The sequence below is a fragment of the Macaca fascicularis genome, chromosome 11 (genome assembly GCF_037993035.2).
Source record: "Macaca fascicularis isolate 582-1 chromosome 11, T2T-MFA8v1.1".
In the NCBI taxonomy this organism is placed as follows: Eukaryota; Metazoa; Chordata; class Mammalia; order Primates; family Cercopithecidae; genus Macaca; species Macaca fascicularis.
Genome location: NC_088385.1, coordinates 75,910,911 through 75,971,858, shown reverse-complemented (window position 1 = coordinate 75,971,858; position 60,948 = coordinate 75,910,911). Strand labels below are relative to the sequence as shown.

General features: G+C 43.1%; 1 protein-coding gene across 5 annotated transcripts; it reads left to right on the top strand.

Moving 5' to 3' along the window:
* Positions 1 to 14,113: 14,113 nt before the first annotated feature.
* Positions 14,114 to 21,223, top strand: LOC135966268 (uncharacterized). 5 transcript variants are annotated; one of them, XM_074007383.1, is made up of 3 exons: positions 14,114 to 15,680; positions 17,289 to 17,398; positions 18,242 to 18,572. In XM_074007383.1, exons 1-3 carry the CDS (start codon positions 14,732 to 14,734, stop codon positions 18,299 to 18,301), a joined length of 1,119 nt encoding a protein of 372 aa, XP_073863484.1. In that variant the 5' UTR covers positions 14,114 to 14,731; the 3' UTR covers positions 18,302 to 18,572. The 5 variants fall into 5 exon arrangements, with proteins under 5 accessions (XP_073863484.1, XP_073863483.1, XP_073863482.1 ...); XM_074007382.1 differs by having other exon boundaries at positions 18,159 to 18,572; XM_074007381.1 differs by having other exon boundaries at positions 18,066 to 18,572.
* The last annotated feature ends 39,725 nt before the right edge of the window (positions 21,224 to 60,948 follow it).

The window sequence follows — 60,948 nt, the reverse complement described above, 5'->3', positions numbered from 1 at the left end:
GAGTTTCCGTGTTGCAAGATGAAAACATTCCAGAGATCTGTGGCGTAACAATGTGAATATAGTTAACACTACTGAACTGTACACTTAAAAATGGTTAAGATAGTAAATTTAATGTTATGTGTTTTTACCATTAAAAAAAAAATCAGCGGCCGGGCGCGGTGGCTCAAGCCTGTAATCCCAGCACTTTGGGAGGCCGAGACGGGCGGATCATGAGGTCAGAAGATCGAGACCATCCTGGCTAACCCGGTGAAACCCCGTCTCTACTAAAAAATACAAAAAACTAGCCGGGCGAGGTAGCGGGCGCCTGTAGTCCCAGCTACTTGGGAGGCTGAGGCAGGAGAATGGCGTGAACCCAGGAGGCGGAGCTTGCAGTGAGCCGAGATCTGGCCACTGCACTCCAGCCTGGGTGATAGAGCGAGACTCCGTCTCAAAAAAAAAAAAAAAAAAAAAAATCAGAAAAAATGTGGGAGTCAGACTCACAGTTCTGCTTCAGGGCCTTCAATCTAGCTACCTGGTTTACTAGAAGGCAGATTATTAAGAATGCAGATATTGACTCTTGCTAAAATGTTAAAATGCAGATTTTGTACAAGAACCAGGTCAGGCGCGGTGGCTCATGCCTGTAATCTCAGCACTTTGGGAGGCACTTTGGGAGGCGGAGGCAAGCAAAAATCACTTAAGGTCAGGAGTTCAAGACCAGTCTGGCCAACAAGGTGAAACCCCGCCTCTACTAAAAATACAAAAATTTGCTGGGCACAGTGGTAGACACCTGTAATCCCAGTGACTCTGGAGGCTGAGGCAGGAAAATTGCTCAGAACTGGTTAAACTCAGGAGGTTGCAGGGGGTTTGCAGTGAGCCAAGATTGCACCACAGCACTCCAGCTTGGGTGACAGAGCAAGACTCTGTCTCAAAATAAAAAATGAAGAACCAACTGGAAGTTAATACTGCGCTCAGGCAGCTTACCCTAGAGTCATTCTTGTCCAGAGTTAAAGGCAGAAGAGAGGTAAGTTAAAAACAAACAGGAAAAACCAACTCTAATTCTCTTAGTTAAGTTTTTTAAAGTTATGCCCATTTAATTTCAAGAAAAAAGTGAAGCAACTAACAATCTATTATCCCTGATACATTTTTCCATTAGGGAATAATGAAGTATCAGGACTTGCCACTCTATTGAGTCTTGTGTAAAATACTGACCCAGAAATCCTCAATCTGACATTTTTAGGGAGAAATAGGCATTAAGTTTAAATGAAGTGTTTAACAAACAGATGGGTCTGTATTTTGGAGGAAGTCATTTAGAAGAGGCTTTGAATACGTTTCATAGGAGAAAGTCTTCACCTGCTGCTTTAAATTAAGCCTGCTAACCAAATAAAATGCATGAGAAGATATTTCTCGGTTCCAACCAGTGAAGACCTTAGGAACCACATACTTCAATGTAGACTTAGGATGACGATAGCAGGAAGGAAAGGAGGCCTCCCAGTTGTCAACCAAAATTCTGATTGTTTGTGCTTACCATAGATAATTACATTTCCAGATCTATCTTCACTATTGGCTCCAGCAGTTAAAAACTCAGGTCTCCCACGGTGCTCATGAAATTGAATTTTAAGTCATAGGCTTAAATTTGAAGAGATCTGTCTGGTCCTTCTGCATTCCTTTTACATGTGGCCATTCCAATTATTCCAATTCAAGTAGCAATCACAAGAGTCCCACCAGCCTCATGGGTAGATGTCCTGAGAACATGCTCTGTAGATCCTTCTCCTTCAGAGGGTCAGTGGGACAGGCACCAAAGGTAGATAGTATAGGAAGACTAAGATCCTGAGTTCTCAGGCCCCCCTGAAGTGGGTGTCACAAATACTGTTCCTTGCTTACCTAATAAGTTTCATGTGTAATTTTTTTTTGTTTCTAGATGGATAATACACATACACCCAAAGCACCAATCCTAATAACTTCATGAATTATTGCATGTGTATACACTTATGTCATCACCACACAAATCAAGTTATTGAAAATTCCCATCACCTAAAAAGGTTTCCTCTTGCTGCTTCTTGGTCTGTATCCCAACCCCATGGGGAAGTAATCATTATTCCAACTTCTATCATCAAGTAGTTTAACCTATTTTTGAACTATGTATGAGTGAAGTCATACAGTACGTATTCTTTTAAATTTGGCTTCTTTCACTCACTTAATATCTCTGAGAGTCATTCACATTGTTGCTTATGTCAGTAGTTTGTTCTATTGATTGCCATGTAGTATTTCATTTTATGAATATACCATGATGAATGTATCTATTCTGCTGATGGGCATTGAGTTGTTTCCACTTTGGCTAATATGAATAAAACTGTGATGAACCTGTGTGGCCAACTCCCACGGTTACTACTGTTACTGCTTGAGACCATCATTACAGGACTGAACGAAGGGACGAAAGTAGAAATGATAAAAAACAAAACTAACTATTTTAAGGAAAGGCTAGCATGGAGAAGAAGAGAGCTCCCTGCTTCTAGTGAGCAAAGGCAGCCCCTGAGCGTCTATAGCCCTTTGTATTTATTGGGTAACAAGAGCAAGGAGGAGGCAACGATTGGTCAGCTGCATAATTGATCACAGGTTCATATTGTTACAGACAGGCTTCAATTATGCCTAATCATAAGAAACATTTGTGCAGCCTCCAACATCTCCTTTTTGTTTTTGAATTAATTGAGCAAGGCAATTGCAGGCTGTGTAGCCCTTAATTGCCAGTTGGTGATCCAGCTTCATTTTTCTTAGGCCTTATTCAAAATGGAGTTGCTCTGGTTTGAATGCGTCTTACATATTTCCCCCTTCCCTTTCACAAGAGGACCTTTAATCCTAAGGGTTGCAGAAGGATGAAGGTCCGTCTTCTGCAACTTCTTCATGCTGAATAGGAGCGATGATATTCCTGCCTAACTATTAGGGTCTCCTGTATTCAGGGTAGAGAGGAGCTCAGTCACAAAGCATTGGTCCGTTAAGCATCGACTGTACCTCTGAGTTCCAGCAAAAGGTGAAACCCTGGTGCTCCAGCAGTTTTTCAGCTTCCTGTGTGGTTTTCTTGATCTGTCCCCATGTTATGGGGGTTCATGTCAGCATGACTCTGGTTGGTCCTCATTACGTCTTCGCATTCAGATTCAACTGGCTCGTGGCTCATACTAGGGGAACCAGGTCCATGGTTGGGATCCATGGGTCCCTCCAGCCTCCTGTTCCATAGTCATACACATCTTGAGGGCACCCACACAGTTTGTTCATCTCCTGCAAAATCACAAGCATACCTTGGAACCCACATTAGTAAATCTAGTGAAACAGAAGCAAAAGTCTTTTGTGGCTGTAGCCGGCAGCATTCTATTGCTGAAGGATTTGTTCTACAAGCTGCAACTCAGCCTCTGCCTCTCTGGTTAATTGCCACGGGGTAAAACTTTCCATTGATAACAAGAAACAGGCTGTTTCTGATTAACAGAAGACACAGAAAAAGCAAATCAAGGCTTATCCTTCTTGTAAACAATCCTCAAGATCTATTACCATGAGACACCAGTCTCTTACTCCCGTATCCATAAACCCACAAAACTTTTCTTCAATCTACACTGCACAAGTGGGTCTATGAGATGCTATGGGTTGTGATAGATAAATCTCCCGTGTAGTTGTACTTCCAAATCCCTGACCTCCTTGCTTCTTCTTGCATAGAGAAGGGTATAATTTATAGGGAATAAGCAACAACTGAGCAATACACTCTCCCGGTTCAAAAACCCAAAGATCTTATGACATTGCTACTACCTGAATTCTCCTTCACAATCAAAATCAACAACTTCTGGGCCTGTAAGTTAAGACAGCTTTTACCGAAATCGGTACCATGTATCTTGTTGGCAAAGATTCCCAAATACCAGTGTGAATCTTAGTGAGTTTCTTTCAATTAACGTAATTTGTTCTCTAGGAGAGCTAATCCTGCGTTTCCAGGGGTTGCGGAGAGGGAATCAATGTGCCTTTGGAAACCTACCCCTGAGACGGAGTTGTGGCCTGGACATGTCCAGGGAATGTCCTCTTAGTTTGAGGTTCCTGGGTCCAGGCCCCCTTCTCACTTCCCAAGGCGGGGGGGGGGGGTGCCATTTTGATGAAATTTTGAGTGGCATCGATTAGCCAATGGTTTCCTTTATTGCAATGAGGGCAAAGTCCTGACACCACTTCTGTAAGAGGGGAACTGTTGTTACAAGATCTCTTTTTGCCAGAGGTCTGATGGCATTCTCTTTTGAAACATCCAATTTTTCTACACTTATAACACTTTCCCACTTTAGGGCTTGACCCTTGGCTTCTTTTAGATCTGTCAGTTACCAAGTTAGCCATTGCCTGAGTCAATACTGCAGAGCAATGAAGCTCAGTTCCCATATCCTGACAAGCTCCAAGAAAATCTCTCAAGTCCACTGCACATCTCACAGGTGCCAGTGCATGTTTACAGTCCACGAAAGCCAAAGCTAAAGTTAGCCTTTCTGTAGCCACAAAAGATGGTACAAGCCAATTTTCATCCTCCCTCTCCTGTTCACCCCTTTTGATAGGTGCTATAGGTGGGGCAAAATTTTTTCTTAAACCCTGAAATAAAAAGATGGTACATGCCAAACTCCAAACAAAAGAGAAGAAATAACCAAGTTCTTCCTCATGTTACCCTGATTCAAAAACTTCATGTTCTTCATACCCCTAGGGCATTGACCAGTACCTTTTTAGAGCACTGACCTTATGTTGCTGCTGGCAGACTTTTAATAGGGTTTCTAGTTCATCTGGTTGGTTTTAGTTTTTTTCTGGGCTTTAATTTTTTCTGTTCCAGCAGTCCTTCCTCGTTCAAGTCCCTATGGGACCCTGTCTGTCCCTGCAAATCTCTGCTAGTCTCTACTTTTGTACCTCTTGAGGGCACTGACCTTATATTGCTAATCTTTGCTAGTCTTTATCCCTGTCTGTCCCTATGGCACCTGTTAGTTTCCTGCAAGTCCCTACCTATCTCTTCCGTATCCCCTACCTATCTCTTCCCTATCCCCTATCTCTTTCTTACTTATCTCTACTTGTCCTTGCAGGCCTCTTCAGGTCCCTTCAGGTCTACTGTCCCTGATAGTTCCCGTTAGTCCCTCTTTGGGCGCCACTTGTGGCTGACTGCCACTACTACTACTTGAGACCATCATTACAGCAGTTACTGCTGTTACTGCTTGAGATCATCATTACAGGACTGAACGAAGGGACGAACATAAAAACGATAACAAAAGTCAAAAGTAACTATTTTAAGGAAAGGCTTGCATGGGGAAGAAGAAGAGAGCTCCCTGCTTCTAGTGAGCAAAGGCAGCCCCTAAGCGTTTACAGCCCTTTGTATTTATTGGGTAACAAGAGCAAGGAGGAGGAGTAACGATTGGTCAGCTGCTTAATTGATCACAGGTTCATATTGTTACTGACAGGCTTCAATTATGCCTAATCATAAGAAACATTTGTGTGGCTTCCAACAAACTGGCTCTTACCTGCCTCATGCAGTACATCTTTGGTTGAGGTTTGTCCCTATGGTGTTAATTCTCCCTGTACTTTTGGGCTGTCCAGCATATGGGCTGAAGGAGCTCCTGTGGCTTTAGGAAAAAAAACACAGAGCAGAATAACTGAGAGTTACAAGGCCACTAAGTGTGGGTCACTGGACACTGAGCTTGGGAACTGTTCAATTTAAGCTGAAATTAGAGGTGGACTGAGGGGCTGTGCCAAAAAGAGTCTTTTACATCCTGTCTTTAGAGTGGGAGTTTTGTCCTAGCATTATGAGGCTTGACTATGGGTCCTCCAAAGTAGGGATCATAAAAGGATATATTGTAATCCTGTGTAACAGAACTGCTAGCTGCTAACCAAAATTCATGTTCTTTTCTTCCTGGGTATTCAGCTAGCTCATATTTCTCAGCCTCTCTTGTAAAATTAGGTGTGGCCAATGGACTGAGTTCCAATCAATGCAGTACGAGCAGAAGCAATGTGCAGCACTACCAGGCCTGATCCACAACAATTCTCCTAGGCATACTTCTTCATTTTCCTCCCCCTTGTGCTGGCTGGATGTTAATTCTCAGGTGACCTTAACCACATGCTGAAGATGGCAGAGCCTCTTCCAGCCTGGGACCCCGAATGATTGTGTGGAACAGACAATCCTCCCTCTTCTTCCTCCCACTTCTCCAGCCCCATCTCACTCATTTGGAGCTGCCTTGTTCTGAGACCAAGAAATAGACTTCTGTGGTGTTTGAGACAAAATATATTTTGAGGTTAATTTCTTATAGCAATAGCCTACCTTAACAAATATACCTGCATAACACCTTACCATTCCTCAGGAACAGACATTAAGCCTTAAGTATCTCTGCACTGTACTATTTAGGAAAGATTGGAAAGTTTAAAAAGATAATTATAAAAAATATATACAATGGCCGGGCGCGGTGGCTCAAGCCTGTAATCCCAACACTTTGAGAGGCTGAGACGGGCGGATCACGAGGTCAGGAGATCGAGACCATCCTGGCGAACACGGTGAAACCCCATCTCCACTAAAAAATACAAAAAAAAAAAAAAACTAGCCGGGCGAGGTGGCGGGTGCCTGTAGTCCCAGCTACTCGGGAGGCTGAGGCAGGAGAATGGCGTAAACCCGGGAGGCGGAGCTTGCAGTGAGCTGAGATCCGGCCACTGCACTCCAGCCTGGGTGACAGAGCCAGACTCCATCTCAAAAAAAAAAAAAAAAAAAAAAAATATATATATACACACACACACACACACACACACACACACACACACATAAAAAAAATTAATACCAAAAAGTCTAAAATCAAAGTAAAAGTCCCCCGTCTTCCTCTTTACCCATTTCAAGTACCACTCCCATTGGGTAACCATTTTTGACTATTTCTGTCTTCATATTTTATTTCCCTAATTGTTACCGCTACATGATCTCCATTTCTTTATTTTTCTTTTTATTTATTTTTTTAGACTGAGTCTCACTTTGTTGCCCAGGCTGGAGTTCAGTGGCGCACTCTCAGCTCACTGCAACCTCTGCCTCCCGGGTTCAAGCAATTCTTCTGCCTCAGCCTCCTGAGTAGCTGGAACTACAGCTGCCTGCCACCACACCTGGCTAATTTTTGTATTTTTACTAGATATGGGGTTTCACCATATTGGCCAGGCTGGTCTCGAACTCCTGACCTCATGATCCACCCACCTTGGCCTCCCAAAGTGCTGGGATTACAGGCGTGAGTCACCGCGCCCAGCCAATCTCCTCTATTTCTAATTTTATCCATGTTAAACAATATTTAATGGCATCCAACTATGAAAAATGAGCAGTTAACAAAGATTTTTTTTTTTTTAATTCTACTGTCTTAGTCCATTTGGCCCACCACAATAGAATACTGCGAACTGGGTGGTTTGAACAACCCAGTTTCTCACTGCTTTGGAAACTGAGAAGTTCAAGATCAAGGTGCCAGAAGACTTTCTTTGTGTTTGGTGAGGGCCTGCTTCCTGGTTCCTAGATGGTCACCTTCTCTTTGTGTCTTCACATGGCAGAAAGAAGATGAGAGAGCTCTCTTGGGTCCATTTTAGAAGATTACTAATCCCATTCATGAGGGCTTCATTCTAAATGCTTCCCAAGGGCCCCATCATCTCATACCATCCCATCAAAAGTGAGAATTTCAACATACGATTTCGGGTTAATTCAACGGACTGCAACACATTCAGTTCTTTGCACCTAGGAAAATGAAAAAGAGTGTTAGGTGGAAGAAATAATGGTGGTGGTAGAAGGAGATCACCGTTTATAGTTCTATGAAGGAGAACTAGTGTGATGTGAGCAAACAAAATTTTGAATCAATGTTGTGTGGAGTGTGCCTTCTACTACTCATTTGCCAGAATGGGAGATTGTCATGAGATGAAATAATGCATCTGCAGGTGTTTTGCTATGGACTCCTCCCTAGTGGCATAGTTTGGATATTTGTCCCCTTCAAGTCTCATGTTGAAATGTGATCCCCAGTGTTGGAGGTGAGGCCTACTGGGAGGTGTTTGGGTCATAGGGGTGGATCCCTCATGAATGGCTTGGTACCCTTTCCCTGGCAATGAGCAAGTTCTTACTCTATTAGTTCATGCGAGATCTGGTTGTTGAGAAGAATCTGGTACCATTTCTCTTGCTCTTGCTCCTTCTCTTTCCATGTGACACACTGGTTCCCCCTGCCTTCTGCTGCGAGTGAAAGCTTCATGAAGCTTCATCAGAAGCCTGCCAGATGCTGGTGGCATGCTTGTACAGCCTGCAGAACCATGAGCCAAATAAACCACTTTTCCTTATGAATTACCCAGCCTCAAAGTATTCCTTTATAGCAATGCAAAATGGGTTAATACACCTAGAAATATTTGTGTGGGTGCATGAGGGAGCATGAGTGAGGGTAGAAAGAAAGATTAAAATTATTAAGCACTACATCTCTCCTAGAAACTATGTGAGGTACTTTGCAAACACTGTTTCATTCCTTTCTGCAATGACCTAGGTAAGCTGAGTAAGGGAAGAGTTAGGGATGCTTTATCACTTGCCCAAGATCGTACAGTAACAGAATGTCTGTCTGCAAAGTCCATAGTCTTCACACACCACCATACCATTATATATAATGGATGCCAATTATTCTTATATCTGCTAAAATGTAGATTAAATTTAAGATACTTAAGGTCAAACTATTCTGGAGGGTAACCTCTGATGAGCGAAGTGTCTTGCACATTTACCACTAGAAACAGATCTTAAGTTACCGATAAAGCAATTCCACCCGAGCCAGCACCTTTTGTTCCAGCCAACAGAGGGCAGTGAGAGACGTAGAGTGCATTTAGAGTTAGAGTGAGGAAAGTCTTGCTTAGAAACTAATGCCAAAGTCAAGTTGGAATTGTTGTCAGCTTGTCAAAATGTTGGCCAGAAGCCCAGAAGTGTTTAAAATTGTCCTTCTCAAATGATAGATCAATCAAAAACAACTTGAAAAAAAATCCATCACAGTCCTTGAAACATAAAATAATATAAATTACATATTAATTTAGAAATAATCAGGCTATGCCTTTAGACACTTTGCTCAACCATCGGGTATCAGCCATGAAAAGATTGTGGTCCTGTTGGCATGATGTTCCTATATGGGGAAAACAGCTCATTTTCTTATTCTCTGTACAATGTCCAGACTGATTCTTGTGCTGATTCATGTTACTAAACAAATGACATCATCTAAAATCTAAATCTAAATCATCTAAAACTGAGTGTTATTCTTTAGTGAAAATCTCTTCCTGATAAATACTCCACCATGGAATTTTTTAGATAGAAAAAAATAACAGAAACTCCTAACTTCTCAGTAATGGCAATTCCCAGGAATCCTTAAATTATATGGATAAATCACGGAGGGAGCTTGCCTTAGATTGGATGTGCTACCACAGGCCAGAAGGTCGGTATCAGATTTTCAGACCTGGAAACTGCACTTTTTTCCATTGCCACTAGGACTGAGCTCTGATTTTTCAAATCTTGCCCAAATTCCTCTCTAAGGGGTCTGGGGGCATCATGCCCTACAAACCATCAATTCTCATGAGATGGGCTTTATTTAACCATGTATATTGTGACTTACTTTCCACTCTGACTTGGGCATAACAAGGAAGAAAATCAAAATATTTTACGCCAAAACATGTTTCTCTGCCATATCTTGAAATGGCCCTGCAAAGCCATCCTTTGTGGGGGAAAATCTGCATCTGTAAAGAATCTCTATTAACATAGCTAGATCTTTTTCTTCCAAACCCTACCAATCCTCAAGAGATTAACTAAAAGTCTTGCACCTTTTAAAGATCTGAATACTAAACATTTGTCATCTATTGTCTCTAAGGGCAACCACTACAAGACTTCAAAAGAACGTTGGTCTCTACAATCTTTTATCTTAACCTGAACATTTCCCTTCTATCATCCCAGGTCTTTGACAAACTTAACCAATCGTCAACAAGAAAATGTTTAAATTTACCTATAGACTGGAAGCACTGCCCTCCCAGCTTTGAGTTGTCCTGCCTTTATGAACCAAATCAATGTATTTCATAAATGTATTTGATTAATGTCTCATGCCTCCCTAAAATATATAAAACCAAACTGTACCCCAACCACCTTGGGCACATGTTCTCAGGAGCTCTTGAGGGCTGTGTTACAGGCCATGGTCACTCATATTTGGCTCAGAATAAATCCCAAAAAACATTTTGCAGAGTTTGACTCTTTTCGTCAATAGCTACTTCATCATAGAATTTAGATAAATTTTGATTAATTTTGAAATTACTCTCAAATGAGGGGGTAATGCGAGGGAATGAATGAACAGAAAAATAGAAAATAGGAATATACCAGAACTTCATTCTGACCTTCTTCCTCAAAAGTAAGCCTACCAGGATAGCAATTAGAAACCTCAGTTTAAACAGATGTTAATTGCCAGAAAAATAAAATATCTATAAATCAAAAATAAATTTCTAAGCCCGCTAACCAACTGAATGGACCCCTTCTCTTGGCCAAGGGCATAAAGCAAACCTGAGGCCAGGCGCAGTGGGGCACGCGTGTCATCCCAGCACTTGGAGAAACCGAGGTGGATGGATCTCTTGAGCTCAAACCATCTCACTAAGATGTATAAAAACCACACTGCAACCTGACCACTTTAGGCACATGTTGTCAGGATCTCCTGGGGCCATGTCACGGGCCGTTGGTCACTCACATTTTACTCAGAATAAATATCTTCAAATATTTTATAGAGTTTGACACTTTTTGTTGACATATCTGACATACAAATAAATTTAATATTTAAAATAAATAATTGATTATTAATATGAATTTATTACTAAATAATAGTAAAAGAAATAGTGCTTATCAGAAATTTTCTTAGTTAAATACATACTTCTGTTTCACTTTTTCTGTATACGTTACCGGAAAGGGGTCCCGATCCAGACCCCAAGAGAGGGTTCTTGGATCTCACACAAGAAAGAATTCGAGGCAAATCCATATGATAAAGTGAAAGCAAGTTTATTAAGAAAATAAAGGATTAAAGAATGGCTGCTCCACAAACAGAGCAGCCCCGAGGGCTACTGGTTGCCCATTTTTATGGGTATTTCTTGATTATATGCTAAACAAGGGGTGGATTATTCATGCCTCCCCTTTTAGACCATATAGGGCAACTTCCTGATGTTGCCATGACATTTGTAAACTGTCATGGCACTGGTGGGAGTGTAGCAGTGAGGACAATCAGAGGTCACTTTTGTCACCATCTTGGTTTTGGTGGGTTTTGGTCAGCTTCTTTACCATGATCTATTTCATCAGCAAGGTCTTTATGATCTGTATCTTGTGATGATCTCCTATTTCATTCTGTGACTTAGAATGCCTAACCGTCTGGGAATGCAGTCCAGTAGGTCTCAGCCTTATTAAACCCAGCCTGTATTCAAGATTAAGTTGCTCTGGTTCAAATGCCTCTGACATATGTATTGCTGTGTATATTTTTATATGTATTGACTTTTTCCTGATTGAGAATCCTTACTGACCCTAGGGGTTTGCATACTTATGAAGCAAAAGATAATGTCGGTTTTCAAATATTCAGAATTTATTTGGCATAAGTGTTCAAAAAAAAAAAGTTGTTTTTTTAGGCAAAACCCAACAGGGGGCAGTGAGGCAATTACTGAATTGCAGGGTGGTTAACAGACAAGGCCTTGTGTCAGGCAGACCTAGTCCTACTTCCGCTCTACTACCAATTCGCTAGCTGTGTGACCATGAGCAAGATACTTAGACTCTCTGTGCCTTAGTTACCTCATCTGAAAAATGAATATTACAATTAAATGCCCAGTTTATAGTGTGGTTTTGCTTGGAATATGGTAAGCACTTAGTAAATACTAAGATTTGGTTTAAGTGTTAAAAATTATTTTTGAGTAAATGCCTAATAAATGTTAGCTGCCATCATCATTATCTTTGGCCATAACTTCAGCAGATATTATTTATTTATTTATTTATTTATTGAGATGGATTTTTGTTCTTGTTGCCCAGGCTGGAGTGCAATGGTGCAATCTTGGCTCACCACAACCTCCGCCTCCCAGGTTCTAGCAATTCTCCTGTCTTAGCCTCCCGAGTAACTGGATTACAGGCATGCGCCACCACGCCCAGATGATTTTGTACTTTTAGTAGAGATGGGGTTTCTCCATGTTGATCAGGCTGGTCTTAAACTCCTGACTTCAGGTGATCTGCCCACCTCAGCCTCCCAAAGTGCTGGGATTACAGGCGTGGGCCAATGTACCTGGCCTATATTGTTTTTTAACCAGCTGTAGCTCCTCTAGTACCTGCATGTGCAAATCTGGGACTATCCACATTCTGATTTTTTATTTTTAATTAATTAATTACGATGGATACATGCTCTGTCGCCCAGGCTGGAGTGCAGTGGCATGATCTTGGCTCACTGAAATCTCCACCTCCTGGGTTCAAGGGATTCTCTGCCTCAGCCTCCCGAGTAGCTGGGATTATAGGCACCTGCCACCACACCTGGCTAATTTTTGTGTTTTTAGTAGAGATGGGGTTTCACCATCTTGGCCAGGCTGGCTTGAACTCCTGACCTCATGATCCGCCTGCCTTGGCCTCCCAAAGTGCTGCAGTTACAGGTGTGGGCCACTGTGCCTGGCCCATATCCTGATGTTTTCTCCTGCTCTAGTAAGTTTTATAGCATCTATCATTAATTAGTGGTTTTTGATGGGGACAATCATTGAAAACTGGAGAAGATTATAAAAACATAAGCAGATTCACAGTTAAGACTACAAGTCAGAACATGGAAACAAGGAAGGAGGATAGGTACTTAAGACTGAATTTGGGACATGGGTGTACATGGGAGAAAGAAGGTGAGTAAGTGGGAAGGGAAAAAAGAGTATGGAAATATCCCCAGCCAAATATTTTACTGAATCCAGGATCCTTGATTACTAGAACTCCAGACAGGCAACCAGTAGGACTTAAATCACTTAAATGGAAGGGTCCTTGTATGCAGCTGCCATTCAAAATATTTATCATTCCTAGACAAGATGGCATGGGGGCGGGGGAAAAGAAAAAAAAAGATATTCATCAACTGAGATTAGCATCTCAATCATTAGGATAATGGGATTTAGAAGCCAGAAAGTCAGACTCTACAGAGAGTGATGAAGGTGTGAACACTGAATATCTGAGACAGGTCTCAGTTATTCTAGAAAGTTTATTTTGCCAAGGTTGAGGACACAAGCCTGTGACACAGCCTCAGGAAGTCCTGACAACATGTGCCCAAAGTGGTTGGGGCACAGCTTGGTTTTACACATTTTAGGGAGACATCAGACCTCAACCAATATATACATAAGATATACATTGGTTCTGTCCAGTAAGGTGGGACAATTCAAGCAGGAAGGGAGCTTCCAGGTCATAGGTAGGTGAGAGACAAATGGTTTCATTCTTTTGAGTTTCTGATTATCCTTTCCAAAGGAGGCAATTAGATATGCATTTATCTCAATGAGCAGAGGGATGACTTTGAATAGAATGGGAGGCACGTTTTCCCTAAGCAGTTCCCAGCTTGACTTTTCCTTTTTAGCTTAGTGATTTGGGGATCTCAAGATTTATTTTCATTTTACACTTCCCCCTTTTTCTTTCTTTCTTTCTTTCTTTCTTTCTTTCTTTCTTTCTTTCTTTCTTTCTTTCTTTCTTTCTTTCTTTCTTTCTTTCTTTCTTTCTTTCTTTCTTTCTTTCTTTTGAAAGGACACAAAGATAGATGTGTACCCGCCCCCCACCCGCTACACCCTTGTTCTGCTCTCTAATCTTTGCACGTACCAGAGGTTTTGTAAGTTCTGTAAGTACATGTTTCTCTTTCTGAGGCCAGGTCACAAGGAATGTTTAAGTAAGATAGCCAGGTCACAAGGTGTGTTTAAGCAAGATAGCCATAAACTGGTCGTGCAACCTGATGCAATATAATTAACTGCCTTTGTGTAAAACTGCTCTTCTGCCTCAAGGGTTGTACTGAAATATCAGAAATGGCGGGAACCAATCATAGTTTGCCAAATCGCTTTGTTCAAACTCCAGCCAATCATACCTCTAATTTGTATAATGATTCTATGCCTACTTTCCTTAGACTATATAACATTGTTCGGAGCTCAGTAGGGGAGCTCTCCTGCCCGTCTCGTTTCACGAGCAAGTGAGAGCTCCAGGTTCGAACCTGTAATAAAGATCCTTGCTGCTTAGCTTTGACTCTGGACTCTGGTGGTCTTCTTCGGGGAATAAATGGTCTGGGCATAACAAATGGGGGCTCGTCCGGGATTTCCCCCAAGCCCACCAGACCCCCAAGTCAACGGATCTTAATCTGTAGGTAAGCCGGCTTTGTCACTGTCTCTGTCTTTGTCTCTGTCTGTCTCCCTGAAATTTCGCGAAATCCGTAATCTGTAATCTGTATTGGTCTGTTCTGTAAGTGGCACGGTCTTGGCGGACGCGCTAGAAGACAGCCACTCGGGACTGGTGGGAGACGTTCCCCAGTGCCCATCTGGGGGCCTCCATCCTTGGTTGCCCCGTCTGACTCAGGTCGGAAGTCCGACACGCGCTCGCGAATGCTCATCGTTATTACTGTCTGTCCGTTATTGTTAAGTGTTAAGTGTAAGCCCAAAACGAAACATAAAACCTTTTCTTCCCCCTCCAGGACCGGACCTGTCGGATACTCCCCTCTGCTTCACACTCATTTTCGTCCCCCCTTCTCTTTGTAGGAGCAGTCCAAAGATGGGCAACAACCAGAGCACGCCGCTCTCACTCCTTGTTACCAATTTTAAGGATGTGAAGGCTCGGGGGCGTAACTTAAGCGTAGAACTAAAGAAGGGAAAGCTAGTTACTTTCTGCCGTTCGGAGTGGCCCTCTTTCGGCGTAGGGTGGCCCTCTGAAGGAACTTTCTGTCTCTCTATTATTACTAAGGTAAAAACTAAGATTTTCCTGCCAGGGCAGTCAGGACATCCTGATCAAATTCCTTATATTCTAGTGTGGCAGGATCTTGTGGAAAACCCACCACCCTGGATAACTCCATTCATCCTTGAGCCCTGCAAAGTCCTAGTAACGCGACCTACAAGACAAAAGACTCCCTCTGCTCCCTCGGCCCCTGTGCTGCCGGACAGCCAGGACCCCCTAACGTTAGAACCCACATTTCCCCCACCATATCAGCACCTTATCCCGCAGGACCCAGTCCCCCAGGGTGGTGCTTCCGTAGAGGGAAACCGAGAAGCGGAAGCAGCCGAGAGTGAAAGTAACCTGGGGGGGCCGGCCGGCCGAACACGAGGCCGCGTACAGCGGGACCAAGCTTCCCGACTCCCTGACTCCACTGTAGCCCTGCCTCTCAGAGAAATAGGATCGCTCGATGATACCGGGCTCTCCCGTCTCATGTATTGGCCTTTTTCCACCAGTGATTTATACAATTGGAAGTCCCAAAATGCTCGGTTCTCAGATAATCCCAAAGATCTAACCTCGTTGTTAGACAGTGTCATGTTTACTCACCAGCCGACCTGGGATGACTGTCAACAGCTCCTCCGAATCCTGTTCACAACGGAGGAGCGGGAAAGAATCCAAGTTGAGGCCAGAAAACTGGTTCCAGGAGATGACGGCCAGCCAACTGCAAATCCTGACCTCATTAATGCGGCTTTCCCTTTGACCCGGCCCAGATGGGACTACAACACGGCAGAAGGTAGGGGACGACTGCTCATTTATCGCCAGACTCTAATGGCGGGTCTCCGGGCTGCAGCTCGCAAGCCCACCAATTTGGCTAAAGTATATTCTGTGTTACAAGGTAAGACAGAAAGCCCCGCTGTGTATTTAGAGAGATTAATGGAAGCCTTCAGGCAGTTTACCCCTATGGACCCGGAAGCACCGGAAAATCAGGCAGTGGTAGTAATGTCCTTTGTAAACCAGGCAACACCAGATATTAAAAGAAAACTCCAGAAATTAGAAGGTTTAGAGGGAAAGCAGATTCAGGACCTCCTTCAGATGGCCCAGCGAGTTTATAATAATAGGGATACTCCAGAAGAAAAACAGTTCAAGGCAACCAAAGAAATGACCAAAGTCTTAGTAGCAGCTTTCCCCCAGGCAGGAAATGGCCAAAACAGAAAGCAGAAAAAGCAAGGCCCTAGGCAAGGATTAGAAAAAGATCAGTGTGCTTATTGCAAGGAACGTGGCCACTGGATTAAAGACTGCCCAAAGAAACGGAGACCAGCTAACCCTACCTCCGTACTCGTTACCCAGGACTCTGACTAGGGAGGACGGGGTTCGGACCCCCTCCCCGAACCCAGGGTAACTTTGCAAGTGGAGGGGTCCCCAGTTCGCTTCTTGGTCGATACTGGGGCGGAACGCTCAGTCCTAACCAAACCAATTGGAAAAATGTCTAAGAAAACATCCTGGGTGCACGGGGCCACAGGCATCAAAAAATACCCCTGGACAACCCAGAGGACTGTAGACTTAGGAAGGGGAAAAGTCTCCCATTCCTTCCTAGTCATCCCAGAGAGCCCCTGCCCTCTACTAGGGAGGGACTTGCTGACAAAGATGGGGGCCCAAATCCACTTTGAGCCAGAAGGGCCCAAGATAACTGATTCCCAAAACAGGCCAATATCTATCCTGACTGTCACCTTAGAAGATGAGTACCGACTCCATCAAGAGCAAAAGCCCCCCGATCAGGGAATTGACTCTTGGCTCCAGCGTTTCCCTGAAGCGTGGGCAGAAACTGGGGGCTTGGGGCTAGCTAAACACCGACCTGCCATATTTGTGGAAGTTAAGCCAGGGACGGACCCCGTTCGGGTTCGGCAATATCCTATGCCCCTGGAGGCAAGAGAAGGAATTACGCCCCATATCCGCCGACTCCTAGACCAGGGAGTCCTACGGGCTTGCCACTCATCCTGGAATACTCCACTGTTACCTGTTCGTAAACCCAACAGTACGGACTACAGGCCAGTACAGGATTTAAGAGAAGTTAATAAAAGGGTCATGGACATACATCCCACTGTGCCCAATCCATACACCCTTCTGAGTGCCTTACATCCCAAAAAACAGTGGTATACCGTTCTTGATCTAAAAGACGCTTTCTTCAGCCTTCCTCTGGCTCCCAAAAGTCAAGAACTCTTTGCATTTCAATGGACGGATCCTGAGAGGGGCATCAACGGTCAGCTAACATGGACCAGACTGCCACAAGGGTTCAAGAACTCGCCAACTCTGTTCGATGAAGCCCTTCATGAAGATCTGGGTGAGTACCGGCGGCAACACCCTGAAATAACTCTTTTGCAATATGTTGATGATCTCTTAATAGCGGCCAGGTCCCCGGAAACTTGTGTTCGAGGGACTGAGGACCTCCTGAAGACTCTGGGGGAGCTAGGCTACCGAGCCTCAGCAACAAAGGCTCAGATCTGCAAGTCGGAGGTAACTTATCTGGGGTACCTATTAAAAGGGGGGCAACGCTGGCTAACCAAAGCCCGAAAGGAAACAGTCCTACGCATCCCTAGACCCCAGTCAACACGGCAAGTGAGAGAATTCCTGGGGTTGGCAGGGTTCTGTAGGTTATGGATACCCGGATTTGCTGAGTTAGCCAAGCCCCTATACCAGGCAACAAAGGAACGGCAGCCCTTCAATTGGACGGAAGAGGCTGAGCTGGCCTTTCAGCAAATCAAAACTGCCTTGTTATCAGCCCCCGCGCTGGGGCTCCCTGATGTCTCCAAACCCTTCCACTTATACGTGGATGAAAGTAAGGGTGTTGCAAAAGCCGTGTTAACACAGTACCTAGGCCCCTGGCAGAGGCCAGTTGCCTATTTGTCAAAAAAATTAGATTCAGTGGCTGCTGGCTGGCCACCCTGCCTCCGGATAATCGCGGCGACCGCCCTAATGGTCCGAGACGCTGATAAACTTATCATGGGGCAAGAGTTGCGCGTTATAACCCCGCATGCCATTGAAGGCGTCCTCCGGCAGCCGCCGGACCGATGGATGAGTAACGCCCGGCTCACCCACTATCAAGGACTGCTGTTAAACCCCCTCAGAATAACTTTTCTGCCCCCAACCTCTTTAAACCCTGCTTCACTGCTGCCAAATCCAGACTTGGACGCCCCGTCCCATGAGTGCACTGAGATACTGGCTCAGGTGCATGGGGTGCGGGAGGACCTGCAAGATCGTCTGCTCCCCGACACAGAACTCACCTGGTTCACTGATGGCAGCAGCTATGTCCACCAAGGCCAGCGGTATGCAGGAGCGGCTGTAACGTCAGAGACTGAGATACTTTTTCAGGATGGACAGAAGCGTTCCCAACTAAGAGAGAAACTGCTCAGGTTGTAGCAAAGAAAATTTTGGAAGAAATCCTCCCCAGGTATGGCTTTCCCGTCCAAATAGGGTCAGACAATGGACCAGCCTTTGTTGCTAAGGTAAGTCAGGATTTGGCTTCCATTCTGGGGGCAAATTGGAAATTACATTGTGCTTATAGGCCCCAAAGCTCAGGACAGGTAGAAAGGATGAATCGGACTCTGAAGGAGACCTTAACTAAATTGACCATGGAGACTGGCGCTAATTGGGTAGTACTTCTCCCCTACGCTCTGTTCCGGGCCCGAAATACACCTTACAGACTAGGCCTCACACCATATGAAATCATGTATGGCAGACCCCCACCCCTGGTCCCCAGTCTAAAAGATGACTTACTCAAACCTGAAACTGAAAATGTCTCTGAGCTCCTGTTCTCCTTACAAGCCTTACAGAAAATTCACCAGGAAATTTGGCCCAGACTACGAGAACTGTACGAGGCAGGACCTCCGCCGACGCCTCATCCGTTCCAGCCGGGAGACTGGGTCCTAGTCAAGCGCCACCGGCAAGAAACTCTTCAACCCAGGTGGAAAGGACCACTGCAAGTACTCCTGACTACTCCCACCGCTCTCAAAGTAGAAGGCATCGCTTCGTGGATCCACTACACACACGTCAAACCAGTGGACCCAACATCCGACCTTCTCGGGCCGTCTGGAGCACCGGTTACATGGACTGTAGACAAAGCTAAGAACAATCCCTTAAAGCTAACCCTGCGCCGTCATCCCCATAGCCGTAACCATGTCTAGCTTTCCTATGCTTTTATGCCTTATGCATCTGACTCTCCTCACTGCTGCGCCGTCTAATCCCTATGTCTGGAGGTTCTGGCTCTATGAAAACAAAACTCACCCCGGGGAAACCCCCCAAGCGGGTAAACTGCTAGCTAGCGCAGACTGCCCCCCCTCAGGGTGTAATACTATAGTTTACCTCAATTTCACTAGGTTCCAGATTGCCCAACCAGCAACACCCATGATCTGTTTTGAATATGATCAAACTGAATATAATTGTAAAAATTATTGGTGGCACCAGAGTGCAGGTTGCCCATATAGCTACTGTAAGACGCACTCTGTCCGATACTGGAGAGAACGACAAGGGTGGTATTTTTACAAAACTGAGTCTCCCGTCACTTACACTTGGATAATTAGAGACCCATGGGACTCTCGGTGGACAACCCCACAACATGGGGGAGTATATTACTCATCAACTAGCACCTGGCCCAGTAGCCATTTATATCTGTGGAGAAGTCTAGTCCAGATTCAACCCTTAATCCACACACAAATCCACAGGCAAGAAACCAAGTTATCACAAGACTTGCAGCCCTTCTCCTGGCTAACTCTATTACGGGAAGGGCTAGCATTCGCCAACCTCACTGGTTTAGGCGACCTGTCCTCTTGCTTTATGTGTGCAACCCTAGGAAGACCACCATTAACGGCTGTTCCTCTATCCTCCCCTCCCACAAACTATACAGGTTTTAACTCATCGATAGTCACGATACCCGATGTAGCCCTGTACCGTGACCCATACCAAGAGAAATACCCCTATTGTTATTTGGCATTTAGCAACAGCCTCTGCAACCAATCGGCTACATACCCTAATAGTCCCATATATGCTCCCCCTGGTGTGTTCTTCTGGTGTAATATGACTCTGTTAAAAACTCTGTCCAAAAGCATCTCTGACGGACAGTTGTGTATCCCTGTTACCCTAGTTCCCCGACTGACACTGCTAACCCCGGCAGAGTTCATAGGCTGGGCAGGGACCGCCCCAACTAAAACTGCGCGACATAGACGAGCAGTTTTTCTACCACTAATTGCCGGAATATCCTTAACCACCTCTGTCGTCGCAGCGGGGTTAGCAGGAGGGGCCCTACAACACTCCATGATAGAAAACGACAAGCTGTTACAACAATTCTCTGTTGCTATGGAAGACTCCGCCTATTCCCTAGCCTCCCTTCAGCGGCAGCTCACCTCCCTAGCACAGGTCACCCTTCAAAACCGCAGAGCCTTAGACTTACTCACGGCTGAGAAAGGAGGTACCTGTATGTTCCTCAAAGAAGAATGCTGTTTCTATATAAATGAGTCAGGGTTAGTTGAGGAAAGAGTCCAACGCCTACACGAACTAAGCTTAGAAATGAAAAAGCAACAATTCACTACAGCCGCTAACAATTGGTGGAGCTCTTCAATGTTTTCCCTTCTGGCACCCCTTTTAGGCCCCCTAATGTCTTTACTACTTCTATTCACTATAGGCCCCTGTGTGGTAAATAAAATTTTACAATTTGTCAGAGAAAGGTTTGATACCATCCAACTAAAGGTCCTCCGTAGCCATCACCAGCCTCTCCTGCACCCAGAAAGTGAGGCTATATTATAAGACTCTGGAAATCCAAGATTGGACATCCAGTTACTTATGAGAAGGGAGAAATGAAAGGACACAAAGATAGATGTGTACCCGCCCCCCACCCGCTACACCCTTGTTCTGCTCTCTAATCTTTGCACGTACCAGAGGTTTTGTAAGTTCTGTAAGTACATGTTTCTCTTTCTGAGGCCAGGTCACAAGGAATGTTTAAGTAAGATAGCCAGGTCACAAGGTGTGTTTAAGCAAGATAGCCATAAACTGGTCGTGCAACCTGATGCAATATAATTAACTGCCTTTGTGTAAAACTGCTCTTCTGCCTCAAGGGTTGTACTGAAATATCAGAAATGGCGGGAACCAATCATAGTTTGCCAAATCGCTTTGTTCAAACTCCAGCCAATCATACCTCTAATTTGTATAATGATTCTATGCCTACTTTCCTTAGACTATATAACATTGTTCGGAGCTCAGTAGGGGAGCTCTCCTGCCCGTCTCGTTTCACGAGCAAGTGAGAGCTCCAGGTTCGAACCTGTAATAAAGATCCTTGCTGCTTAGCTTTGACTCTGGACTCTGGTGGTCTTCTTCGGGGAATAAACGGTCTGGGCATAACACTTTCTTTCTTTCTTTCTTTCTCTTTCTTTTTTTCTCTCTCTCTCTTTCTCTCTTTCTCTCTTTCTTTCTTTTTTTGAGATGGTGTCTCGCTCTGTTGCCAGGCTGGATTTCAGTGGCACAATCTCAGCTCACTGCAACCTCTGCCTCCTGGGTTCAAGTGATTCTCCTGCCTCAGCCTCCCGAGTAGCTGGGACTACAGGCACCAGCCACCACACCCAACTAATTTTTGTATTTTTAGTAGAGATGGGGTTTTACTATGTTGGCCAGGATGGTCTCAATCTCTTGACCTCATGATCCACCCACCTCGGTCTCCCAAAGTGCTAGGATTACAGGTGTGAGCCATTGCTCCTGGGCACTTCCCCACTTTTCTTTTTAAAAATCTTTTGGAGAAAGCATTTTAGAAGAAAATGAGTCTCTGGTCTCAGGGTTTGTCTGAACTCTCATGGCTAGTATGGCTTATTCCTAGATAGGTAGGTCCTGAGTTATTAGGAAAGCTCATTTCTAGCAGGTTGAGAAGTCTTATAACCTATGAAAAGAAAATAGACGGAGGAAGGGAGAAAAACAAGAACAAACAAAGGAACAATCATGGAAAATTTGATATAAGTCACATTACTCTGAAGTCCATACATCAGGCGGCAGGTGTGAAAGTGGCTTATGTATGTAAATAGCTTGCTGTTATTTTCTTCTGAAGTTTAAGTTACCTAGATTCAGTTCGCAGGACTTTAGGAAATCACAGCTTAGTTTGCAGTGATTTCAAATTACAAAAAAAAAAAAAAAAAAAGAAAAACCCAGGGGAATAAAGGGAAGTGAAGAAGAAAAAAATGAAAATATTATTTTGGAGACTCACGGCTAGGAAAAATTGGAATTCAGTCCAAACTGTAGAAAATAATACAAACTGAAAAACATTAGGCAAGACTGGAATCTAACAACAAGTGTACTATAGTTTTGGAAACCTAATTTTTCTCTCTCCAGTTTCCCATTTTTACTTAAGACAAATCATGGTAGGACCAATTTGCTTTATTACACTTGGCCAGATTATTTCTATAAAGTGCAGCAAGAATAATTATTTTTCACATAGGCTTTTTAAATTGGCTTTGATGGAACTTTGTTTCATAGAAGGAATCTCAGGCAAGACTTTTTTAAAGCTGAGCCTAGCCATGGATTTGTGACATCAAATACCTATGAGATACGTGAATACTTCTCCTCTTGAGGTCCCAAGATAACTTGGGACTCCTGGGTCTGTCAGAAAGTGACATTCTTTACTTACTACAGGTCAGGAACCCTGTACCAGGACTGTTTAGACAAGGTATGAGTCCAGTTTTCCCAAGGGGCTTTTATTGGCTCTATAAGTCAAGTTAGTTTCTTTAAAGGAAAGCACACCTGTTTAGTCAAAGCCCTTGTAAAATAACCAGTTTCTCCAACTGTGTCCTGTTACAAATGAAAACAGATTCTTATTGCACTTATGCAAAAAACTATATTGCCATAAGTTAAGAATACTTACAAATAGTTTCCAAATTCTGAAGAAATTGGGTAGAGAAACAAATGTGCTCCAAATTTTGTTCACAGAAGTATACCTAATTATTAAAAGCTGTCAGCATATCAAAAGAAAAGTTTCCTTGACTCTGAAAAACAAAACAAATGATCAGCAATGTTTTAAGCAGAAAGTCAAAAAGATTACTTCAGTCTTCTATTAGTTCAGTATTATGTAGTTAATTCCTCTTCTGCTTGATATTCATGAACATTTCAGCTCTCGATGGGTCCTGAAAGTTTTCCTCTATTCTGATGTCACAATCCACAAAGTTATCAGAAACCTGCATTCAAGAGCACCTGTCAGAGTTTTATAGCTGATTATAAAACTACCTTCTAAAGAGGACCAAAACAAGACAATTGTTCATGGATGACAAAAAGTTTTAAGGTAGCCATAGTCAAAGATGCAATTGACAAGGAAATGTGTTACCTCTGTGGCACAAATAATTTAACATAACAATTATAATTATTACAGATAATGTACACAAAGTCATATCAGAATTATAGGAGTTTCCCATAATTTTGGAACACATAACAATAACATATTTATACAAATACAGCCCAAAGAAAACCAAACACCATTTCATATTTAACAATGCTTTCTATATAATTTTTATACCAAATAAGCCAAATATGTCATTTTTGGTCTTTGAGGAAGTGAATATCTTAAAGTATTAATTAGGTAGGAAAAAGACATAATTTATAATTTGATTTTGGAAAGCTTGTCAAGTATCAGAGGTTTAAAACACTTGGTATCACAACATAGGTTTTTGTGATACTTATTTTACAAAAAAATAAAGCAAGTCATTCATTTAACCAAAGTGATAACTCAAGGATTTCAAGAAAGGTTTCATTCTTGAAGAAAAAATCTTCATTCTTTGAAAGAGACTTAATTTTCCAAGCAATAAGTCCTAATAAAAACACCATGAAGCCAATTCGTTTTCCAATCTATAAAATTTTAATCTTGACCATAAGATGTAACTTCCATAAGCCTTTTATAACCTTTATAACCTTTATTAAGGAGTAGGTTAATACTTCAAGAAAACCTTGTTAATCTGCCACAGGGGGCCTACATGCTGGTCTTGCATCAGTGTGCCTTTGGCATTAATGTTTAATTTATGGAGAAACATAACTTATTTTATCTCTAAAAATCTGCCCTTACAATCTCACACACCTACCTCTTCTGCAATAGTCCCTGGGCCTTGAGGAGTTAAATAGCTTTAATGTCTGGCATTGTGCCTCAGGAATGCAGTTTATTTTGATTGGCATCTTCTACTGGGCCTGAAAATGGGGCTTAAATTGCCATCGGTGTTTAAGATTTAGCAGGACTTGACATCCTTTTTAGACCCAGGAGTGAAAGCCCTGTGACTCAATGTCACAAGGACTTTAAAAGCACATATAGAAAGATACATGAATGTAACAACCTTAAGAAAATGTTTTTAATCTCAGTTTTTTTCTAAGCAAACCAAAACTTAATAATAATGGCATAGGAATTATTTTGATAAAAATAAAATCTGTTAGGTCAGTTACCAAAAGACGAAAGAAAAGACCATCTGCAGTGCACAGAAATTATGTTGGAGGAAAACATTTCCTTTAGACCTTTAAGAAAACATTGTTAGCATCAGGCCACAACAAATGGAACTTGAGGGAAAAAAAGCTTATATGGGCTTAAAATGAGTTGAAGGAGAGTGTTACTATTTCATGCCTTTTGAAAGGGGAGAGCAAACCAAAAATGGTTTTGATGAAATAAAATTGAACTTTGGGTTAGAAAAATTAATATCTCCTATAATGTATTAAGAATAAATCTGTCCCTTAAGAAAATTTTATTGTTCTAATCAAATCCTTAGTATATACTTTTTTAAATGTCCAACCAAATCTCTAGAAAGACCATTATAATTTCCCTTTAATTATAGACAACTCGATCATATAAAAGTTTTTTAAAAAATAAATCCTCTTATGGTGACTTAAACAGACCATTCATGACATGCTTGGACATTCTGGTTTGTCCTGAACATCCCTCTTTTTAAAATAACTGGTCATTTTTTTCTGGGACTAAATTTACCATATGAGATTCTTTCTCATATAAAATTATTTTTCTTTAAGCTTTCTTACTAGAAAATACCTCTGTATTTTTATAACTTTTTTTTCTTATTTCCTGGTTCCTTTTACCTTCTTTCAATATAACTTTTAAATAAGCTTTGAATTAGAGAAAAATTGTTCAACTTTTTTAAAAGAACACTTTTTTTCTCAGAAAGAATGTTTTCACTGGCCGGGCGTGGTGGCTCAAGCCTGTAATCCCAGCATTTTGGTAGGCCGAGGCAGGTGGATCATGAGGTCAGGAGATTGAGACCATCCTGGCTTACATGGTGAAACCCCATCTCTACTAAAAATACAAAAAATTAGCCGGGTGTTGGGGTGGGCACCTGTTGTCCCAGGTATTCAGGAGGCTGAGGCAGGAGAATGGCATGAACCCAAGAGGCAGAGCTTGCAGTGAGCCGAGATTGTGCCACTGCACTCCAGCCTGGGCAAAAGGGCTAGACTCCCTCTCAAAAGCAAAAAAAAAAAAAAAGAAAGAAAGAATGTTTTCCTATGACGTATTTTTATTGGAAAATACTCAAATAATAAAATATCTATTATTTAATTGAATATAACTTTATATTCTAAATTATGACAAGTTTGTCTATAAGTATTTATCCCATTACATTTAGCTAATTATTTTAATCATTTATCTAGATTATTTATGAAAACTGTGATGGTCAACATTTAAAGTTATGAAATTCACCACTGCAAAATTATAACTGAGACAATGAAAAAGGTATAACCTAACTGACTCCATCTTGCTTCTAACCTCCAAGCTGTTCTTGTTCCTTCCTGGGTGTAGGCCAAACTAACTTTAGAAGTAACTTTGTTTATAGTTCAGCTTTGAAACAAAGACAATAACAGTCCTTTCCCAAAACAACCTCTTTACTGCCTGTGGACTAGACTGCCTAAAACCACAAGATTAGAAGTTATGGTAATTTTACTAGATAATTCAAGATATAGCTATTTTCATGAAACCAATATCAATGTCTTATTTATTAAAAGTTATACAAACAGGCCGGGCGCGGTGGCTCAAGCCTGTAATCCCAGCACTTTGGGAGGCTGAGGCGGGTGGATCACGAGGTCAGGAGATCGAGACTATCCTGGCTAACATGGTGAAACCCCGTCTCTACTAAAAATACAAAAAACTAGCCAGGCGTGGTGGCAGGCTCCTGTAGTCCCAGCTACTTGGGAGGCTGAGGCGGGAGAATGGCGTGAACCCAGGAGGCGGAGCTTGCAGTGAGCCGAGATCAGGCCACTGCACTCCAGCCTGGGAGACACAGCGAGACTCCGTCTCAAAAAAAAAAAAAAAAAAAAGTTATACAAGCAAAGATCATTCTGTTTTGGGTCGGGTTTATAGATTTGTAACCTTTATGCCAAATTTTGATACCTTATAGTATTTGGCAGGGATAAGTATGAAATTCCTTGACCAATAAATGCAAACAAAAATGTATGCTGGCAATTCTTAAGACATTTTAAAATGTTACTTTACCAATAATTGTAAAGCTAGCTTATTTATTAAAGATTTTACTTAACTCACATAAACTTGAAAAAGCAGTTGACTAGTCTTTTTTCTGATAAAGTATTTAAGTGCTTTTATTTTTCTTTAAGCCAATTAATTAGGGCTATTTTATATATTTTCAGTAGTGAAGCATTGTGTACACAACATAAACACACATTGATAGAAGTACCTCTTATAGTTTCCTAAGACCTCCTTTTTTATTTTCCTATCTTAGACTTGCAAACTCTTGATAACCTGTTTCATTACCCTGGCAGTTGTCAGCTAAATAGCCTTAAATCTGCATATTGAAGAAATAACCCTTAGATGAAAAATCAGATAGCAAAATGTACATCTCAAGGTACAGAGAGAAAAAGTCTAGTGGTGCTAGAGGGAGATTAAAGATGGATGTGAAATCAAACATAAAATTATAGAAATCTATCATAGGATTATACGAGGAGAGCAATTTTATTTAGATAGGGGCCACCTATCTTTTTTTTCTTTTTAAAGGAAGTCTCGCACTGTTGTCCAGGCTGGAGTACAGTGGTGCTATCTCAGCTCACTGCAACCTTCTTCTCCTGGGTTCAAGTGATTCTCCTGCCTCAGTCTCCTGAGTAGTTGGGATTACAGGCACGCCCCACCACGCTGGGCTAATTTTTGTGTTTTTAGTAGAGACGGGGTTTCATCACGTTGGTCAGGCTGGTCTCAAACTCCTGTCCTCATGATCCGCCCGCCTTGGCCTCCCAAAGTGCTAGGATTACAGGCATGAGCCATCATGCCCGGCCAGGACCACCTATCTTTTAACTAGATCTCTAAGCACTGGAGAGAGCCCATACACAAACCTGGGTATCCAAAAAGGCTAGACCATTTGATGCTTTTATAGTGTACTTAAAAAAATTTTTTTTAAACAAAGACATTTCTAAGTGTCTAATCTACACTCTTCTTTAGGAACCCAAGAATAGCAACGCTGGGCGCAGTGGCTCATGCCTGTAATCCCAGCACTTTGGGAGGCCAAGGCAGGTGGATCACTGGAGGTCAGGAGTTTGAAACCAGCCTGGCCAACATGGTGAAACTCATCTCTACTAAAAATACAAAAATTAGCTGGGTGTGGTGTCATGCGCCTTAATCCCAGCTACTAAGGAGGTTGAGGCAGGAGATTCGCTTGAACCTGGGAGGCAGAGGTTGCAGTGAGCTAAGATCACGCCACTGCACTCCAGCCTGGGCAATAGAGCAAGACTCCATCTCAAAAAAAAAAAAAAAAAAAAAAGAACCGAAGAGTAGCTTCTGTTGCAATAATTATTAGCCAATAAATCAGGTAACACAATACAAAAGCAAGCAGTTTAATAGCTGAGACGATCTTTTCTGTTTATACTCTTGGGGTTCCATTAAGAAAAACAGAGGTTTCTCCCCAAAAAGGAAACTGACACCTTCTCCAGCTTCTTTAAGTCACCCTTTGCTGACTCTTTTTTCGGGCTCAGCCCGCTTGCACCCAGGTGATTAAAAAGCTTTATTGCTCACACAAAGCCCGTTTGGTGGTCTCTTCACACGGACGTGCGTGATACCTTCCATCATCATGGAAGCAGAAAAATCTTGCCTTCCTCATGTTGGAAGCAAGTAAAATTTCAAAACAAGGAGTCATACAGCAAAATAAACTTTAGATCTCAGTCAAATTTTGGGGGATCAGGAATTCTCTGGAGTGGCTGCTTCCAGGCCTCAGCAAATTGTCTGATTGGTTTGAGCCATAAAGATAGCTCAAGCTGGCACCAAGCACCAATAGGAGATTTGTCAAAGGTCAGGGGCACCTTCACTCATAATCGCTTTGTGGTTACCAAAATGTGAACCCTGAATATCTGAGACAAGTCTCAGTTACTCTAGAAAGTTTATTTTGGCAAGGTTAAGGATACACCCTGTGACACAGCCTCAGGATGTCCTGAAAAGGTGCCCAAGGTGGTTAGGGCACAGCTTGGTTTTATACATTTTAGGGAGATATGCGACATCAATCAATATATGTAAGACGTACATCTCACATAAGGTGGGACAACTGAAGCACGGAGGGGGCTTCCAGGTCTTAGGTAGGTGAGAGACAAATGATCGCATTCTTTTGAGTTTCTGATTATCCTTTCCAAAGGAGGCAATCAGATATGCATTTATCTTAGTGAGCAGAGGGATGACTTTGAATAGAATGGGAGGCAGGTTTGCCCTAAGCAGTTCCCAGCTTGACTTTTCCCTTTAGCCTAGTGATTTGGAGACCCCAATATTTATTTTCCTTTCACAAAAGAAATGAAAATATTTTACCCAAAATATATTTGTTTGACATATTTTGAAATGGTCCTGCAAACCTATTTTTTCATGAGGGAAATTTGCAACTATAGAGAGTCTCCATTAATGTAGCTGGCCTTCCCTTTCTAGGCCTTTCCAGGACCTAGGAGAGATCAACTGAGAGACCGACACCTTTAAAATCTGAAGAGAAACATTGATCATTTATTCTGTCTAAGGGCTACTACTTATGAGGTTTCATCTACATAAGGAGACCCCCTATGCTAGCCAAGCCTCTTCCTTTCTCCCACTCATAACCTGTCTTGCCACTAAAACTTCATTTACCAACATGACCTGTTTGGGCCATGCTCTGAGCCTGCATTCTTTCTACAATCTCAAGGTGATACATTAGATTCTGTATCTCACTGGGGTGTCGGGTCTTCATTCTGAAGGCTTCTGTGTGTACACATGAAATAAACTTGTATGCCTTTTCTCCTATGAATCAATCTGTTTCATGTCAGAGATTTTTCAGTGAACTTCCATGGGGCCAAAAGCCCGGGGAGGTATGAAAAAGCATTTTATTTGGGAGTAATTGGGAGAAGGAGAAACTATAGGAAACTTGGGCAGATACAAGAATTTAGGCGAATGAGTTAAGATTCTCTCGAGCAGGACACACTTGGGTGTGCAGTCCCTGTCTATATAAACAATTTGAGTTACCCCAAATCAGTGTCACCACCATTTTGAAGGCTCTATCTCACAGGGTCCCTTGATGGAAAAAAATGCCTGCTGACCAGTGAAGCTAATTGCTCACCAGTCTTCCTTCCTAGAACTGGGGCCATCTATGAGGATGACTCCAGTGATACAGGGCCCAGAGTGCTTTAGGACATCTGGCTGACCCCAACTAGTTTGATGGGGAGTGTTTGCTGGAGGGCGTGATATAGTGTTGAAAATTACCCCCAAAGAGGAAAAACAGGGACAAGTCCATGGTCCAGACTTCGGTCCCAAGCACCAAATGGGGACTAGAAAAATTTAAAGATGGTTCTCCAAAGGGACGGAAATGTGGGGCCCACCTTTAGGGCCCTATTTCCCCATGTCTAAGGGTGGTCCTTACCATAGGTCAGAGTAAAATCAGCGTCACTTGTATGTCGATTTATTTAGCTAAATTCACTACCTGGAAATGGGACTGGACTAGAGAAGGAATTGAAACCGAGGGCTAACCTGATTAAGCCTGCCAAACTTAACCTGCTTTGCTTGTGTTAAAAGAAAAACTTCAGTCAAATTAAATGTAAAGGAGTTTAGTTGAGCAACGAACAATTTGCAAATCAGCAAGATCCCAGAATCATAGCATATTCAGAGAGACTCTGCAGCCACATGATGGAAGAAGATTTATAGACAAAAAACGGGAACTGACATACAGAAATTGGAAGCGAGGTACAGAAACAGCTGGATTGGTTACAGGTTGGCATTTGCCTAATTTGAACATGGTTTGAACAGTTGACTACAATTCATTGGCCAAAACTCAGTGATTGACACAGGTGTGGGCTACAATTGGTTTACATCTGCACTTGTTATAGTTCATGTTGTAGAGAAAAAACCTCCAGGACAAACTTAAATATGTAAGGAGGCAGCATTAGGCTAAACTTGATTAACAATTGCTTTTAAACACTTACTTCTAGTTGGTCTTAAAACCCCCACTAGCAGGTCACAGAGCTAAACAATATACAAATAAACCCACACCAACTTTCTTATGAATAACATCTCTGACTGTGGGCCATTCATAGTAATGGTTGCTTAAAGTTGTTTTTCAGGAGTAGGGGGAAGTTCTTGGCCAGTTCGAGCTGGCTGAGACCACCCACCCTTCAAATGGCCCTGCATGAATGCCCAATAGGTGACCTTTTTGCATCAGAGGGCCAAAAATTCATCCCTGATATTGTGCTAAAGCCACCATTTTCTGAACATGCATTCTTTGAAGAACCATGAAGCTTGACTACATGTGCACAGATCACTGATCTCATTTTTTTCTTTCCTCCTATAACATTTCCTCAGCCTTGGACCACTTTGCTCCTCAATCCAACAAATGTTCCTAAAACCACATCTTTGGGGAGGCAGGTTTGAGACCTATTCTCCCTCCTTGCTTGGTTGTCTCGCGAATAAATTCTTTTCTTTTGCAAAACCCATCATCTTAGTGATTAACTTGTTGCGTGCGGGCAGAATAAACTGGTTGATAATAGAATGACTCTACTGTGGCAATTAAACAAACCTAGCTATGAAGGTAAAGCATGCTGATTCTTAGAGTTACAGCCCCTTTAGAATTTGTCTAGCCAATTCCAGAAAAACAAAAAAAAGCATGTTGATTCTTAAGAGCCGCAACTAACCTTGGCCAGTGGTTCTCAATGCTGGATATACAATGAAATCACCTAAGAAACTTCAAAACAAGTGACACACACATTTACAGAGTGATTGGGCTCTACCCCAGACCAATTAAATCGAAGTCTATTGGGTCAAGGGTCTGATATCACGATTTTAAAAAGCAACAACTCCCAGATGATTCTAATGTGCAGCCAGAATTGAAAGCCATGGCTCTATGGTTCTCACCAGGATCAGAGTCTCATCATCCATTTCTTCGGCAATAGCACTTTTTCTTGCTACTTAATTCCTGGAGTTCCAGAACATGTGGTAGTTACTGACCATAGATAACTGCTTTCCAGCCAAATCTGGATTATCTACAACCAGGGAACTGTTACTCTTTTATCAGCCACAGATGTTGTCAATCTTAGCTCCCAAGAACCCCGCCTTCAGCCTGGTGCTCTCTCTTGCCCAGTGCCCTGTTCTGCATTCACGATATTACATAACTTTATTCAGCTAATACACATCTGCAATCCTTAGTATTGCTAGAATTAAACAAATGGGTCGTTTGACTTTGAGATCCTTCTATCATACTCTTATGCTAAAACCAAAGATTTTTTTAACCATGAAGAAAATGAAAATTGATTTGGAGATTTTGGAAATGCTCTAAAATATCATAAACTAAATAAAAAAACAAGTGCTGTAGAAACGTCTTATCCCTTTAAAACAACAAAACCCTTGCAGAAGACTTACTGTTGATATGGACAGGAGACAGGGAAATACTGGGTAGAAGAGGGCAGTTCCCCAGCAAAGACCTCACCTTCAAACCTGGAAACCCATGGCCCTAAATGGGAACAGGCACTCCTGTTTTCATGCCCAAAAGTTGCATTTTGGCCCACCACACGCCCCCATCCTGTACCCATATAAACCCCAAACCCCAGGCTCCACAAGGAGACAAGCAGATGAACAGAAGAGCAGAAGAGCAACAGAGAAGGAGAGAAGAGGAGTGTCTGAACATCAAATGGAGTTTGGCTAGGGATGGTCAGAGAGGAGATCAGCTGCTGGATGGCCAAACTCCAGGGGAAAATGATCTTCCCACTCCATCCCGCTTCCAGTTCCCCATCCATCCTGCTGAGAGCCACCTCCACCACTTAATAAAACCCCTGCATTCATCCTTCAAGTCCATGTGTGACTTGATTTTTCCTGGATGCCAGACAAGCACTCAGAATACAGAAAGCAGTCACACTGGCTCTCTGCCTTTGCGAAAGGGCAGAGGGTCCACTGAGCTGTTTAACACTTAAGCCCTCCGCAGACGGCAAGGCTAAAAAAGCACACTATAACACATGCCTACTTGGGCTTCAGGAGTGGCAGGCTCCCACCCCTGGATGCTGCCATGGGGCCAGAGACCAGAGGCACTCGCCCCAGCTCCTGCACCTGCCTGTCTGCATGCTCCCCATCCTGTAAGAGGTTTCGGTGTGCATGGCGGCTGAAGAGACCAGCTACACCCCTGTGACACGTCCTGTGAGGGTGGTCAGGGAACTCTCCCATTTCACTGTCAGCCCTTTCTAAAAGTTAATCTGTGTGATTAATCTTTTCTTTCCCAGGATAAAAAAGTCTATTGCAGGCAAGAAGCTCTGAATTCCCACCAATTTTTATTTATTCATTTGTCTGTTTGTTTATTTTAGGCCTTAGATGGCTTCAGGGTCCTCCAGTTGGAGAAAAATAAATGGAGCAAGCGAGTTCCCAGAATACTTTTTGGCCCTACAAATTAGATATTTATTAGGAGCTAAAAGAAACTGCAGTTGCTGCATAATTAGGAGCAACTACATTTTTATTTTACAAAATCCTTTCTCAGCAAAGTATCCATCTGCCAGTTTTCTAAATTCTCTCCCGTAGATGCTAGCCTGTAAAGCCATCAACATTTAAGTATAGCCCTTCTGTGACATTTAAAATCACTCAGAAAAGCTGACAATATCTTAATAATAATAAAAACTTTTTAAAAGAGATGGGATCTTGCTATGTTGCCCAGGCTGGCCTTGAGCTACTGGGCTCCAGTAATCCTCTTGCCTCAGTCTCCACATATTCAGCATTACAGGCATGAGCCACTGTGCTGGGCTCCAAGTTTCCCTTTTGGATCTCACATGAACTGGCTGTGGTATGCAAATCATTTCATCTCCATGATTTTCTGTTTTCTCAATGATAAAATAAAGTGGATCAGGTTTAGATGACTCTGTAGGACACTTACAGCTTTAAAATGGTGTGTTTCTGGCCCAGTGTGGTGGCTCATGCCTATAATCCCAGCACTTTGGAAGGCCAAGGCAGAAGAACTGCTTGAACCCAGAAGTTAAAGACCAGCCTAGGCAACATAGGGAGATCCTGTCACTATATAAAATTTAAAACTTAGCCAGGCATGATGGTACACCTTTGTGGTCCCAGCTACTCAGGAGGCTGAGGTGGGAGGATCACTTGACCCCAGGAGGTTGAGGCGCAATGAGTCATGATCACACCACTGCACTCCCGCCTGGGTGACAGAGCAAGACCCTGTCTCAAAAAATAAAAAAATGGTGTTTCTGTGATTCTACATTGAATTTTAAAGATTTTAAAATTGACTTGGCTTGTAATTTCATTCAAAGCTGTGTTCTGACTTCAGTGAAAGCATGGATATTCCAGGTACTTACTCATCAAGTAAAATCAATGTGAAGGTGATAATGCTGTGGAATGAGTCTGCAAACAACAACGTGAGTGTCTGTTAAACAGTCAACATTAGACTGAGTACTGTGGTAGATACAGATAGTTTGTGATACTACCATTGTACCAGGGAACTTATCATCTGTTGGTGAGAATATTAGCACATAAGAAATTCTGTATAACCAACTGTGAGATGTGGACTTCCGGTACCATTACCTAATGGAGGGGGAAGTCAATTAATAAGGCTTCCCCTGAAGGAAGTAGGACTTGGGCTGAGTTAAGAAACATGTAAACATGGGACAGATTTGGATGGATGGAGGCAAAAGAGGAGGGCTTTCCAGGCCAGGGAAGAAGCCCAGGCAAGGAGGAGCCAGAATCATTTGTATGATGATGAACGGACCAGACAGGTGTATTAGGACAGGTAGGACTGCCAATAGAAGAGAACAAAATAGAAGTAGCATTTGAGAAAGGTATCATTGGACAGCAGTGAGAAGACGGATTGGAAGAGGAGAGAGTTTCAGAAAATAGCTGCCTTTTTTTGAGTGCCTTCTGTGTGGCAGGCTCTGTAATGGACATTTACATAGACAATCCCAAATCATTGCAACAATCTACAAAGTAGGTTTTACTGTCTCTCCATTTTGCAGATAAGGAAAGTCACGCTCAAAGAGGCTGAGAAACAGTCCTAGGCCATCCAGCTGGTAGGTGGTTTCATAAAAATTATAATCCAGTTTGGTAACTCCTATTCCACCATCCCATACTGCCTCTCCCAGAACAAGCAGGCTTCTGCCAGTGCCATTCACCCAAATCAACCAAAACTTGATCTTTTGGTGGAGTTTGCCACTGTAGCAGCCAGCTACTAGGCAATTAATTACCTTGCCTTGCAATGATCTGATTTGGTTGCTATGAATGCCTGAATAACTCAGATAGAGACTTTGTGGTCTGTCCTGAGGACAGATCCTTATCCAATGTATGAAAGGCAATGTGACTGAGGGTGTGAAAGGCACTCAGACTGAGAGCTGGTCTCCTTATTGATATCCAGGAGCAAAACTACAGAGGCAGGCTCTATGAATAGCTGTTGTAATCACCAACCAAAGGACAGTCCTTTGTTTGTGCTTAATATGGAAAAATCTTTTGGTCACACACCAGTGGTTTTAGTAACACCTGCACATTTTTGGCTTTTGAACACAAATTAAAAGCCAAATTTTAATTCAGACGTAGAAGTTATTTAAGTGAATTGTTCTTCAGCTCTGCAGAAGATAAGAGGGAGAGCCAGAAGTCAACATTACAATTTATGATCTTCATGTTTCTTTTGTCAGTTTCCAGAAGAAATCAGAAAAGAGATGATGATGATGATGATGATGTGTGTGTGTGTTTGAAAGAGTATATATTCTTATATATTTCTATATAAAAATTTCTTTTTATAAAGACAGATCATTGTGTAAACCTTAGTTCAGAAAACCTAAGTCTTCTATTTCTTTAAAAATGGAGATAAAGTCTGTACTCTGCCACCAATATCATTGATTCGGTTCAAGCCAGACGTAAGCAGTCTGATTATATCACTGCGGCACATCCAGCTAGCTTCTCGATTGAGACCTTCTGAGGTGTTAATTGCAATTGTGAATTAATCATTATTCCACTGAGCCGGAGTCTTATTTTCCTCTTCAAACTTCTCATTATTAAGTTTGCTTGAATTGATTGATGTGAGGACATCATCAATGCAAATTATCATTCAGCAATACAATACTAAACATGCACAACTGTTTCCATTATGCACTCTGTCACATAGAATTTTACATGTGAAAAGTCATAATTAACCACGCATTCTAAAATTCTGTTTTTGTTTCTTTATTATAGTTTATGTTCATGAGTTCAGGACTTTTATCAGGATCTCCTTTTCATCTCACACACTCTGAAACCCAAAATGAAAGTCACAGTGGTTCCACTCTTTTTGGAAAGTTACTGATTTCAGAAAAGAATAGTAATAAATATTTGGTACAAGTGCCTTTTAAAAGTACTAGCTCCTCTCTGAATTTATGTACATTAACAAAGCTATTATAGTAGTCTTGCCATGATAAAAATAATTCAGCAAAACTGATAATTAATCTATTAAGATGAGAATGTGTAATTCCACTATTTTTCAGAAGTTTTCAGTGCTGGAAACTAAGGACTTTTAATAAAAGTGCCTCTCCATCATAGCTACAGGGAAGTTGCACTTGTATCTTGGAAACCCATGGGACTAAGTAAGCGTCTAACCAGGAGAGGATTGGGACGCTGAGTATTTGGCACTGGGGTGGGTCAGGTGCTGGGGAGGCTGACCTGGTTGCACCTGCTGAGAGTGGAAGTTTTTCTAATCAGCAAGCTTGGGCATTCAGTGGATTCCAGTCTGGGCCTGTGCTTGGAAAGGAGAGAACCAACATACAGAGACTGCATCTAGTTTAATACTCAGTGCTGCAGGGTACGGTGGCTCACGCCTATAATCCCAGCACTTTGGGAAGCCAAGATAGATGGATCACCTGAGGTCAGGAGTTCAAGACCAGCCTGACCAACATGGTGAAACCCCGTCTCTACTAAAAATACCAAAAATTAGCTGGGCATGGCAGCATGTACCTGTAATCTCAGCTACTTGGGAGGCTGAGGCAGGAGGATTGCTTGAATCCGGGAGGCGAAGGTTGTAGTGGGCCAAGATCGCGCCATTGCACTCCAGCCTGGGCAACAAGAGCAAATCTCTGTCTCGAAAAAAAAAGAAAGAGAGAAACTCAGTGTTGAAACCACCTTTGTAAAATTGTGTCAGTGAGAAAATTATGACAGTGAAAGAGATCTGGTCTAACCCACCCTTCCCTTGCCTTTAGCTTTCAAGCTGCCTTAATTATTCCTGACCTTAGGTTGAGCTAACTTCGGAAGACATTTAGGTCAGGAGTCCCCAGCCCCTGGGCCACACACCAGTCTCTGACCTGTTAGGAACCAGGCTGCACAGCAGGAGGTGAGAGATGGGTGAGAGAGCGAAACTTCATTTATATTTACATTCACTCTCCCTTACCGCTTGAGCTCCACCTCCTGTCAGATAAGCAGTGGCATTAGATCCTCATAGAAGTGTGAACCCCATTGTGAATTGTGCACGTAAGGGATCTAGGCTGCACACTCCTTATGAGAGTCTAATGCCTGATGATCTGTCACTGTCTCCCATCACCCCAAATGAGACCGTCTATTTGCAGGAAAACTAGCTAAGGATCCCACTGATTCTATATTACTGCGAATTGTATAACTATTTCATTATGTATTACAACATAATAATAAAAGAAATAAAGCACACAATAAATATAATGCACTTGAGTTATCCCTAAACTATCCCCTCCACCCTCTGGTCCATGGAAAAATTGTCTTCCATAAAACCAGTCCCTGGTGCCAAAAAGGCTGGGGACCACTGAGTTAGGTTATAGTTTAAATAATCTATAGTTTATTATTAAATAATCAAGGCCTATTATTAAATAATCAGGCCTATTTAATAATAGTCTTTCCCCAAAACTCAATCAATGTGGTTGGCTGGGCGTGGTGGCTCAGGCCTGTAATCCCAGCACTTTGGGAGGCCGAGGAAGGTGGATCACCTGAGGTCAGGAGTTAGAGACCAGCCTGACCAATATGGTGAAGCCCTGTCTCTACTAAAAATACAAAAATTAGCCAGGTGTGGTGGCAAGCGCCTGTAGTCCTCGCTACTCAGGAGGCTGAGACAGGAGAATTGCTTGAACCCTCGAGGTGGAGGTTGCAGTGAGCCGAGATTGTGCCACTTGCACTCCAGCCTGGGCAACAGAGTGAGACTCTGTCTTGAAAAAAAAAAAAAATCAATGTGGTTAAGTTAATGAAAGGCCACCAACAGGCTAAGAGGAGAGGAGCCTGAATTCAGCTAAGGTGTAGACATAAATGATTGCCAGTCATTCCTGCAAATAACATCACTATTGTAGCGTGTAAGATTGGCCCTTTGAGATATTTTTCAGGTTCTTTCCATGTCTGACACCCATGGCTCCACCTGACATGCCAACTCTGCTCCTGTGGCCCCACCCAGAAGCAACTCAGCTCAAGAAGATAGCTTTGACCCCCGATATTTCATCTTCTCCCCAACCAATTAGCAGCAAGCACCCATTGCATGGCCACTCTAACCCCTTCCTCCAAACTGCCTTTGAAAAATCCCTAACCTTTGAGCCTGAGATGAGACTGATTTGAGTAATAACTCCATCTCCAGTGTAGCATGGCTGACCTCAAGTCAATTAAATTTTCTTTACTGCAAGGCTGTGGTCTTTATTTGTGCAGCAGGTGGGAAGAAGCCGTCGGGTGGTTACAGTGTTATCAAGCAAAAGGGGCTTGCTGGCCAATGTGCTAGAAATCAATACTTGATGCCAGGTTTTTGAGAAAAGAAAAGCTTTTTGTGGTAAGTCAACTTCAAAGGGGACAGTAGACTAGCTCAAATTTGTTTTCCTAAGTTGGTTTTAAGGCAGTAATTTTATTAGGGAAGGTTTAGGGGGTGGATTCTAGGATTAGAAAGTGATTGGTGGAAGGAAAGGGAGGTCTGAAAAGTCTTCAGGCATGCACAGTTATCTCTTTATGTCTTTTTATGAGTCCCATATGTAAATTTAGGAGGAGTTGGTATGAAATAGCTGCTAGAAATCTAGGCTGTGAAATCAGCAAGCTTGTTCTGTGCAAACTCCAGTCAGTTACATCAGTTCTAGTGTATTTTATTCTGTTTTGTTATCTTAGAAGCTGAGGGAGTTTTAGTGTTTTAGTAAGTGGGGTTTAAAAAAATTTTTTTTAATTTTTTTTATTCTGTCTTCCTGTAAATGTGAGAATTTTTGTTAGTCATTGGTTTTTTTAAACTCTTCGGGGCAGGGTTTCATTAGCAGATCCCCACTTTTTCAAGGAGGTGAAATCCAAGAAGAATGATACTCAGAAACCTAGTCAAGAAGTCACCATCCAGATGATTATCAGTGAGCCACTACTTGTGATTCAAGGGCTTACTCTTGGAAGGACTGTTCCAAGGCCAGGCTCCAGGACCAGCAGGCAATAGAGTACCAGGAGGATATTCTAGAACTTTTGCTCAGAGCACTTGTAGAGCTGTGTACCCCTCGTTGTACTCATCCTAGCTGTGAATACTAGTTTAACGTCTCTCCCATAAGCTCCGTTAAGGGCCTGGGTCTATCCTGCTTTGCCCTGTAGCCCCAGCATTCAGCACTGTGTTGTATTTTGTCACCACCCCCATCCAGGCTTTTATCAGCTCTTACGCAAATCATGGCAATAGCTGCTTTCTACTCTTTCACCTGTCCAATATATTATTCCCACAATATCCTGTGGGTTTTCTTTTTTCTTTTTCTTTTTCTTTTTTTTTTTTTTGAGACAGGATCTCACTCTGTTGCCCAAGTTGGAATGCAGTGGTGTGATCTCGGCTCACTGCAATCTCTGCCTCCTGGGTTCAAGCAATTCTCCTGCCTCAGCCTCCTGAGTAGCTGAGATTTCAGGGTTACACCATCATGCCTGGCTAATTTTTGCAGTTTTAGTAGAGAGGGGGTTTCACTGTGTTGGCCAGGCTGGTCTCGAACTCCGATTTTAAGTGATCCACCCGCCTAGGCCTCCCAAACTGTTGGGATTACAGGCGGGAGCTACCACACCCAGCCCCACTGTGGGTTTTTAAAAATGCAAATCTATGGGCAGGTGCAGTGGCTCACGCCTACAATCCCAGCCCTCTGGGAAGCGAAGGCAGGTGGATCACAAGGTCAAGAGATTGAGACCATTCTGGCCAACGTGGTGAAACCCTGCCTCTACTAACAATACAAAAATTAGCTGGAAGTGGTAGCGTGTGACTGTAGTCCCAGCTACTCAGGAGGCCGAGGCAGGAGAATCACTTGAAAACAGGAGGCAGAGGTTGCAGTGAGCTGAGATCACGCCACTGTACTCCCACCTGGCGACAGAGTGAGACTCTATCTCAAAAATAAAAATAAAACTCTATTTTTTTGCAGTCACCCTGCTTGTAATCCTTCAGTGATTTTCCATCACTCTTAGGACAGAACCCAAATCGCAAACATGGTCTCCAGGCCAAGCCAGCTACTCTGCTTTCTCTGATTTCTTCATGCTACACTTTTGGCCACCTTCTTCCCAGCCTCCCCTTCATCTAGTTAATGCCTTCTCATCCTTCAGCTCTGTGCCTAAGGGTCATTTCCTTGGAAAAGCCTTCCTTGAAACCCTGTCTCCCTGGCATTCATTCCAATAGCACCCTGTGCTTCCTTTTCATAGCACTTTTCCCAGCTTGTCACTCATTTATTAATATAATTATTGGGGCTGGGTGCAGTGGCTCATGCCTGTAATCCCAGCACTTTGGGATGCTGAGGTGGGCAGATCACGAGGTCAGGAGATCGAGACCATCCTGGCTAACACGGTGAAACCTCGTCTCTACTAAAAAATACAAAAAAATTAGCTGGGCGTGGTGGCGGACACCTGTAATCCCAGCTACTCGGGAGGCTGAGGCAGGAGAATGGTGTGAACCCGGGAGGTGGAGCTTGCAGTAAGCCAAGATCACCCCACTGCACTCTAGCCTGGGTGACAAAACGAGACTCCATCTCAAAAAAAAAAAAAAAAAAATCATTATTGGATTGCCTGTTTCTCTATTTTGACTTGTAACCTCCATGAGTGAAGAGACTGTATCTGTGTTGCTCAGTGCCTGGAACGTAATGGGAACCCTAAATATATGCTGAATTAACTCATGAATACTATAGACACCAAGTCCAGTAATGAAAACTGGTGCTAGGAAAGAACTGTGGAGTTCAGGGCCCTGTGGCTTATGGACCAGGCAATCTGCCAGTTATTGGAACCAGGGAGGAGGAATTTAAAGCTGTTTGACCTTGCCCATCAAGAGGCAGTCAGAAAGGTGTAAGCAAGTCGGGCCTCAGCTCCACAAGCAGCTCCCTGAACTCTCCCAGCAAGCCTGGACTTCAGTACAGATGAAGATACTATAACTTCCCAATTGGGGAATAGGGGAACACCCAAGACTCAAACTGGCTCTAAGTTTGGGTGTCTCCTTTCACAAGGAAGAGCTGCTTTTCCTTTGTGAAAGAACAATCAAGTAGCAGATAAATAATTACTGATGTGTATTTGCCTGAGACTTCTGTCCTGCTTCTGCAGGTCTGCCTCTAAGTAACACAGCATCTGTGTTACTCATTTATTATTCATCATGTCCAGTTTGGGGACTGAATTGTGATGACTGTTACCTAGAGATGTGTGCAGAACAGCTGTATTCCAGGCTTTGCAGTTGGTGATTGTCTTTTGCCCGTTACCGTGGGCTCAGTCACGGTGAGAATACTAATGGAGCTGCTCAGGAAGCCACATGGGAGCTTGGTCGCACGGCAGAGACACTGGCAGCAACGTGGCAGGGCAGGCAGCAAGCTGGGATATGGTGGCTCGTATCTTGGGAAAGACTTGGACAGCAGTAAAGAAACAGGCTCAGAAAGAAGTACCAGAGATGGGATGTGCAACTGCGTGTTGAACGACATCCTGCATTCCCAGCAGAAAACAATGTCAGCCACATTCCCACCAGACTGGGGACTCTAGCAGAAGGACACACTCCATTTTGTTATTTGCTCCAGTATGAAAGATTTTGGTGAGAGAGAAATCCTGTCGTATTAGGAGGAGTGCGTTCCTGTGTGCAAAGAATACTACTAAAGGTACTTTAAGGAATTGTAAACTTAACATTGCCTGTCCACTCTTTGCATTGCTCTGTTTCTAATGATTAAAGGAGTTGCTCCTGCTGTCCTTTCTGTTTGGCTTCATTAATACACATCTTTAATTTTAAATCAAAAATGATTTTTCAAAAGCAAAATCTTTTGCAAAAGCGAAAACAGAATTCACATCTAATGAGAAAACCTTTCCTTATGGAAGCAATTTCTCTTGAGTCAGTTAGAAATTGTAAAATTCTATCTTGGCTTCAGTTCCACAACATTAAAAATATACTATGCACAATGAAGGTCTCAGAAAATGATGTTTATTACCTTTTAAAAATTTACCTCGAATTCTTATTTCTAGCTGTTAACTTAAAAATGACTTTCTATATTTTTGTCCCTTTTCAAACAATTCTAAAAGCTTTATTTCTAATATCTTTGCTAATTTCTTCTATTATCTATAAGGTTTTGTACCAAATGACCCAACTCAGACAAATGTCTTAAAGAAGTAAATGGCTGCATGAAAATAAAGTCAAGCTGTCCCTTAATTTACAGGCTGTGGGATGTTCTTCATGTGCCCTTGACATTCTTCAGTGAGTTCTGTCTTTGAATCTAGATAGAAAATATCTGCAGCAATACGTGAATGTGTTTAGAATCAACCTTTGAAATGTTGAACCACTGTTAAATACTAAATCAATCATGTATCTGAGTCATTTAAGAAATGAAGATTATATAACACACATTTCTTCATACTATATTTTTGGAAGCTGTTACAAACTTAAGATGTTCTTTAAATAAGGCATTATATTTATCATTTATCTCAAGCCATCTTTCCCCTTAGTTGTGCATATTCTTGAAGCAGAGAACTTTCCAACATAACATCAATTCAGTGATTACGGTTGTTTTATTTATGAAAATGAAACGTTGTACTTTTTCATAGTCTTTCCTTTTTTATTTTTTTTTAAACCTGTTACTATGTAAATAAGTGTCATAGAATCTCAGCATTGGAGGGGTCCTTTTGGAACTTATCTGAACAGCACAGTTGCCCTTATCATCCCCCCCGTCCACAACTTGGCCTTGGGCATTTGTAAAAGGCTCTCAGCCCCGTGTGTGGGAGCTCGTCACACCTCCCTCTGAACTTGTTTCCTTTGCAAACCTCACACTCCTATTGTTCTCACTCTTATTTCTAGAATTTGCAGCTTTTAGGCTCTTCTGGCTTCCCAGCGAGCCCTCTCCTGGGTGTGTATCCCATTGGCCCTTGCTTTCTCCAGCCTCAGTCCTGCCCAAGGCTCCATTTCTCCTCCCGGGTCAGTCTGGCCTGCCTTGGAAGGAAAGATGGGACAAAACTGTTCCCTGAAAGGTATAATATATATGAAGCTCCTAAAATGGAATCTCAGGAGTTATTAGTGTTTTTGTGTGCTAACAAGATGACTGGTAGCTGAGGACTCCTAAGTGACTTCAGGACCCTGCACCCCAAAAACCTCTGGAGAGAGAAGGGCTGGAGATTGATTTAATCACCTATGACCAATGATTTCATCAATCATGCTCACAGAATGAAACCTCCATAATAACCCCTAGCCTCCAGGGAGAGTGCTTCTGGGGAGAGGGCATGGAAGCTTCATACACCCCACCCGCCCCATATCTTGTACTAGCCTCTCTTGCATTTGGCTGTTCCTGAGTTGTGCCCTTTATAACAAACAAGTGAAAGTCAGTAGAGTGCTTTCTTAAGTTTGGCGTCATTCTGAAGTCATGAGTTAACAAAAATTCTGGACAGAAGCACAGTTATAATAAGGCATTAATCAGGCTGCACTTTGATCTACTTCCTGGTACCCCAAAAACCACATAGCAGTATCTACTGACCAACCGAATCCCCATTGTTCCTATAGACAGGATTTCTGATGTTAGAATCATAAGCCTTTTGTTTAAGGTAGTTAAGCTCTCTGACATAAGAATCATAAGGCTTTTCTTTAAGAATTGCTTAAGGCCTGTCCCGGTGGCTCACGCTTTTGGGAGGCTGAGACGGGTGGATCACCTGAGGTCAGGAGTTTGAGACCAGCCTGGCCAACATGGTGAAACCCAGTCTCCACTAAAAGTACAAAAATTAGTCAGGCATGGTGACGGGCACCTGTAATCCCAGCTATTTGGGAGGCTAAGGCACTTGAACCCGGGAGTCGGAGGTTGCAGTGAGCCAAGATCGCACCATCGCACTTCAGTCTGGGCCACAGAGTGAGACTTTGTCTCAAAAAAAAAAAAAAAAAAGTTAGAAAAAAAAGTTGCTTAAGATGTTTTTCAGATCCTGGATTCCCGCAAAACAGCAGATGCCAACCAGTCTGAAGACTGCCCCCAACAGAACCAGCATAACACTGTTTCTTCATCTTTCTGTCCCATGACTTTGCCCTGCACTCTTCAACCAATTGATGATCTGTGTACTTCAGCCCACTTCAAAGCTCTTAAAAGCCACAGTCCCAAGCTCTCAAGGTTTCCTCCCGTCTTCTTGTTTGGAGGTCCTATTTTAACCAAGTACGCTCATCTTTCTAAGAGAAAGAGAATGAGTTTTTATAATGTTATTCTTTTTTATTTCTTATTTTCTCTTTTCTCCTTTTTCTTCTATTCCCTACTTCCTACTTAGCTGTTTAGAAATGCAATTATAACCTTTTACCTTCCCTTCACCAGACACTACCTGCAGGGCGAGCTTATCTAACTGTGTGCATAGAAGCTGCAGAGCAGAACTGTCTCTCACCAGGAGATTGCCTTGAGAGACAACCATCAATTTACGCGAAAAATACAACCTTGTTCTCCCAAAATGGCACCCATGGATAAAGCACTGAGGCCAGTCACGTGGACCCCCCAACCTGCGTTTCCCTTTCCTGTGTGCCATTCATGCCAAGTTCCCTTTTATTTTATTATTATTATTCTTTGAGACAGAACATCTCATTCTGTCACCCAGCCTGGAGCGCAGGTGCAATCACAGCTCACTGCAGCCTCAACTTCCCAGGCTCAAATGACCCTCCCGCCTCAGCCTCCTGAGTAGCTGAGACTACAGGCATGTGCCATCATGCCCACCTAATTTTTAAACTTCTTGTAGAGAAGGGGTTTTGCCATGTTGTCCAGGCTGATCTCAAACTCCTGGGCTCAAGCGATCTGTCTGCCTTGGCCTCCCAAAGTATTGGGATTACAAGCGTGAGCCACTACTCCCAGCACCCCCCTTTAAAAGCACCTACTTTCTCCTCCAAAAGCAAAGCAGAACCCTTAGGGCAGGAAGCCTGTACTTCTTCCCCTAAGCTAGCTCTGGAATAAAAACTCACTTTATATCAGATCTTGCCCTTATTAATTGGACTCTGCAAGTGTTACTGGTGGAGGGTGTCCAGGTTCTGGGTGTTTTTAATAAAGAATTGAACAAACACACAAACAAAGCAAGGAAAGAACGAAGCAACAAAAGCAGTGATTTATTGAAAATGAAAGCACACTCCACTGGGTGGGAGCCGCCTAAGCAGGTGGCTCAAGAGCCCAGTTACAGAATTCTCTGGGGCTTAAATACCCGCTAGAGGTTTCCATTGTGTTACCTGATGTATGCCGTCTATAAATGAAGAGGGTATTTCTTGTCATAGCTGAAGTGTTTCCATTTGATTTAGTTCTATAAAGCCCTTAGGTTCCCCAGCTGCAGGCCCTATTCTCCTGCCTCACAAGCAGTGAACGACTAAACTTGTGTTTTGGTTACACTATGATTAAACTACTTTCTCTGCTGCAACCTGGTGTCTCAGCATATTGACCTGCTGTACACATCGGGCAACAGACCTCTTATGGTTACAATTCTAGCAAATTATGGAACCTGAAGGAGGGGGTTGTAGGAACCTCCAACTTTGTAGCCAACTCAGACAGGAGTATGGATAACCTGAAGACTGCATCCTTGTGACTGGCCTCTGAAGTGAGTGCAGTCTGTGGGACTGAAATCTTAAACCTGTGGAGTCTGAGCTAGCTCCAGAGAGCCAGTGCCAGAATCGAATTGAATTGTGGCATACCCAGCTGGTGTTGGAGAATCAGAAAACTGGTTGTGTTACCGGTTGACAGTGTCCAGGTTCTTGGAGTTTTGACAAAGAATTGGACAAAACACACAAATAAAGCAAGGAAAGAATGAAGCAACAAAAGCAGGGATTTGTTGAAAATGAAAGCACATGCCACAGGATGGGAGCGGGCCCAAGCAAGTGGCTCAAGGGCCTCAGTTACAGAATTTTCCGGGGTTTCAGTACCCTCTAGAGGTTTCCCATTGGTTACTTGGTGTATGCCCTACGTAAATGAAGAGGATGAAGTCCAGTTACAAAGTCATTTACTCGGTATGCGCCCTATGTAAATGGAGAAGATGTTACTTGGTGTGTGTGGCCTATATAAATGGAGAGGATGAAGTGAAGTACAAAGTCATTCACCCTCCTGTCATTGCTGAAGCATTTCCATTTGATTTAGTTCTAGGAAGTCAGCGTGAATCGGCCTTATGTTCCTTGCCTCCAGACCCTATTCTCCTGCCTCAGTTGATCCGAAGAGGAAAAAAGCCTCTCGATAGCCATCATCTCATCTGTAAATATTTTGATACCAGTTTATTTATTTGACAGATGTTTATTGAGCTCCTGCTATGTATCAGGCACTGTGCTTAGAGCTGGGTGTAATGCCATCTGACCAGTTGAGAAGGCAGATATTAATGGAAAAGTCATACAAATACATGCAGAATTAATTAGAGACTGACGGAACAGTAGAGGATGCTTTGAAAGTGTGACAGGGAGGCTTGATCTGGCCTGGCAAGGGAGTGAAGGAAATAAAAAAATTTACCCCAAAATACATTTCTTTGACATATTTTGAAATGGCTGCTATAGGGCCAGCCAAGTGCCTTGCATGTGTGGAAAATTTACATCTGTAGAGAATCTCCATTGATGCAGCCAGGCCTTCCCTTTCTAGGCCTTTTCCAGATCTAGGAGAGATCAACTGAGAGACTGACACCTTTAAAAGTCTGAAAAGAAACATATATCATCTGTTCTCTCTGTGGGCTGCTACCTGTGAGGTTTCATCTACATAAGGAGGCCCCCATTGCTAGCCAAGCCTCTTCCTCTCTCCCCCTCATAACCTATCCTGCCACTAAAACCTGATTTACCAACATAACCTGTTTTGGGCCAAGCTCTGAGCTTGCATTCTTTCTATAACCTCAAGATGGTACATTAGCTTCTGTACCTCACTGGGGGGTCGGGTCTTCATTCTGACGTCTCCCTTATATATGCATGGAGTAAATTTGTATGCCTTTTCTCCTACTAATCAATTCTACCTCATGTCAGTGATTTTTCAGCAAACCTTGAGAGGACATAGGACCTTGACCCCTATAGGGGAGCGGAGAGGAAAATGCAATGGAATGAAATTCAGACGCAATGCTGTTATGCACCTAGCTTAATCCAGCTATTTTCAACCCTGAGTGCACATAGAATCTCCTGGGGAACATTAAAAATACCCATGCTTGGGCTGCAGCCCCAGATATTTGGTCTGGTTATCAATATTTTCTCCAAAGCTCTTTAGGGGAGTCTAAAATACAGCTAGGATTAAGAGTTCACTGGTTTAAATCTGCATGTTGGTGATTTCAGTGTCCTATACTTTCTTCTCCTTCTTCTTCTTTCTTGTTCTTCTTGTTCTTCTTGTTCTTTTTCTTCTTCTTCTTCCTCTCCCTCTCCCTCCTCCTCCTCCTCCTCTTCCTCTTCCTCTTCTTCTTCTTCTTCTCCTTCTTCTTCTCCTTCTCCTTCCTCTCCTTCTCCTTCTCCTTCTCCTTCTCCTCCTCCTCCTCCTTCTTCTTCTCCTCCTCCTCCTCCTTCTTCTTCTTCTTCCTCTTTTTTTTTTTTTTTTTTTTTTTGAGACAGAATCTTGCTCTGTCTCCCAGGCTGGAGTGCAGTGGTGCGATCTCAGCTCACTGTAACCTATGCCTCCCAGGTTCAAGTGATTCGCCTGCCTCAGCCTCCCAAGTAGTTGGGATTATAGACATGTGCCACAATGCCTGGCTAATTTTTGTGTTTTGGTAGAGATGGGGTTTCACCGTGTTGGCCAGGCTGGTCTCAAACTCCTGACCGCAAGCAATCCTCCCACCTCAGCCTCCCAAAGTGCTGGGATTATAGACATGAGCCACTGCACCCGGCCTATACTTTCTTCTGATGTTCAAATGCAGATCATCTACATTGGAATATGTCTAACTGAAAGTTTGAAATAAAATTGGAAACAATACTTTCTTGTCATTGTCATTCCTTACTCATTTGAAGTGTCAAAAGACAAAATTACTTTAAAGATCTAGTCAGCATATATTTGCTCTTCTAGAATTGGGCAACATCTCTTGTATAAAATAGAGTAAGTGTTCTGCTGAGCTTAGCAGAGGGCATTGGCTTTCTAGGCAGACAAGAACTGCAGAAAGCAGAAACAAAGAACAAGAAGCAGATTGGTCATTTCAAGGTTATCTTCCTTATAGTGTCAAAACAGAGGGAACTTTCTTATCATGCCGTTTGGTAAACTGGGCCCCTTCTGTTTGGTTGCTGTGAATGTCAGTTTTGTTTTGTTTTATTGTATTGTATTATATTGTATTTTTCTTTTTGAAAACTGGCCCATTTCAAAATTCAGTTGATGATGCATTTAGCACAACTGACTTCATTCTGGTTTCATCTGGTCTGCTGGGCCCTAGTGCAGGGACTTAGTCCAAAACAATGGGCTCTCATGAATTTATTCAATAGGGTAACTGCCAATGAATACCTTGCAAGATATATTTTAGTTATGTTTAATTTTCTTTCCTTTAAAAAAAAGCATATGATTAAATATTTGGAAAAGGAGGAGGAGGATAAGAAAGAAGAGAAGAAGAAAAGGGGGGTCATACCCATAAACTCACTATCCTGCTGCAAGCACTGAGAATTGTAGTGTATCCTCTTTCCCTTCTCACCCCATGCATCTGCGTAGACAATAAATTACTTGGTGATTTAACACCTACCAATAGTTTTAATATAAATTATATATTACATTATATATATAACAAATTATATATTTTGGGCTGAGAATAATTATTGAATCCTGTGACCCCCTCTTTTGCCAACTCAAGACAAGCAAGCTCCCATCCCGACCTCTTCTCTTCTCGGTCAAGCATTGCTCTCAGGCTTGAAAGAATAAAACTGGTCTAGCCAAGGTCATGGTGTCCTCCTAGTTGCCAAACTCACAGATTTTCTTGTTCCCTATTGAATTCCTTTCTGCAGCATTGAACACAGTTGAACATTCTGCCTCCTTGAAACACTTACCCTTGACTTCTGGAACACCACTTCCTCCTCTCACTCCCATTTTTCTTTCTATTTCTCTGTAAACCTTTCTAAGTTCCCTCTGCAGTCCCTCTTTCTGCTCCTAGATGTTAGGGTTCCACAGGATTCCATCTCCAGCTGTTTCTTTTCTCACTCTACCTACCTTTCTGCAGAGACTTTATTCAAGCCCGAAGTCTCAATTACTATTGTCACCCAAAAGACAACCAAGATGGCTACGTAGTAGAAAGGAGAGCTGCATTGGCCATATCAGTTTGCAATCTGGGACGAGAAAGTCTCCGGTGTGGACCTAAGGAGCTCTCTTTTTGAGGAGGAGAAGGGCAGGTTGGGTTTTTTTTTTTTTTTTTTTTTTTTTTTTGAGACGGAGTCTCACGCTGTTGCCCAGGCTGGAGTGCAGTGGCGCGATCTCGGCTCACTGCAAGCTCCGCCTCCCGGGATCCCGCCATTCTCCTGCCTCAGCCTCCTGAGTAGCTGGGACTACAGGCGCCCGCCACCGCGCCCGGCTAATTTTTTGTATTTTTTTTTAGTAGAGACGGGGTTTCACTGTGGTCTCGATCTCCTGACCTTGTGATCCGCCCGCCTCGGCCTCCCAAAGTGCTGGGATTACAGGCTTGAGCCACCGCGCCCGGCCGCAGGTTGGGTTTTATACCTTACAGTGCCTAAAGTCATATGTATCCAACAGGTTCAGGACAAAAACTATGTGTATTTGTGAGCAATGCGTGAGCAATGGGTAAACATATATATAAAACATATATCCCATGATGTATTACTTTTGGGTGGAATTCTAGCATTAAAGTGTGATGGAATTTGGCTCTTTTGTCAAAAGTTCAACTATAGGACACAAATATCGATGTGTGCAGCCTCTATAAGATGGCTGAAGCTGCCTTAAGGGCTGCAGTTGTTTATCAGGAAAGAATCTCTGTAAGGCCAGTCCTCTGTCCGTCAGAGTTGCAGTGGTCTGGATTGTAAATCAGAGTTAGGAGGGGTCTAGTAATTGGCCTGATAGCTCCCATTATTAGAGAGTTTAACAAGAGTTTGGTTTTTCTTGGAGCTGTAGGCATTGAGAAATTTGCCATGTCAGCCTGGCCCTGATCCCTCAACCTACAGGTAACTATTGTTCCCCTAATCTTAGGGTCTACCTTGGTTGATAAGGGGCCATTTCAGATCACACTATTGTATCCTGATAAATCCCTGGGGGAAGACTGAAAGGTCAGATAAGCCAATAGTGTAGCAAGAAATGCAATTTGGAAGTCTGTTACTACATTGTGGCAAGAGATTCCTTATATGGAGACAAGCTGTATGTTTGAACGTTCCCCCTCTCTTTATCACCTCCAACGCCTAAAACAGAAGAAAAGATAGTGGACTGAGCTGGGCACAGTGGCTCATACCTGTAATCCCAGCACTTTGGGAGGCTGAGGGAGGAGGATTACTTGAGGCCAGGAGTTTGAGATCAGCCTGGGCAGCACAGCAAGATCCCGACTCTACATAAAATAGTCAGGCATGGTTGCGCATGCTTGTAGTCTTGGCTACTCAGGAGAGCCAGGGAGGCTACAATGAGCTGTGATTGCACCCGCATTTCAGCCTGGACAACAGAGCAAGACCTTGTCTCAAAAACAAAACAAAACAAAACAAACAAAAAAAGATAGTGGACTAATCCCACCATTCTCCTTTTCAGGACCTACAGATTCCTCACACCTGTGGACTGTTGAGACCAGAGAACTTGGGGCTAAGGAGCCATGTCTATTCAAACCTCCACATACTTTCTGTTGGTGTACATCTTTTGCAGGATATGCAGTAGCCTATCCTGAGTCCCAGTCCTCATTCTCACCAATCCTTGAAACCAGAAAGGCTGCTGTTCCTGGCTTAGTTCACTCCCACATCTATAGCTGTAGTCCAAGTCTCTTATCTTAATGCTTCACATATCTGTCTACTGACCTTTTCCACCTTATTGGGTCACAAGACACAGATGGAATCTCCATCTTCTCACATGAGCCTTCTCGGGATAGACGTCCTAATGCAATGGTTGACGGTGCCAAGCCACTATCCCACCCACTCACTTATGCTGGAAATTTGAAGATCAAAAAAACTTTTCTCTTTACCCCTCTGTTGTGGTCTGAATGTCTGTGTTCCTCCAAATCTGTACATTGAAATTTATTAGGTTAGTGCAAAAATAATTACGGTTTTTTGCCATTGAAAGTCATGGCAGAACTGCAATTACTTTTGCACCAACCTAATCAACCCCCCTGTGTTGCTATTAAGAGGCGGGACCTTTGGGAGATGACTATGTCATCAGGGTGGAGCCCTTGCAAATAGGATTACTGCCTTTGTAAAGAGGCCTGAGGGAGCTTGTTGTCCTCTTTTGCCCTTCTTTTCTGCCATGTGACGATACATAGACAGTGCCATCTATAAGGAACAGGCCTGGCCGGGCACGGTGGCTCATGCCTGTAATCCCAGCACTTTGGGAGGCCGAGGTGGGTAGATCATTTGAGGTGAGGAGTTCGAGACCAGCCTGGCCAACATGGTGAAAAGCCCATCTCTACTAAAAATACAAAAATTGGATGGTTGTGGTGGTGCACGCCTGGAATCTCAGCTACTCAGGAGGCTGAGGCAGGAGAATTGCTTGAACCTGGGAGGAGGAGGTTGCAGTGAGCTGAGATGGTACCGAGATGGTACCACTGCACTCCAGCCTGGTGACAGAGCTAGACAGGCCCTTACCAGACACTGAATCTGCCACCGCCTCGATCTTTGACTTCTCATCCTCCAGAACTGTCAGGAATAAATGTTTGTTGTTTATAAATTACCCAGTCTAAATTTTTTTGTGATAGCAGTAGGAACAGACTAAGACCAAGACGTCCCTGTATTCAGGTATAGATGGATTCCACGTCACAACTAGTTTTCCAATCTGTACCCGTCCTGTCTAATGCCCACCGTTGCTGACTTGATCCAGGCCCCCAGGCTCTGTTAAGGTTTCAGATCAAGGCTAGGACAAAGTGTAAAGCTTGTAGCCTTGATTTGAGTATAGAAATATAACCAGAAAGTGAGATAATGTATTCTATTAGTGAAAAAAATTAACCTAGTTATAAAGATTATAGTATTGTTTCTGAAAATGGAAAGGGCTATATAAAGTCTCCATTTATTTGTATTAATTGAGCTACTACAGATTTTTTTTAAATAAATATTATATTTCTTTTCTCAAGTAAAAAAAAATTTAGAGAATTTATTGTTGGCTCACTTTCTTTTTAATAACTAGGCCTTTCACTTCCCACAACTTAAACTATATCAATTGTACATTTTCCTACAGTTTTTTTTATTTGGTTAGTCTTCTCTTTTTTTTTTTTTTTTGAGATGGAGTCTTGCTGTGTCTCCCAGGCTGGAGTGCAGTGGTGCGACCTCTGCTCACTGCAACCTCCACCTGCTGAGTTCAAGCAATTCTCCTGCTTCAGCCTCCTGAGTAGTGGGCACTACAGGTGCGTGTCACCACGCCTGGCTAATTTTTGTATTTTCTTAGTAGAAACGGGGTTTCACCATGTTGGCCAGGCTGGTCTCAAATTTTTGATCTCAAGTGATCTGCCCACCTCAGCCTCCCAAAGTGCTGGGATTACAGGCATGAGCCTATTTGTTTATAGGTGCCCAGCCTATTTGGTTAGTCTTCTAAAGGACCAAGGAAGCCAGTTCGGTGAGCTTACATCCTGGAACACAAATATGACCGAAAGTATGTGGCAAGCACATTTTGGGGACCAGGAATGTAAAGACTGTGTTCCTACGATATGCAAAACCAGCACCAATACTTAAAGCCATGTTTGGTAGATTGAAAAGCCCTCCTAAATACCCTACTTTTTCTATATTTTCTCATATTCCTAAATATAAATGATCATTAACAAATGATTATGATGAACACTAATACCATAACTTAATTTCCTGCCAGCTGAGGCCTGGCAGAGTTGAAGCATGCTGAACCTCAAGAGCATGCAATTTTAGAATTGAACAATTAAGCTCAGAGAAGATAAGAGTCCAGGTTACCATGGTAACCTGATCCCACAACCCTGTGAGCAGCCACATTGTTTCAGTGTTTGAGTCACGTGAGGCTGGTTATGATGATTTATACTCCAGGCAATATTTAGGTACAGATTTGGGAGTTTCCCTTGTACCATTTTCAGAAAAGACAGATACTTTGAAATCTGCAGAAGAGGGTTGTGTGATTTTTCAGTGAAGTGATATGCATTAATGAAAAGCACGGTAGCTAATCACAGTGCATAGGTTTACATTATGCCATAAAAATACTAAAATTATGGGCTCTGCAAAAATAATTGTATTGAAATTTAATCATTAAGTATAGGCATATAATTTGTTTTTATTCATTCAGTCCTACTGATTAAACCCTACTATGTACTAGACCTTGTTTAGGTGCTAGAGTTCAGTGAACAAAATAAGGGACACAAACAATGTACAGTAAAAAAATAATTTATGATATCTAGAGTGTTTGAACGTGATCAGGACTGTGAGGACAAGGTAAAGCATGGCAGGGGGATTGAAAATGCTGGGGATAGGAGGGGTGTGGGGTGGCAATTTTAAGTTGGGTTGTCAGAGAAGGCTTTACGAAGAGGATAATACGTGAACAGACTCAAAAAGCATGACAGGGTGAGCCACGTAGACATTTGGGGAAGAACATTCAGAGAGCGGGAATGCCTGTGCAAAGGCCCCGAGGCACAGGCATGCTTGTCATATTCCAGGAGCAATAAGAGAACTGGAGTGGAGTGCGTGAAGGAGAAGATAGTAAAAGGTAAGATCACTCTGACAACCAAGGGCAAGGTCACAGAGGGCCTTGTAGGCTACTGAAAGTATTTTGGCCTTTATTTGAGAGAAGTAGGCAGTCACTAAGAGATTCTGAACAGAAGATTGACACAATCAGCTAAGAGGCAATAGCAATAACTCCGGGGAGAAATTACAGTGACAAGAAGGTTAGTGATGAAATTGGTCCAATTCTGGCTATATTCTGAAAGTGGATACAATAGTATTTCCTGATGGATTATGTGTGGCGTGCCACAGGAAGAGGGGAGTCAAAGGTGACCACAACATTTTGGGCCTAAGCAACTGAAATGATGGGACTGCCATCATTTAAGATGTGGAAGACTGTAGGTAGAATGGGTTTGGTGGTAGAGTTGGTGTTGGATGGAAGCGCAGACTAAAGTTTGAATTATCTAGTAGACATACAAGTAGATCAAAGAGAAGACTGTTGGATATACAAGCCCTGAGTTTAGGGCAGAGGTCTGGGCTGGAGATATAAAGTTGGCAGTTGTAGGGCAAGTAGATGGCATATTTCAAGCTACAACGCTAGGCAAGACAACCAAGGGACTGAGAAGAGCCCAGGCTGAGCTCTGGGGCACTGTAACATTAGGATTGAGAAGAAAAGATGGGACCAGCCAAAAAGATCAAGGAGGAACCAGAGAGATAAAAGTAAAACCAAGAGAGTGTGAAGTTCTAGAAACCAACTGAAGGAAGCATTCTGGGAGGAATGATCAAAGGGGGCCAAATGCTGTTACAAGGTAACTTGTCCATTGATTTAAGCCATGTGGGGTCATTGGTTCTCTTGACTCATCAGAGTGACTGCATCACGGTTCAACTTTCCTCTCTGCCCACTCCTTATTTCTTCATTCCCCCGTTCTGTTGATTCTGAGGGCAAACCCTAATAAATGCCCCTGAACGCACATCTGCCTCTCTGAGTCTGTATCCAGGAACCCATCTAAGGCATCATGCTTGATTTTTTTTCTGTGAGACGGAGTTTCGCTTTTGTTGCCCAGGCTGGAGTGCAATGGCGCCATCTTGGCTCACTGCAACCTCCGCCTCCCAGGTTCAAGCGATTCTCCTGCCTCAGCCTCCCGAGTAGCTGGAATTACAGGCATGCACCACCACTCCTGGCTAATTTTTGTATTTTTAGTAGAGACGGTATTTCACCATGTTGGCCAGGCTGGTCTCAAACTCCTGACCTCATGATCCACCTGCCTCGGCCTCCGAAAGTGCTGGGATTACAGGCATGAGCCACTGCGTCCAGCCTATGTTTGATATTTTACATGTAACTTACATTTTAATTTTCATAGCAACCTCACGATGCTGACATTATTAACTACTTTAGAGGAGAGGATACAGAAAAAGGGCAAAGCTGGATAACTTTTCCAAGATTACAGAGCTAAGAAAGTGGCAGAAGCAAGATTTGACTCAATCTGCTTGACACCACAGCTGTGCTTTTCTCAAGGCAATATCTGAACCTAGTGGTGGATTTAATTGTTCCAGTGCCAGCCAGAGCCTGGGGCAATCTGGTGGAAACCAGGGGACTGGGAGGCTAGGAGGATGTTAAGAATTGCTGAGCTGGGCCGGGTGTGGTGGCTCATGCCTGTAATCCCAATACTTTGGGAGACTGAGGTGGGTGGATCATCTGAGGTCAGGAGTTTGAGACCAGCCTGACCAACATGGTGAAACCCTGTCTCTACCAAAATACAAAAATTAGCCAAGTGTGGTGACAGGTGCCTGTAATCCCAGCTACTCAGAAGGCTGAGGCAGGAGAATCGTTTGAACCCAGGAAGCAGAGGTTGCAGTGAGCCGAGGTCACACCATTGCACTCTAGCCTGGGCAACAAGAAAGAAACTCCATCTCAAAACAAACAAAAAAACCCCAAAACAACAACAACAACAACAACAGCAAAAGAATTGCTGAACTGGCCCAGGTGAGGTGGCTCACGTTTGTAATCCCAGAATTTTGGGCAACTGAGGCAGGATTCCTTGAGCCCAAGAGTTTAAGACCAGTCTGGGCAACATGGCAAGACCCCATTGCTACAGGAAAAAAAAAAAAAAAAATTGCTGAACTGTAAGGGAGAAACGAAAGCAATAGAGAGGGAAGGTAGAAGGCTGGAGACATTGACTCCTCTACCAGACTGGGGAAGCCAAGACAGACACTCCAGGGGGAAAAAAGTCAGATATAAGGGAGGGAAGGAAGGTTGCGTTGAGGGAGCTAACAAAAGAGTCTTAATATACAACCCAGAATTATTAGTGTATGAGTCCTGGAGTATGTCAATTGGGTAGACACACCTTTCAAGGAGCTAAATTAAGTGTAACATTGTCAGCATCCTATAATTTTCGTATTTTTGTCACTTAACAAAATCTTCTCTTGTGTTTAGATTTTTCACCAATTCAGAGATACCCATATACAATTAAAAACGTACTTATTCTTGCAGCTAAATGGTAATTCTGTATTTCAAAAATATTTTCTTATCATCTGAAAAATCATTCTGTGACTAGGAGGTGTAGGTTTCCAAGTACATTTATATTTTTATTTCTTCTTGCCTTCCTGCTCGTTCATCCTTCCACTAAGCTTTTAGAAACACTTATTAGATTACAATGTGGGCAAACAAAAATCAATAAAACACAATTCCTGTTGAGGCATTAACAGTGTGGTGAGAGAGGTAGACATTTAAACAACAGAAACAAAAACAAAAAGGTCTATATAGCAAGCTGTAAGAGCCAAGTGGAAGGAGCCACTAAGTCTGTGGGAATGAGAGTCATAGAGGGCTCAAGAGAAATATCCCCAAGATTAGAGATAAGATTTGAGAGCAAAACCAGTATGAATTAATTTACAGTGGATAAGACCAGCCATCAAGAAAAATTATCCAATATGTTGTCTATAAATATGTGTAACTGCGGGCAAGACGTGGTGGTTTACGCCTATAATTTCATCACTTTGGGAGGCCAAGGCAGGCAGATCACCTGAGGTCAGGAGTTCCAGACCAGCCTGACCAACATGACGAAACCCCGCCTCTACTAAAAATACAAAAATGAGCGGGCCCCAGTGGCTTACACCTGTAATCCCAGCACTGTGGGAGGCCAGGGCGGGCAGATTACTTGAGGTCAGGAGTTTGAGGCCAGCCTGGCCAACATGGTGAAACCCCATCTCTACTAAAAATACAAAAAGTTAGCCAGGCATGGTTGCAGACGCCTGTAATCCCAGCTACTTGCGAGGCTGAGGCAGGAGAATCGCTGGAACCCAGGAGGCAGAAGTTGCAGTGAGCTGAGATCGCGCCACTGCACTCCAGCCTGGGCTACTGAGCAAGACTCATCTCAAAACAAAACAAAACAAACAAACAAACAAAGAATAAATAAATAAATAAATATAAAGTTTAACTGCGTAAGCCCTTCAATGACTTCTCATGGGAAAAAGTTCAAACTTCTTGCCATGACCTTCTATTATTCTTACTTACATTTCCAATTTTGTCTCACATTCCCGGTGACTGATAAGCACGTGAGAGTTTGAGAACCACATCGGGTAATACATGAGAGACCTTAGCAGAGAGCCTGGCACTTCTGCCAGTTCCAGTCTTTTGGCTTCAGACCACTTTCTACCTCGGCTTTGTGATGCTGAGACTGGGACTCTGGAAACGGTGTTTCTGCTCAGCCTGCTGGCTCGCTGCTAGGCTCTACCTCCAGGGGGCACTCCAGGGAGGCTGCAAGGCTGGAGGAGGGAAGGGACTTCCTCCTCCCGGTCGGCTTCTGTTCCACAGAGCATCAGACCACAAAACTGTTTCTGCCTGCAACCTGCAGGTCCTTTTTCTGGCAGCCATGGAATCCAGTTTTTCCAACATCTGCAGAACCAGCTTTCTGGTGCCCGCCTGAGAGACCCCCGCACCAGCCAAGCAGGCTGAGACCCCAGAGGGGGTCTGAGGGGTTAAATGTCACCTCTTCTACTTTTCTAAGTTTTAGTAATTTTAGTCCCTTTTCTTCCTTCCCCTAGCCCCAGGGGTGGTAGCTGCTTCCTACCCTTGTTTCTTTTGTGATGCCTACCTTAGGGCAGTGATTCCTGACCAGTGGCAAGTTTGCTTCCCAGGGGACGTTTGGCAAAAGCCAGAGAGACTTTTTTTTTTTTTTGAGATGTAGTTTCGCTCTGTCGCCCAGGCTGGAGTACGGTGATGTGATCTAGGCTCACTACAGTCTCTGCTTCCCAGGTTCAAGCGATTCTCAGGCTTCAGCCTCCCAAGTAGCTGAGTTTACAGGCGCCCGCCACCATGCCCAGTGAATTTTTAGATTTTTAGTAGAGACGGGGTTTCATCATGTTGACCATGCTGGTCTTGAACTCCTGACCTCAGATGATCCACCCACCTCGGCCTCCCAAAGAGCTGGGATTACAGGCGTGAACAACTGTGCCCGGCCTGGAGAAACTTTTGTCACAATTTAGTGGAGGTGAGGGGCCAGGGATGCTGCTAAACATCCTACATTGCACAGGACAGCACCCACAACAATTATTCAGCTCAAGACACCAATAGTGTCAAGGTTGAGAAATCCTGTTTTAAAGTCTTTTTTTTTTACCGTTTCTGTTAAACATTTTATACACAGTTAAATTTTATACAGTTAATGTCTCTAATATAAATTATAAATTAGGTAATATAAATTAGATTTTCTCTGATCAAATAACTGTTGTGATTTGGACTAAACTCTGATTGATTCAGCAGTTTTTTTGTTTTCGTTTTTTGAGACAGGGCCTTGCTATGTTACACGGGCTGGATTGCAGGGGCATCACCACCGCCCACTGCAGCCTTGATCTCCCAAGCCCAAGCCATCCTCCCGCCTCAGCCTCTGGAATAGCTGGGACTACAGACACAAGGCATCACACCCAGCTAATTTTTTTGACTTTTATTTGAAACTAGGTCTCACTGCGTTGCCCAGGCTGGTCTTGAAATTTGGGGTTCAAGCAATCCTCCTGCCTTGGCCTCCCAAAGTGCTGGGATTATAGGCGTGAGCCACTGTGCCCAGCCTGCTCAGCTTTCAAGCTGAAGATACCTACGGTTGAAACTACAAAATATGATGAACTTTAAATGAGTTAACTCTTCATGTATCATTATAGTAATTAAATAATGTTTCAAATGTTTACAACTGATGAATCCAGAGGTAGTGATGGGACACTTGGGGTGGGCCCTGGAGGGAATGGAGCAAACGATTATTGCGTTTTGTTGTGAGCTGCTTTGCAAAATCCATGCTCATGTATTATTTTAATTAAAATGTTTTAAGAAAAGATCCTGCTATATATGTACTAATCTATAAATACTACACAACTGAAGTCTCCAGCTGGTGGTTGACAGATATGTTTTGTTCGGCCTTCATTGTATTTTTTTGAGGGGGGTGCTAATATTGCAAAAATACAACATTTTACATAAAAGTCCTTTTTTTCTCTTACAAAGAGATTTGGCAATAAAGAACCCTTATTTGCATATGGCAACAAGCGGCTATGCTTGAGTGTCGGCCCACTTTAGACAAGGTATGTGCTTTCCATTTGTCAGGGTCCCCACCACTCCCTGCTATATTCCTGAGTATTCTTGCCCAGGGCTTGCTTTCTTCATTTAGGCTACTGGCTTGCTCCTCTAGACGTTGGAGTTTGCAATGAAGTGGAATTTTCCACTTCAAGTGGAAAAGTGCATAGTGACTAAAAACGAGAGTTGTGCAAATAGGTAAAATCAAAAATGTGCCAAGAGACTCACGAAGTGATAACCTGATGGGCCTCCCATGGTCCAGGGTCTGACCTTGCAGGTGACGGTATGCGATTTTATTCAGTTGGTTGTAGTTAGAGATGTTGACTTATACTATTGAAGTTCCACAGAGATTGAAAGTTAAGTAAGAACGACAGTTTATTAATTTACAAAGGAAATGTAAAAACAAAAGGGACTAGATACTTGAGCCTTCTTGCCAGTAGATTCTCTCCTTCATGGTAACTTTCAATTTTTGCTCATTTTATAAGATAATAAGGAAAAAAGGCAATAAAATATGTAAGTAATTTCAGTAATTGGTAGAGAAACAAGGGCATTGATTAACTGTTGGATGGCAGGCAGCGCCACCTTGTGGTAGCTCCAAGTGTCCCCTGGAAACTTGAGGGAAGGAAAATCACATGCAGCCTATGAAATGGTGGCTTGAGTTGTCTTTGTGATACGTCAAAGTGCAGTTTGTGCAACGCACGTGGGAAAATCAAGGACTACTTCTACTTTTTGTTTTATGTCAATTTTTTTTTAGCTGTCTTAATGCCCTCACACAGGTCAAGTCTTGCTGTGTGAGAAAAAAACCATTTTTTCTCTTTGAGACAATAGCGTATCTCTGAGCAGTTAATGTAATATGTTTGTATCTCAGAAAGGAAATGTATTGCCAAGTGCTTGGGGGACAATCTACCATCTCCCCTGTGTACAGCCCACGTGGCATCCTACCGTGCTGAGTCCAGGGAGTGGGTGCCAGGCCAGCACCCCTGTGTTGCTGTTGGAGGCCATACCCTGCCGAGTCCCCTTCTTCCTGGGTCTCTTTAATAATTCTCGTGGTTTTGCCCTACCATCTCTCACCCCCAAGGGCTACCTGAGGCCTGCTTCTCTCTGAGGGACATTTCCAGCTCTTGTCTCCTTTGCTTCATTTTGGGCAGTTGAATTCCCTGTATCATCCGCTTGGTGATTTTTCAAAAGATGCCCAGCTACCTATGCATGTCTATGTGCTCTGCACTTGAGGTGTCCGTTTCTGTTCGGATCGGTGTGGCAGGTCTCAAACTGGACTGAAACTCTTTGCTGCATTTGGCTTTTGATCATCTGCCCCAAGAAGGGAGCCCACCTCTGACCTGCTCCTAGTGTCCCTGCTGTCTCCTTTGCAGCTCCTGCTCCCGACTTTTCCAGGCATGCAGTGGGGCCGGTGTCTCAACTGGAAGGCTCCAAACCCTTGCTGGGGCAAACTCCATCCTACTCCAGAAACAAAAATCAACTGGCCTTCACGCCAGTCTGGCACAGTGTTTGTGTTTAGATGCAGGCTCACCCCATACAGCACGGTGCTGCCATGCATTTTCCTGCCATGCATTTTGCTATCACAGTAAAACAGGATCCCTGCTCAGTGATGAGGGTGAGTGCTCTGCTCTTCATGAGTCACAAGGAGAAATGCACTTACTCATTCTTTTTTTTTTTCAGAGACAGAGTCTCACTCTGTGGCCCAGGCTGGAATGCAGGGGTACAATCTCTCTCACTGCAACCTCCACCTCCCAGGTTCAAAGGATTCTCCCACGTCAGGCTCCTGAGTAGCTGGGATTACAAGCACACACCGCCAGTCCTGGCTAATTTTTGTATTTTTAGTAGAGACAGGGTTTCGCCATGTTGTCCAGGCTGGTCTAGAACTCCTGGGCTCAAGTAATCTGCCCACCTCAGCCTCCCAAAGTGCTGGGATTACAGGCATGAGCCACCGCGCCTGGCGCAATCATTCTTTAGTTTGAGAATTTTCCTCCATTGTTACA

Excerpts from the sequence above, each read along its gene's own strand:
- LOC135966268 (XM_065524555.2), top strand. The coding sequence starts at position 14,732 with ATGGGCAACAACCAGAGCACGCCGCTCTCACTCCTTGTTACCAATTTT. Across the intron at positions 15,681-17,288 it reads GGACTACAACACGGCAGAAG|CGGCCAGGTCCCCGGAAACT; the intron begins GTAGGGGACGAC and ends ATCTCTTAATAG.